The sequence below is a fragment of the Solanum lycopersicum genome, chromosome 3, assembly GCF_036512215.1.
Source record: "Solanum lycopersicum chromosome 3, SLM_r2.1".
NCBI lineage: Eukaryota > Viridiplantae > Streptophyta > Magnoliopsida > Solanales > Solanaceae > Solanum > Solanum lycopersicum.
Genome location: NC_090802.1, coordinates 8,259,476 through 8,331,564, shown reverse-complemented (window position 1 = coordinate 8,331,564; position 72,089 = coordinate 8,259,476). Strand labels below are relative to the sequence as shown.

Genomic DNA, 72,089 nt, shown 5'->3' with positions numbered 1-72,089 from the left:
TAATTGGTCCTTCATACCAATTGAAGTTGTGTCGATTAAGAATCCTAAAATTATTCTTTTAAATAACCAAAAGTACCAAAATGAGGAAGATACTTCCTGTAATTAAATGTACATATATAAATACAGTGAAATCAATTATTGATGTTTGATCAATGTAAAGATTAAAATTTGCCTAAAGGAAAGGTAGAATATAAAGGTTTCCTAATTGTTAATAGCCTGCCAATAGACATTCAAAGCATCATATAGTTCAAAGGGGAAGATGTTCTGAGAAATACATGGCAAATAGATATGAATTACTCAATGCATCAATTCTGTAGAAACAACTCTATACGTATTGACTAACTAAATTTCACGAATCATTGGGTAACATATATTCACAACATTGCAGTGTATATAAGTTAAATCATCTTCATGTTATTATAGTCTATTTCGTGTAATTATTTTCCTATAGTTGTTGGTTGTTTTTTCCCTAGTCCAAAATCTATGTACTATACAAAAGAAATCAAGAAGCTAAAAAATTTAAAATTTCTGCCTAAAGTTTTGCAGTCTCTTGGCTTCAACTCTATCCCAGAAGACACAAATATGACAAATAGCAACAAAAGATAGCAGTGGCGTGAATATTGCAGCAACTAATCAGAGAATCGATAAAGAGTGTGCAATATAATACTACTTCTACTATCACATGGTAAAGAAAAGATGTGAAATATAGAAGACAACAACACCTCGAATTCCACACAGATCACTTTTAAACTCAACTTAGACAAGTGGACTTGACAGAAGGCCACATATCATAAGAAATCTAAAATTCAAAAGAAAAATTCGAACTAACTATTTGAAACAAAGAGCAAGAGTTAGATATAACTTAAAAGGAACAATTTAGATATAGCACATAATCATAATGATACTGACTAGAAAAATTAGTATTCATATTTGAAGTGGAGAAACATATGAATACAAATCTGTTTGTGCCTCTCCTAATAAGTAAAATCCTTTAATTAGAAAACTACGATAATATTTACAGATCTATCCTAGAAAAAAAATCACTTCTAAGGAGAAGCTAGAAATCGAGTATCACTTTTCTAAACATACACATAAAGAAAAGGATTAGATTGAAAATTCAACAGAAAAAAATCCAAAATAACCAAAAACAATTAACACATACCAAAGCATGATTAAGATAGCAAAATTTTCTCCGTTTGAGCAAGAGAAACAATCTCCATCTTTTTTAGAATCGATTTCCTCAAAATTTCCTATACAAAAGAAAAAAGAAAATGAGGAAACTTTACACCTAAAATCTTCCTACTATATATTAACCTAAAAAAGTATTAATTGCACAAAAAAGGTAAAAAAAAAAGTATAAGAAGATATCTTCTTACCCTTTCAAGTAGTGAGATCTAATTTTGCTCCAAGAAGAAATAGATGTGGCCTAAAATATTTCTTCTTTTCAAATACTTTGTCGCCCTCTTGAGTGAAATTTAATGGCAAATAAAGAAGAGAAAAGAGAATTGAAAAGAGGAGGAGAAACCAAAGTAAGAAAGTCTTGGTGATTTGCAAGTAGAAAGAAATAGTGTACACGTGTTGATAGTGGAAGAACATAAAATGAATGTCCAATAAAGAAGCCCAAATTTGTAGTACACTTTATATAGATTATTGTACAAACAATTCTTGTTGTGATAGTCCCACTGTTATTGGCTTTATATATATATATATATATATATATATATATATATATATATATATTTGTGTGTGTGTGTACAACTAACATTTGATTTAGATAAATGTAATTTTTCGACATAGGATCACCTTTGATCCATCTTAGCTCCACCCCTAAGGTAGGTTAGTAAATGTTTGTGTAGATTAGCGGTGGCAAGATTAATTCGAATCCACCCAATTCATTTGGTGTTGCAATGACCCAGTTATTGAGTTGATTGATGAGTTGAACCCAAGATATCAAATGGACTAAAATAAGAAAAAAAATATACAACTAGGCAAACACAAGCCCTATATTTACTCATTAAATCTCGCTTTACACAATTTTATATTTCATGCATAATTAGAAATTGTATTTGATTGTTTTTCTTCTGTCACATTTCTCTCACTTATACTATTCTTTTTCTTTCCCTGTCTTAACTCGATCATATTAGCCAATTTGTTTCAACTTTTTCTTGTTCGAATTAGAAAATTTTAAAATTTTCGCTTTTGTGATTATCTATATCAGATAAAGATCTTATTTGACAGTAAGTTCATCTACATATTTATTCTTTCGATTCTGATTTCCTAAGTACAACTTTATAGCCTTTTCTAAAGATTTGTGTTAATCTTTCATAAGTTCTCTATCAATAGTACCAAAAGTAATAGTGTTAGGGTAAGCATATTAAAGACTATTGATACATTATATATTTGAAAAAGAGCATGATACATTATGTATTCAAAAGATATTATGATATATAATATATCTTAAATATATCATAATGATATATGATTTATTCACGAAGTTAAGATAATCATGTTGATCATTTGAGGATCACGTTGCAAATTCTCAAGGACCATGAATTGTATACTAAGTTTAGCAAGTGAGTTTTGGCTGAGGTTCGTTGCTTTTTTTGACCATACTGTCTCCGGTGAAGGTATTCAAGTTGATCCTAAGAAAATCAATGTAGTTAAGAATTAAAATATACATTTGTCCGCTTTAGATATACGGAGTTTCTTGGGTTAGGCTGGTTACCATGGAAGGTCTGTGTAAGGATTTTTCTCTATTGCTTCACCTATGATGATATTGACTCAAAAAAAGGTATAATTCTTACGGTCGAAAGCTTGCGAGAAGAGTTTTCAAGAATTAAAGGATAAAATCACTTCAACCCCTATTTTGACATTACCAGAAAGACCATATCGTTTCTTGATACATTGTGATGTTTCATGTATTGGTCTTGGTTGTGTTTTGATCCAACATGAAAAATGTATTGCTTATATATTAAGGCAATTGAAGATTGCATGAAAATAATTATCTGACTCATGATTTGGATTCAGTTGTGGCGGTGTTTGCCCTAAAAATTTGGAGTCATTACTTCTATAGAATTTCTATAGATGTATTCACAAACCACAAGAGTTTTAAATGTGTTCACTCAAAAAAAACTTTTCTAACGGATATGACTTGAGTTATTGAAGGATTACGACATAAGTGCCCTATATAGAGTTGTAAAAATGAGTTTGACCCATGAAGTCAACCCAACCCTTGAATTGAGTGGGGTTGGGCCTAATTTTTTCTTGTTTCATTTAGGAACGAGTCTTTTTTATCCCAACCTCATTGGATCCGCTAGCTTCATTGGCCCAACCCACGAGCCTTAGAGGCCAGCCCGTGGGCTATAAATGTTAAAAATATTTATTACATATATTTTAGTAGTGTTTTATTTGTAAAGACTTTTTCAATAATTATTTAAAAATATAATATCAAATGTAAATACTTTGCATATCTTTTATATTTTAGGGTTGGGAGCCCACTAAAATCAAGTGTACATTTGTTTTTATGCCTAATTTTTCATTTGCCCTTTGTTGTCTTGTTTATAAAAGTAATTATATAATATCTTTTTGCTTGGATGAATCTTACGGTATTGTATCTTGGTTATTATGTATTTTTGTAAGTATTCATTGAAGTGTGTAATTCATAAATAATTTTTTATATGTATTGATTTCGTGTGTATTAAACATCAATGTTCGATACTCTTAGATAATCTTTCTAAGACACCAATGTTGTCATTTTTTTGTTGAAGGGACAACCGTCCCAACCTATGGCCCTCTTAAGGTTGGGCTGGCGCGAGGTCTTTACCGGTGAGTGTAATTTATGTTGAGTTCATTTCGTGTTTATAAATTATATGAGAAATGATTCCCTGTAGTGATTTGATATAAAGCAATGGAAAATGATTTTGGTTGGCGATATTTTGCCGATGAGAAATAATTCTGGCAAAAGATTGATAATTGTGAGTTTATACCTTTGATGATTCTACGTGATTCACGTGCTAATTGTGATTGATGTACTTGTTGCATATGACTAAACTACTTAACTTTGAGATTGACTTACTTAATTCGTTTATTGATAATTTGTGACTATTGAACTGCGGATATTGGACCTTATGAGCAGTGTAATGTAGAACGACTAGGTTGGGCTAATTTATGTGCTAGTTGTAGTTTGAGTAAGTTTGGTTGGAGCATAAGGAGTAAGTTTGATTGGAGCATAAGGATTATTCTATTTCTATCTAGATACCTTGTTTAGTATGTTATTTGTTGGGTATAGTGTTGTTGGTACTGATCTCTTGCTTCTACATTCGGTAGGTACCAAGCCCGGTATAGTGTGATAACACTTCCTCTCTTTTAGAAGCCTCGTTAAAGGACTTGACAGATGATTGTTTGTCATTTCGACCGACCCTCTTTTTCTTTTCTTTAAGCTTTGATCTATTTGAAAAACAAAGATTGAGACTTGAATTTATTTCTTAATTTTGTAGTCTATGTATTTAATGGCTTGTTCACTTGTGTTGACATCCCGTGAGAGAGTGCAACATCGCGGTGACTTAATTTTAAAAAAGTTAAAAGAATTTTAAAAGGGTTAAAAGAGGTGTAAAAGGAAATCGTCACCGAATAATTTAAGAAAACTAGGAAACCAATTAACAAATTAACTTAAAAAGAAAGTTTACAAAACCAATTAATTCTACGTAAGGGGGTTCAAGTTATTTTGAAGGGAAGGAGCCATCCTTCGAAATTCACAATTGTGGATCCCGGTTGAATTCATTTTTATAAATTGAGGAGGAAATAACAATAATATACATGTATAATAAACATGTAATATACACAAGTAATTAAATAAGAAAAATATAAAAATGAGCCTAAGTTTGTCTAATGTCAATATGTATAAAATAATGAATAAAGAGTATACTTCGAACTCAATTCGAATAGCTTTAACGGAATGCAACTCTGGATACTTGTAAAGATACTTAGTAAAAGTATTAATAATAAATAAATAAATATGAATAAAAATAAATGAATCAAATAATAATTTGAAAATAAAAATTAGTCTTATTAATATGGAAGACCTTACAAATCAACGATAATTTTTTATCAATTTAACATATAAAGAAGGGAAAGAGTTAAATATGCCCCTAAACTATTTGAAAAGGTCTAGATATACCCTCCGCTTAAAATTTGGTTCACTCATGCCCTTGCTGTCCAACTTTTGGTCCAAATATGTCCTTATGCCCGTTAGTTGTCATGTTGGACATATCCAACTCATTTTTCATTTCTTTAAATACCACATGGAATTGTCATGTCATTTTGACCTTACCACATAACATTTATATGAAAATAAAAGATATTCGGACTCATAAACAACTAATTCGACCTACAAATCAACTCCTTTTTAATTCACTATCCGACCCATTTTTAACAATTTTGTTTAATTTTTATTATTGCGGTAAATTCCGAAAATGAGTAATTAATTAATAAAAAATAGAAAAAATATGACAAAAAATATATAAAATTAACGCCAAAAATTCACAAATAAATATAGTAACCTTAAACCAAACATTTCAATTTATTTAAATTTTTTTATTTTTTGATAAATCTCGAAAATGAGTAATTCATTAATAAAAATTATGAAAAGTATGAAAAAAATATAAATTAACGCCAAAAGTTCACAAATAAATATAATAACATTTCAATCTACATTTTTTTTTTAAATTTTATATTTTTCGATAAATCGCGAAAACAAAATAAAAAATATACGTCAAAATTCACAAATAAATATAGTAAACTTAAAATTCAATAATTTCAACAATTTTTTTTTACATTTTTTTTCATAGTTTCCTATTTTTTATTTCTGAATTTTTTGCGTAATTTTTATATTTTTTCATATTTTTGTTAATAAACTCATTTTTGGGATTTGTTGAAAAAATTAAAATTAAAAAAATGTTGAAATTGTTGAATTCAAGGTTACGGTATTTATTTTTTTAATTTTTGGCGTTAATTTTATATTTTTTTATACTTTTTATTAATCAATTACTCATTTCGAGATTTATCAAAAAAATAAAAAAATTTAAAAAAGTGTTTAAATTGAATTTAAGGTTACTATAATTATTTATGATTTTTTGGCGTTAATTTTATACTTTTTTTCATATTTTCCTATTTTTTTAGTTAATCAATTACTCATTTTTAAATTTATCAAAAAAAATAAAAATTAAACAAAATTGTTGAAAATTGGTCGGATAATTCATTTAAAAAGGGTTGATTTATGGGACGGATTAGGTGTTTATGAGTACGAATATCTTACCGTTTTCATATAAATGTTATGTGGTAAGGCCAAAATGACATGACAATTCAATATGGCATTTAAAGAAATGAAAAATGAGTTGGATATGTCCAACATGGCAACTAACGTCCATGAGGGCATATTGGACCAAAAATTGGATGACGAGGGCATCAGTGAACCAAACTTTAAACGGAGGGTATATCTAGACCTTTTTGAATAGATTAGGGGCATATTTGATCCTTTTTCCTATAAAGAATATAAAGTTAAACTAAATTTCCGTCTTTTAACATTGAAAAGGCCTCCAAAACCAATAGAGAATTTTTTTCATTGTCTAATTAAATATACAAAATATAAAATCATACTAAACCAACAGAAGATAATGGATAATAACTAAATGACAAAACATGAGGCATATTGGTGGAAACATTTTAGAAAAATGAATGAAATTTCTTAGATGTGAAAAGAAACTTTGCAACACTGATTACTAAATTAAAACAACTCGAAACCCAAAATCAACAAAATATTAAAAATCTAAATAAAATTTATTTATATGTACAACTTCAAACTAAGGCTAGCAAACGGACCGGTTTTTGGCCGGTCCGGTTCGGTTCCAATCCGGTTCCCGTACCGGTCCGTCCGGTACCGATTGAACCTGTAAGGAACCGGTCTTTTAGTATACAGGACCGGGTACCGGACCGGTTCCTGGTTTTTTATCCGGTTAAATCGGTTCGGTAAGAACCAGTTCCGGTCCGGTCCAATTCGGTAAGGACCGGTTTAGCCGGGTTTTTTATTTTTTATTTTATATTTTTAATGTTACCATTTTATATGACCGTTGGGCCCTTCTAGCCGTTGGGCTGGGGCCAAAAACGGTCCAATATGACCCCCACCCCACCCCCTTCTAACCCATTTACACTATAAATATACCATTTTTTTCCATTTTAAATCATAAATTCAATACTTATACAATCTTATACAATCTCTCAAAGTCTCAAACTCTCAATTATAAATCTCTCATAAATTATTAATTATTGTATTGTGATATTGAGTTGAAGTTTGAATTTCGGAAGCTACAATCGGCATCTATCAAATCCGGCTTTCGTTATACATCTACATTTACGTAGACGTTTGGTACATTCGTTCCAACTATTAACTTTAATTGTTATTTGTTTATTAATTTAGTTGTTTTATGTCTTTATTATATTATTTTGCTTGTTTTTCTCTTAATATTTAATTGTTTTAAATTTTAACATGAATTCGGAAAGAAATAGTGGTAAAAGATCAATGTCGGAATTAAAAAATAAAAAGGGAGGAGTAAGTAATTCTTGTTCTAAAAATTTGCCACCTAGATATTTAGTTAATTCTAATGATTATATTTGTGTTAATGAAACTTTTTTTACGTCACCAAGACCTATTGAATTTAATTCTGAAAATGAATGAGTCTTTAAATAGACATTATACTAATTTTGAAGAAGAATTAGAAGAAGAAGTAGAAATAAATGAGGAAGACATTATAGCTAAAATGGTTGCAGTTTGTGGTTTACCTTTTTCATTTCCTTCTCATCCTGGTTTGGTTCATTATATTGAGAATTATATAACCCAGATTATGAAGGTAATCCAAGAAATACAATTAAAAGTGATCTTTTTAAATATCAAAAAGAATATTCTCATTTTCTTTGTTGTTTATTTGCTTATTATGATGGTAGGTTATCTATTACTTCTGATATGGGACGTAGTCCTAATGGTAACGATTATTTTACACTTACTGTCCATTGGATTGACCATGAATGGAACATGCAAAAACGAATATTAGCGTATAAATATGTTGAAGAAAATAAAACCGGTTCTTATATAGCATCAAAAGTAGGCTCTATTTTACAATATTATGGAATATGTGATAAAATAATGAGTGTCACTTTAGATAATGCTTCTAATAATTTAAGTGCCGTTGATTATTTAAAAATTAGACTTTGTCCAATTGATAATGGTTGTTTTCATATTAAGTGTGCCGCACATGTTTATAATTTAATAGTAAAAGATGGTATTTCTCAATTTGGAGTTTCTTGTGAAAAAATTAGACTTGCTTGTAATTGGATTTTTAAAGCTAAAGTAAAAGCTAGAATTACTGAATTTAAAAATCGTTATAATGAATGTGGACTTGCATATAGAAAAATTCCAAAAGAAATATGCACTAGATGGAATTTTTTATTTGAAATGCTTCAAGTTGCTTATGTTTATCAAGAACCGCTACAATTAGTTTTTAATGCTCATAATGCGGATCCGAATTTAAGAATTGGCTTTGAAGATTGGCAAAATGTTGAAGAACTGATTGATTTTTTAAAAGTTTTTTATAAAGCAACAAATGAATGTTCTGGTCAATACTATCCTACTATTTCTTCTGTTTTAGTAAATATTTGTGCTATTTCAATTGAATTTGCTAAATATAAAGGAAAAGAACATTTTAAAGATTCAGTTGCTTTTATGATTGAAAAATTCAAAAAATATTTTTTCCCTATTCCTCAAATCTATTTGGCTGCTACTACTTTCAACCCAAATTATAAATTAAGAGGTGTTGAAAGAATGGTTGAAAAGATTTATAAAAATTTAGAAATTAAAGATGATGAAACTCCTAGTGTTGAACAATGTAAAAGTAGCATTTATACAAAAGTTAAAGATTTATATAATGCATATAAAGTTATGGAAAAAAATATTCTAACAGTTGAACCTTCATCTTCTAAGCCTAAAAGTGATGATACGGATGATATGATGGATGAATATTTTGAGCTTGAAAGTGATGAAACTAATAATGATTTTGATTTATATTTCAAGCAGGCACGGGAAAAGATTAGGCGTGACAAAGGAGAACTTCAACCTCGAATATTAAATTGGTGGAAGAATCGTGAAAAATAATTTCCGACACTTTCTAGGATTGTTCGAGATGTGCTAGCGATTCAAGCATCATCGGTCGCTTCGGAGCAAGCCTTTAGTGCAGCGAGATTTATGATTGGAGATCATCGATATTCATTAGCAAAGGACAGTTTGGAAATATCGGTGTTGTTTCGAGATTGGGTCAATGCCGAAAGAAGAAACACCGGACTACCACTATTAAGTAGCCATATAGAAGACCAAATAGATGAAATATTTGGTGAGAATAGTGATGATGGCATGGAAGCAATGGACGAAGAACGACAAATGCCAATTTCAAAAAATCTTTCTTTTCAAATGATACAAAATTTACAAAAAGAATTTTAAAAAAAATTGAATTGTTAGTATAATAATTACTAATTTACTATTCAATTCCTCCTAAATTATGTACTCTTATTCTCTTTTTAATATTTGTATTGTATAATTTATTTATTTGAATAAATATACGGCTATTCGCCTTGATTTTTTCTTTTATAATAGTCTCTTCTATTTAATTCATGTCATTTTATAAATTTAATTTTTAATTATTTTAATAAAAGTTTATATTAAAACTTTAAATTCAATATAAACTTTAAAGTTTAAATGCAATTTCAAATTTTAAATTCAATATAAAATTTAAAAAACTTTAAATTCAATATAAAACTTTAAATTCAATATAAAGTTTAAAAAACTTTAAATTCAATATAAAACTTTAAAGTCAATTTGAAACTTTAAATTCAATATAAACTTTAAAGTATAAATTTAATTTCAAACTTATATAAACTTTAAAGTTTTCAATTGAAGTTTTAATATAAATATATAATATTATATAATAATTAAAATAATTAAAAAAAACGAAAAAATCGGTAAGACCCGGATCCAAACCGATCCAACCCGATTACTAACGGACCAGGCGGAATAGGGAGACTTTTCCGGTAAAACCGATCCGATAAAATCCGATATCAATAAGAAAAACCCGTAAGAAAAAATCGGTACCAATCCGGTTACCGATAAAATCGGTCTTGTTGACCCGGTCCTGTCCGTTTGCCAGTCTTACTTCAAACCTAAATAACATTCAAATCAACTGATATTTCGAATAATAAATGGCCAAAAAATAAGGTTACTTGAGTGATGTGTTTTCCGGCCAAATATCAGATCAGGGTCTGGCGGTGGTTAAGGTATGGAGTTCGCTGGAAATGGAAAAGGGGGAATGATGGTTCGCCGTCGTTCCACGTGTGGTAGCTTCTCGCCAGTTCATCGGAGCTCGAAGTAGCAGCGAGACACATCTTTAGCTTGTCGAAGTATCTGTAAAACAAACAAAAATCAAGAGGGGAAAGGGAAAGGGAATGGTTTGGAGCTGGTTTCAAGTAGTGGGTATGTTGTTGTTGGCATTTCGCCGGAAAAGGTGAGTAATGGAGGTGTTTTGGTGACTGTTGCGTAGTCAGAACACTATTCTGTTTCAGGTGATGATGGTTTCTGATAATTTGTTGGTGGTTTTGGTCGGGTTGTCTGGTCGGGTTTGGGTTGGAGAAGAAATGGATTGGAGTTGCTGGTTCGCGAGCTACAGTTGGGGTTTCCGCTGGTTGTTTCATGGTTTATTTTGGGGTCGAAACAGTGGAAGGAATGGCCGGTTTTCTGGTGGTGTTGGCTGGAAAATAGAGGGATTTTGGGATAGGTCTTGTCGTGGAGTCCATACCCATCGTAGATAAACATAGCAAAAATGGTTGAATTTTGTTTGTTGATTATTGTTAAAGTCAACAAATGTTGTAATAAAATTCAAAGCTCACCATTTCTTTTTTCAACTAAAATCTTTGAAGGATTTCTAAATAGGTGAAAATGTTGAAATCTTGTGTTTCTTGTGATGTCATTGGTGACATCATTAGGAGTAGATTTTCCTATAAATAGAGAGCTCTTGCTCATTTCAAAATACACTAAAAAAAATTACAAAGGAGAGAAAAGAAGAGTGAGGCATCACAGAAGAAAATAATCTGTAAGGAAAAATAGAGAGTGTGAGCGGTATTGTAGTGAGGTGGAAAAATCCAAAGAGTGTTATTTCTTTTGAATGTGTAGTGGTCTTTGGAGTTTTACTCAGACATACAAGTGTAAAATCCTTACTATAGTGATATTCGTTGCTCCTCTCGGGTCGTGGTTTTTTCCTTATTTAGGAGGGTTTCCACGTAAAATCTTGGTGTCATTATTTCTCTTTTATTCTCGTTGATTAACCGTATTGTTGTGTTCCGCATTTGTTGCCTTTATTACCGCAAATATTATTTCTGTTACAGATTTATTCCCAATAATTGGTATCAGAGCACAGGTTTTGCTCATTTACAGAAATATTTTTTGCAGCTTATTGTACTATACTCAATAAAAAAATGTCTGGAGTAAAGTACGAGGTAGCAAAATTCAACGGTGATAGCGGTTTCTCAACGTGGCAGAGAAGGATGAAAGACTTGCTCATCCAACAGTGTTTGCACAAGGCACTAGGCGACAAATTCAAAAAGCCCGAATCTATGAAACTTAAGGATTGGGAAGAAATGGATGAAAAGGCTGCTAGTGCAATCTGATTGCACTTAATAGATGATGTAGTTAATAACATCATCGATGAAGAGAGTGCATGTGGCATTTGGACAAAGTTAGAAAATTTATACATGTCCAAAACGCTGACAAATAAATTGTACCTAAAGAAGCAGTTATATGCGCTACATATGGGTGAAGGTACAATTTTTTTGTCTCATTTAAATGTACTTAATGGACTAATCACGCAGCTAGCAAACCTCGGAGTAAAGATCGAGGATAAAGATAAAGTCATAGTGCTCCTAAACTCGTTGCCATCTTCCTACGATACTTTAGCAACAATCATTTTACATGGTAAGGACTCTATTGAGTTGAAGGATGTCACATCATCCCTTTTGCTTAATGAGAAGATGAGAAAAAAGCCTGAAAATCACGGACAGACTCTCATCACGGAAAGTAGAGGCAGAAGTTACCAAAGGATCTCAAGTAACTATGGTAGATCCGGAGCTCGTGGAAAGTCCAAGGTCCGATCAAAATTGAAGGCCAGAAATTGCTACAATTGCAATCAACCTGGGCACTTCAAAAGAGATTGTCCAAATCTAAAAAGGGGCAAGGGGGACAGCGGCGGCCAGAAGAATGATGACAACACAACTGTCATGGTGCAAAATAATGACGATGTTGTTCTCCTCATAAATTAGGAAGAAGAATGCATGCACTTAGCAGGTATAGAGTCGGAATGGGTGGTCGACACAGCAGCAGCTTATCATGCCACACCGGTAAGAGATCTTTTTTGCAGATATGTAGCCGGTGATTATGGCAATGTGAAAATGGGTAACACAAGTTACTCAAAAATTGTGGGGATCGGAGACATTTGCTTAAAAACAAATGTTGGATGCATATTAGTGTTGAAAGATGTGCGACATGTACCTGATTTGCGGATGAACTTGATCTCGGGAATTGCTTTGGACCAAGATGGATATGAGAACTACTTTGCAAATAAAAAATTGAGACTCACCAAAGGGGCATTGGTGATTGCAAAAGGAGTTGCTCGTGGCACGTTATACAGGACAAATGCAGAAATATGCCAAGGTGAATTAAATGCGGCTCACGAAGAAAATTCTGCAGATTTATGGCATAAAAGAATGGGTCATATGAGCGAGAAAGGATTGCAAATTCTTTCCAAAAAGTCACTCATCTCTTTTGCCAAAGGTACAACGATAAAATTGTGTAACTACTGCTTATTTGGTAAATAACATAGAGTCTCATTTAAGACATCATCTGAAAGAAAGTCGAATATACTTGATTTGGTATATTCTGATGTTTGTGGTCCAATGGAGATAGAATCGATAGGAGGTAATAAATACTTTGTTACCTTTATTGATGACGCTTCTCGAAAATTGTGGGTTTATATCTTGAGAATCAAAGATCAGGTGTTTCAAGTATTTCAAAAGTTTCATGCTCTGATAGAAAGAGAGACAGGTCGAAAGCTAAAACGTCTCCGAACCGACAATGAAGGTGAGTACACTTCAAGAGAATTTGAAGAGTACTGTTCAAACCATGGAATCAGACATGAAAAGACAGTTCCTGGAACCCCACAACACAATGGTGTAGCTGAGAGAATGAATCGCACCATTGTTGAGAAGGTGAGAAGCATGCTCAGAATGGCTAAATTACCCAAGACATTCTGGGGTGAAGCAGTTCGGACAGCGTGTTATCTTATCAATCGTAGTCCATCAGTTCCGTTGGAGTTTGACATTCCGGAGAGAGTTTGGACCAACAAAGAGTTGTCTTACTCGCACCTAAAAGTGTTCGGTTGCAAAGCTTTTGCACATGTACCGAAGGAGCAAAGAACCAAGCTAGATGATAAATAGTTCCTTGCATATTCATCGGATATGGAGATGAAGAGTTCGGGTACAGACTATGGGATCTTGTAAAGAAGAAGGTCATCAGAAGTAGAGATGTAATCTTTCGAGAAAGTGAAGTTGGAACTGCTGATGATCTATCCGAGAAGGCCAAGAAAAAGAATGGTATAGTTCCTAATCTTGTTACCATTCCTTCTTCTTCTAATCATCCCATAAGTGCAGAAAGTATGATTAATGAAGTTGTTGAGCATGAAGAGCAACCTGATGAGATTGTTGAGCAGGGGGAGCAACTTGGTGATAATACCGAGCAAACGGAGTACCCAGAAGAAAAACAATTTCAACCTCTGAGGAGATTAGAAAGACAAAGGGTAGAATCAATCAAATACCCTTCCTCAGAGTATGTCCTTATCAATGATGAAGGTGAGCCAGAAAGTCTTAAGGAGGTGTTGTCTCATCTAGAAAAGAGCCAATGGATGAAAGCCATGCATGAAGAGATGGGATCTCTATAGAAAAATGGCACATACCAGCTAGTTGAACTTCCAAAAGGAAAAAGACCACTTAAGTGCAAGTGGGTCTTTAAACTCAAGAAAGATGGAAATGGCAAGTTGGTGAGGTACAAAGATCGATTGGTTGTAAAAGGCTTCGAACAAAAGAAAAGTATTGATTTTGATGAAATTTTTTCACTTGTTGTCAAAATGACTTCTATTCGAACTATTTTGAGCATAGCAACTAGTCTAGATCTTGAAGTGGAGCAATTGGACGGAAAAACTGCATTTCTTCACGGAGATTTGGAAGAAAAGATTTATATGGAGCAACCAGAGGGATTTGAAGTATCTGGAAAGAAACACATGGTGTGAAATTGAATAAGAGTCTTTATGGGTTGAAACAGGCCCCAAGACAATGGTACAAAAAGTTTGACTCTTTCATGAAAAGTCAAACGTACACAAAGACTTATTCTGATCCATGTGTATACTTCAAAAGATTTTCTAACAACAATTTTATTATTTTGTTGTTATACGTGGATGACATGTTAATTGTAGGACAAGACAAAGTTTCTGTTTTACTTTAAAAAATACTATTAACTATTTTGTTTTAAAAATGGTTTTGAAGATGACTCGGTTTTGAAAAATCAATTAATCTTATTATTGAAGAAAAATTGACTTTCCAAATTACGGAGTCGCCACTTGATTTTTGATAAAATCAAGAAAAAATTTAAAATTTTCAAAAGATTCAAAACAGATAAAATCAATTGAAAAAAAAAGGTTCGAAGTTCAATGTACATCCCGAGAAGGTATTAGGCCCTCGGGATGCCCGCTAACTTGCGGTTGACCGGCGATTTGACTAAATGACTTTTTTAAGTAAAAAGAAAATTTATTTTAATATTTTTTATTTCATTTTTATTATTATTATTATTATTATTATTATTTCTAAAGGAGATAATTAAAGGGATTTAATTTAAGGAAAACTAATTTGTGATAAAAGTAAATAAAATAAAATAAGTAAATAAAATAGTAAAATTTAAAATAATGAAAATGGCTACCATTTAGGAGATTATTAAAATCCTACCACACATTAATTAATTCAAGCAAATAATAAATGAAGAGGAGAAAATTTTTTGAACTTGGGCCTTATTGCCCAAATTCATTCCATTGGGCTTTTGAAAAATGTATACATTCTGTATACAGCACATATTTGACCCATTTGGACCTCTTGAGCCCTGAACCTGTTTGAATACATATTTTCCATTACTTTTCGCTGTATTTCCTTGCGTATTTGTACCTATATCATTTTTCAAACTTACTTAACAAGTGTATATCGTCACCCGATAATGTATACTAATGTATACGGGCTGCACCCTACGTCCGCATTAATTTTCTAATCCCGAATTTTAATTAGAATAAGCGTCCCTGTACGTTAACCTGCAATTCACATTTTTTACACATATTTATAGTATAGCATCTATGTATATCAGTGTATACAGGATGTATATCAGCCTGATTTTCAACTTTCGAAAGTTGAAACTCCTTTTCCGAAGCGTACCCTCACTGCCACAAACCCAGATTTTGAGTTCGGATTTCCTGTGCATTTTCGACATGTATACCAGTGTATATCAGATGTATACAACTTCTCAAATCTGCAGACTTGCTTTCCAGCACTGAAGCTGCTGGTTTTCCGACCTGTAAATTAATTTCCAGCAGCTCTCTTCTTTTGTTCAACCTGTACGCCAGTTTTGAGGGGGTCTACGACTCGAAGAATATGTTTTGAGCCTTTATGGCTCAACGAGGAATGCAAGAATGGAATCCTAAGTGGACTCGAATCGATGTCACACAAGAAAACAAAACAAAAAAAATAAAATTAGCAAGGTGGAATGACAACATCTAAAAAGAAGAAAGAAAAAAAAAGGATTTCACCTTCTTCGGGGCAGCGAGCTGGAGACGAAACGAGCAAGGGGATGACCTTCCACTACACAACTTCAAATTCAAATGATAATCAAAAACCCCACAATCCTTCTGTTTTTAATTCAACTTCAATAGATATATAGGTGTGCTTAAACTATTGTAAAATCTTCCTATGAATAAACTCTTTCAATAATTCTAATCTTTTCTATCACAAGATGTAAAAAAAAATTCTCTCCAAAAACCATCCCTTTCTTTTTCTCTTCTTTTTCTTCTCTTTTTCTTTCTCCCTCTTTTCTTCTTTCTCTTTCTTTTCTTCTTTCTCTCAACCAACCCCCTAACAATAGAGAAGATGAGAATTATTTATAAGCCAAATTATGGCAAAAAGAGGGAGAGATTTGTTTAGAATTTAAATTTTGAATTTTGAATTTTAAAAGGGGTAAGGTTGGAGGGAAAGGGAAAAAGGGAATTGCGTTGGAATTAATTAAAACGGAATGGGCCATGTAATTGAGCCTGGGTGTCTGAAAATAAAGTGGGCCTGGAAGGGAATGAGGTGGGCTGGAAATTTATTAGGCTTGGGGTTTGGGAAAAGTCTTGGGTTGCTGAAGTGGGCTGGGAGAAGAAGAAATAAAAATGGGCCTAGAAATTAAAGAGAGTGTGTAAGTGGCCCAAAACAAAGATCTTTTGGTGGATTTAAAGAATGGGTTAAATTTGATAAATAGCCAAATTGAGTTAAAATAATAAATTCGGCTAAACCTTAAATAAAACGAATTTGTATTAATTAATCAACGAGCTTCTTTAATTTAGTAATATAATTATTTAAATTGTAAAATAGTGGTTCAAAATATAACCATAATTTAAACTATATTAGCTAAATAGAATACTTACTAAAATTAAAATATTTTTGAGATGGTTTTTTGAATAATCATAAAATATACTAATTATATACATAATTATGTAAAATATATATATTATTCAAAAGTTATAAGAAATGACAAAACTATTCAAAATAACACAAACTTTATTTTTTTTCTTAAAAATTTATAAAACTAATTATTTTAAATTGCTTGGAAAATTTAAGAAGCTCATGAATTAATTTCTATCGGAAATGGTCAAAATTGAGTGTCAACAGTCTCATCCAGAAAAGAGCCAATGGATGAAAGCCATGCACGAAGAGATGGGATCTCTACAGAAAAATGGCACATACCAGCTAGTTGAACTTCCAAAAGGAAAAAGACCACTTAAGTGCAAGTGGGTCTTTAAACTCAAGAAAGATGGAAATGGCAAGTTGGTGAGGTACAAAGATCGATTGGTTGTAAAAGGCTTCGAACAAAAGAAAGGTATTGATTTTGATGAAATTTTTTCACTTGTTGTCAAAATGACTTCTATTCGAACTATTTTGAGCATAGCAACTAGTCTAGATCTTGAAGTGGAGCAATTGGACGGAAAAACTGCATTTCTTCACGGAGATTTGGAAGAAAAGATTTATATGGAGCAACCAGAGGGATTTGAAGTATCTGGAAAGAAACACATGGTGTGAAATTGAATAAGAGTCTTTATGGGTTGAAACAGGCCCCAAGACAATGGTACAAAAAGTTTGACTCTTTCATGAAAAGTCAAACGTACACAAAGACTTATTCTGATCCATGTGTATACTTCAAAAGATTTTCTGACAACAATTTTATTATTTTGTTGTTATATGTGGATGACATGTTAATTGTAGGACAAGACAAAGATCTGATTGCAAAATTGAAGAAAGATTTGTTCAAGTCGTTTGACATGAAAGACTTGGCCCAGCACAACAAATTCTAGGGATGAAGATTGTTCGAGAACGAACAAAAAGAAAGTTGTGGCTATCTCAAGAGAAGTACATTGAACGTGTACTAGAACGCTTCAACATGAAGAGTGCTAAACCTGTTAGCATGCCTCTTGCGAGTCATCTGAAGTTGAGCAAATAGATGTGTCCTACAACAAAAGAGGAGAAAGAGGGAATGGCTAAAGTTCCTTATTCTTCAGCAGTGGGGAGTTTGATGTATGCGATGGTGTGTACAAGACCTAATATTGCTCATGCAGTTGGTGTTGTTAGCAGATTCCTTGAAAATCCTGGAAAAGAACACTGAGAGGCAGTTAAGTGGATACTCAGGTATCTAAGAGGTACCACAAGAGATTGCTTGTGTTTTAAAGGATCTGATCCAATCTTGAAGGGCTATATTGATGCTGATATGACAGGTGACCTCGATAATAAAAAATCCACTACTGGATATTTGTTTACATTTTCAGGGGGAGCTATATCATGACAATCAAAGTTGCAAAAGTGTGTCGCACTCTCTACAACTGAGGCAGAATATATTGCAGCTACTGAAGCTGGCAAAGAGATGGTATGGCTGAACCGATTTCTTCAAGAACTTGGATTGCATCAGATTGAGTATGTCGTCTATTGTGACAGTCAGAGTGCAATAGATCTGAGCAAGAACACCATGTACCATGCAAGGACGAAGCATATTGATGTGAGATATCACTAGATTCGTGAAAAGATAGAGGATGGATCTATGCAGGTCATGAAGATCCCTACTAGTGAAAACCCTTCAGATATGCTGACCAAGGTGGTATCAAGGGACAAGTTTGAGCTATGCAAAGAACTTGTCGGCATGTACTCAAGCTAGAAACCTAAAGCTACCTCCTTCAGGGTGAATGGGTCTGGAGGGGGAGATTTGTGGAGTCCATATCCATTGTAGATAAACATAGCAAAAATGGTTGAATTTTGTTTGTTGATTATTGTTAAAGTCAACAAATGTTGCAACAATATTCAAAGCTCACCATTTCTTTTTTCAACTAAAATCTTAGCAAGATTTCTACATAGGTGAAAATGTTGAAATCTTGTGTTTCTTGTGATGTCATTGGTGACATCATTAGGAGTAGATTTTCCTATAAATGGAGAGCTCTTGCTCATTTCAAAATACACCAAAAAAAGAATTACAAAGGAGAGAAAAGAAGAGTGAGGCATCACAGAAGAAAATAATCTGTAAGGAAAAATAGAGAGTGTGAGCGATATTGTAGTGAGGTGGAAAAATCAAAAGAGTGTTATTTCTTTTAAATGTGCAGTGGTCTTTGGAGTTTTACTCAGACATACAAGTGTAAAATCCTTACTATAGTGATATTCGTTGCTCCTCTCGGGTCGTGGTTTTTCCCTTATTTAGGAGGGTTTCCACGTAAAATTTTGGTGTCATTATTTCTCTTTTATTCTCATTGATTAACCGTATTGTTGTGTTCCGCATTTGTTGTCTTTATTACCGCAAATATTATTTATGTTACGGATTTATTCCCAACACTTGTAGCTTGAGGCAGTGTTTGGATTGTATTAGCTGGTCGTCGTCTGGTTGCGAGGGCAAAGGGAGATGAAGAGATGAAGGTGGAGGTAGTTCTGGTTGGCCGGAGCTTCACCGGAAAATATGGATTGTTCTAGCTTATTTTCTGATGGTGGTGGACTAAATGAAAAATATAAAAAGCTGAAAATAAATAATTTTTACCACTTTGATCTAATAGAGAAACTATTTTTTAAATAGGGATTAAAAATTACTCATAGTATAATATTAGTATCTTAAAATAGTGAGTTAAAATCACCAATTAATAAAATATTTGTTACGAATTTTTGAATTGTGCAAAAATAACAAAAAATAAATAAATATTAACAAATGTAATAAAGAATATGAACATAAAATATAAAATATGTAATGAACATAATCAATGGCATGTAAAAAATGTAATTACAAAAATAATGATTTTATAAAAAAGAAAATAAATACTTTAGTTGTGACAAAATAATATAAACATAGTTAATCGGAAAAAATTCTATTACTATGAGAAAAAAAGACAATCAATAAAATTGCATTAAAATGACAAAACATATATTTTAAACTATTTAAAAATAAAGGGCAACTTTCACATATAGCAAATAAAAAATTCATATTTGTATGCTACAGCAAAGTTTGCATAATTGTGCTCCATAGCAAACATAGAAACTGTATAATTCTATATACATATACAGTTGAAGCAAATTGTATAAAACGAAGTGTATAAGACAAGAAAGAGAAAGACATTTGGGCAGAGAACTGTATAAAAACGAAGTGTATAAAACGAATTTTATTATTATAAGCGTATAGAACGATTATATACAATTTGAATTTGTATAAAATGAGAAAGAGAGAAAGAAAAAATAGACTTGACAAGGAATATACAATTGAATCGAATTGTATGAGAGAAATTAGATACAATTTGAAAATTGTACGAAACGAGAAAGAGAGAAAGACAAAAGAAACTGGGCATGAGAGCATTTTTATTGTATAATTATAAGTGTATAGGACGAAAATATATGTATTTGCATGTGTATATACAATTTTCTCACGCTTTATACAAACAAAAACGCAATTTATACATTTCGTTTCTGTCTGTATAAGTGAGAAAGGTGAGGGTGGCGAGCGAGATTCGGGAGAGTGGCGAGCGAGATATAGAAGAGGAGAGAGAGGGGAACAAAAATATATATATTTATACAATTTTCTCTGCTTTATACAATTAGAAACAATTTTTATACACTTGTGTTTGTATAAAAAGTGAGGAAGCGAGCGAGAGATTGGAGGAGAGTGGCAAGCGAGATATTTGGGAGAGAGGCGCCTGACAATTTTTTGCAAACGTTTGCTATGGAGCACAATTAAATCAAACTCTGGCTTCTCCATTTATTTTAGACTATTAGTTTGCTATTATATAAAATTTTCCCAAAAATAAAATAGCAAACCAAAATTTAGTGTCAACAATGTGACAATCATATTTTGAGATATTGTTTAAAATGAATAAGTTTTTCGCCTTTATCTTGTTCTTGATTCATATGTTTGCATTTCTTCTATTTTTATTGGGTTAAATCTAACTTGTATTGGTGGGATAAACAAGTGTCATCACGTTCATTTTTAGGTCGTGACACTCCACCTACTCTCTATCTCTCTCCTCTTCCTGCCTCCCCTCTATTAACACAAATACAAATTATATAATCAATTATATATTTAACAACTCGCAAATTTAAATAACTAGGAAGAAGTTAAAAATTGAAAATAGAAAGAATGAAAATCTAGAAATTTTGTTAAGTTAGAATAAGTTAAGTTTTAGCTAACTTCAAATGGCCATAACTTTTAACTCGGGATGATTTAAGGGGTACTCCCATATATGGAAGTAAATCTCTTGGAATATCTTTCCAACGTCGCTGATTTTGCGTGATTTCGAGTGAGTAAGGCCCTTTGCAAGTTGGGATGTTGGAATAATGAAAGCCCAATCCGTATTTAGAAAGGGTGTTTGGTCTTTTCCTTGCCCAATTGTTTTTTTTTTTTTTGGTAATTAAGTTAGGGTCCAAACAGAATTATATCAGTTTACGCTTTTACCAAATATGCTAGGGTTTAGAGAAAAGAGAAAATAAGAGGAGAAATGAAAAAAGAAGCAAGATTTGTCAAGATAATCGAGTTTAACTTGTGAATTTTGTTTGTGAGTGATCCCTACAAGGTATGTGAGATCACATAGCATTGGGTTAGTTCTCCCACGCTCCAACCATGATTTAATTCAGCGAATTTAAGTCTTCAAATGTTTAGAAATTGAGTTTTTGATGAACATTATTGAAGGTTTTCTTTGAATTCTTGTGGGTTGTGTTGTTGAAGTCTTTGGCAATTTGATTCATGTTTTCAGGTGTAATTTTGATTTGAATCTATCATATATTGAGGGTATAAATGATTCTAAGTGTTAGAGGAAATAACCATTGAAGTTTAGAGTTGAAAAAAAGGAGAAGAAATGTTGGGGAACACCTGGGGATGGTTGCGCGCCTCTTAGAGCCCCAAAAGAGGACCTCTGCATTTTGACATCTAGGGCACCAGCCAGAGTACCCCAAGTCAGTCACTGAATTTTGTGCTCTGCCGAATATCGTCTCTCAGAGCGCCAGCGACGCCAGTTCAGCCAATTTTCCTTCCACCTTTCGTACTAGTTCCTTAGTGATGTACCTATGTTTTCTAGTTGATTCCAACACTCTAAGGTACATCTAAATATCATAAAATAATTCATAAACATGAGATCATAAACCTTGAATCCTAATCCACTTCAAGAAAAAATAAGATCAAAGTCCAGAGAAGCAAGAGTCAAGTCTAGAAGTTAAGAAGCAAGTCTAAGAGAAGTTTATAAAGTTTTTCAAAAGTCTTTCACAAACGTTTTAACTTTGTTTTAAGACTTAAAGTTGAAGTTGAGTAAAGAGTTAAATTTGAAGTTCATATCTTTAAAAAAGTATATCGGGACTATATATTTCCATATACCAAATTTTTTTCATATTTAAACAAGAAAGGATACCTTGATTTCCAAAGATCTTTTGAGCTAGTTTTCAAAAAAGAGTAATCACTTTCTAAATAAAGCAAGAGAGGAAACTGTGATTTTCAAGATAGCCTTTGAGCTAAGTTTTTGAGCAATTATCTTTATTCACAAAAAGAAGTATATTTTTAAACATAAGAGCTAGTATCCTATTTTGGGAGAAGTATTGAGCACCGATATGGGGGAGAGTTCAGACAATTCACATTCCCCATAAACCATTTAGTCATCATGGGTAGAAAAAAAGTCATACTTTTTAGATGAATCCTTTAGTGTTTTTTAACATAGACTAGTGGATCCACTTATTAGTTCAGGTTTTACCCCCAGCAAGGTATAGGACTACCATGGCAGCGTGAGACAAAATTATTTATCATCACAATAGCTCTTACGTGATTATTGTCGATTTGAGAAACTCCCACAGAAGTAATTGTATTCTTATATACACATTTTATTTTATTTTTACATATATTTCAGAGTTATAGTGTATCTTTGCATACACACAGAGTTGACATCATGTTTTAAATAACTTTTCTTTATATTGCTCTTGTTATAAATTGTTTTATATTAAAAAGAGTTTAGTTATGTTGAGTTGAGTTGAGACAGGTAAGTGTTTCTTTTAAATTCTTTTCAAGCTTAAGTTGTATTTAACATTCTAAATCGCATAGTCGTACGTTCAATGTATTGGTGTCAATTGACCTGCATTGTCTTATGGTGTAAATGCAGGTAACCACGATCAACATCCAGCGCATCGCTAACCCAGTGAGCACTCCAAAGTCAATTGATGAGCCTCTTTGCATTTCGGAGGATCCTTTTATTGTTTTCAGTTATTTTATTAGTTCATTTGGATATCGTGGGCTTTGTAGTAACATCCATCTCATTTGTATAAGAGGCTTCATAGACAGTCAAATTTTAATTCTTTAGTCCTTTCATTGTCATTATCTTATGTTAAGACTTGAATTTGCCTTAATAGGCAAGTAGAATATTCCTTTATAACATTCCAATTTATTTCATAGATTTATCTTTATATATATATATATATATAGAGAGAGAGAGAGAGAGAACTATCAAGCAGATATACAAATTCAATCATTAATAAATATACATATATACAATTATATAAGAAAATATACAAATATAATTTGCCTCTCTCTATTCTCTTTCCTCGCTCCTCCCTTTCTTAATCTCGCTCGTCTTTCTCTTTCCTCTTCCAATGTCACTCGCTTCTCCTCCTCTAACATGTAGTTACGGATTAACAAATTATAACTATTTTTGCATCATTACGTTTTAAGTCTTTGCTATTTTTTTGAAAGTTCATAAAAAAACTTTTCTTTTGAGAGAAAGGATGATTGGATGCAAAAAAAAATTTGAAAAAAAAACTCAAGAAAGGGGGATAGAACAACCAGAAGGAGGAGTGAGAGCGTAGATGGGCTACATTTACGATACAATTCACGCTTCAAGTATAATATAAATTCTAAGTAACAAAATTTAGCATCATATTTTTCTGAAAAAATACTATCCACGTGTAAATCTTTTAAGCTTTAGAAATGTCAAAATTTCCAATGCAAAATCCACGATAGCTTACTTTTTTTTAAAAAAAAATCAAGTAAATTCAATGTAATTAACACTTTTTTAATAGTCAATGTTATAGCCTGCAAATTATATTAAAGAAATAATTTTGTATTAAATAATTTCTATGCAATAATTTATTGTTAAGTAGGTAAGTAATTTCAAAATTGAGATGCTCCATTTAAAAAAATGACCTGCTCAAACATAATTCAATATGCATTTTTTTTTAACAATGTGTTGGCGTGGATCAACATTGCCATGTACCATGGAGCATGCATTTTAATTTTTGGTCATTTTTTTAATTATTTATAATATACTTAGGGTAGGTGGAAGATAATCTGGATTGAAAATATAATAAGAGATATATTTAAATTATTTTTGATAATAAAGATGTATATATAAATCATTTGATATTAACAATTACACTTTATTAAATTTGACTAATTGAATCATGTATTGTATTTTATTTTTGGGTATAAAATCATTGCTCCAAACTCGAATATCTAATTTATGTTTTTTTGAATTTTTATTGCTTATAACTATTTAACTTCAAAAATACCATCTTTGGTAGTCAAATACTTCCATTGCTATCTTTTTCATATTTTTGGGCTTCTTCACCATTTTTCTTCTAATAAATAATAAAATAAAATGAGCTTTCTAGTTATTTTATAGCTAAAATTACTAATAAGATAATTAATAACCATGAAAAAAATATTAAATATAACTGAAAATTAATTTATGTAGTGTAGACTTATTCAAGTCACACATTATTCGCATCACACCAATACCATAAGACATGCCTCTAATTCAGGGAATCATGGGTTGTGCTCTTATTATCACATCAAAGTTGCATGATAGGGCACTAATTAACATATCATTATTTATATGATGCTTTTTACTTCTCAATAACCAATTCGACTAATATTTAAAGCTAAATTAAATTACATTAACTCAATTTTCTAAATTAAAATTTAGACATTTATACAAGATTTTAAAAATTACAATGTTCTTCATGTCAATAAAATAATAAATAACACACTTTAAACTATCAATCAAAATTCACATGTTCTGTATTTAGATTTTTCAAGAAATTCTTTGATTTCTTTAATTTTATTTTTTTTTTTTAAAAAAAGATAATTGATCACATGCTTGTTATGTTCCGTGGATAGCTGAAATATTGAAAAATATCCAGAAAGGCATTTAGAATTTTTATCAGGACAATAGTTTTTATTTGTATTCACAACTTTTGAAATGAGAGGTAATTGGAGGACGATGTCAAAATAGAAAAACCAAATTGAAAACATATAAGATTTTCTTTTACCATTAAATTGGACGAGTTTATAGCCAAAAACTTCTTTAAATTATATCCCAAACTTAAATCCATCCTTAAATTATCTTTTTTTACAAAAAAAAATTGAGATAAGGGTCAAATACACACCTATTTTATCCCTTTTTTTAGTTTCATACCTAAATTATCACTTTTTTAGTTTGAAAAACACACCTCAGTGGTGAGTGTAATGCACTCTCTCTTTTGTTTGAAAACACATTGACACAAAAATTAAATAATAAACTATTAATAATAATTAAAAATTAAAGATTAAAGTATTACTATCTGTTAAAAAACATTAAAAGAAGTCTTGTGGCGGCAAGTAAAAAATATTTTCGATATGTATTTATTTAACACAAAATGAGAAAAAAAATTGGAAGGGGGGATTAGGTGAGGTGGGTAGAATTATTTTTTAAAAATTAAAATAATATCTAAATTAGTATTTGAGGGGGGGGAGGGGGGGGGGAGGAGATGAAGTAAAAAAAAAACATACTTTTATAAAAGAAATTTAAACAACAAAAAAAAACTAACATGGCCGGTGGGGTGAGGGCGGTGAGAAAAAGTGATGGAGTAAGGTAAGAAAAATATTTTACATTTTATTTTATAAATTTAATTATTTTTTTGGATAATAACTTTTTAATTTTTAGTTTTTAATTTCAACCAATACTAATAATTTTTTTTTTATTGTTTTGTCCATGCGGAGTGTGATGTGATAATTTTGTAAAATAAAAGAAAGAGTGTATTACAGACACCATGATGAGAGTGATATAAAAGAGAGAGGTGCGTTTCTCAAACTAAAAAGTGATAGTTTAAGTATGAAACTTACACTCTCAATAATTTAGGTATGAAACTCAAAAAAAAAAGTAAAGTTTAGGTGTGTTTTTGACATATATCTCAAAAAGTTACCTCACGCAACTTTTATCCTTTTATTCAAACTTGTAAAAAAGTTAACAAATTCCCAAAAAAACGAGTGTTAGAGCAATAAATTGAACTATAGTTAGATCAACAAAATTTTAGGGTAGTTTGATAGTTGAGGATGTTCAAGATTATGATTTTGATATCTGGCACTCGAGTTTCATTCTCCATCATTAAACGTAAAAGTCTCTGTTGATGTATATGCATTTTATTATTAAGATAAAAATATTAAGTGCATAAGTTAGTGAGTGTATATTGGGATGGAAGATGACTATTGGTTCTTATAACTCATATGACCATTAGTTTCTTGTAACTCATGTATCATCTATCATATTTATCTACCCATGTTATTACCTCTCATTCTACCTGCTGATTATATGGAATACTTCTTCACGTATGAATAGTGGTGTTTCTTCCTTTGTGAAGTATCTAAAAAAGATGAGAGGTGTGAAGTAATATTATAGTGTGTAATATTGAAATAGAGAATCGAGGCATAGAAAAATATTCCAAGCCTTTAACTATATTCATTATGTACAAAAGAGTTTTTATATGTTGAATGAAGGTGTTCTTATGTAGAGCTTAAGACTCTTCAACTAACCCGGAGTTGCTTCTTGAGTTGTAAACATTGTTGGATTTTTGTATACTGGAGGGGACAAGTCAATAGATATATAGTTGGATCGGTGTAGATTATGTCACAGTGGGCTTGAATCTCCTTAAATAGAACGAGATATTTGCGCTTCAGCCTAAATATTCATTTTTGTTCATTTTATTTTCATCTGTAATTTATTGTATCTGTGATATATTACACCAACTGTCTCTGATCAACACATTTCTTGCAGACTCACATCTCAAACGACAATAATTTAATATCAAATCAAATATAAAATAGAATTGCTAATTAAGTTTTTTTTGTGTGTAATATTAGGTGTTGTTATTAAAAGAAATTCATAACAATATAATTTTGAGATATATCTTAGAATGAATACAATTAATTAATCGGGGTGATTTAGAGAGATTTGCCGAGAGTAATGTGAATTGCACATATTTTACTTTCTCTGTCACAATTTATATGACTTACTTTCCTTTTTAGTCTATTTTAAAAAAAAGATACCTTTTTATATTAAGGAATAATTTAACTTTAAAATATCCATTTTACCATTAATAAAATGATTTACAGTCACACAAATATCTATTACTTATTTTTAACCACAAAATTCAAAAGTCATTTTTTTAGAACTCATATAAACTGAGACAGAATAAGTATATAAATTTCATAAATTTTTTTGATAAATTTTAGTAAAAGAATAAAGTTACTAAATTTAAATCCATGGAAGATATTTTGATTAAGAAAGATAATTTAAAGTCGTAGTTTAAAGTTGTGTTTGGCTATGCGATATCATATCAAGATATAAAATTGTGAGATTTCATTTGAATATGTAATTTCATGCCGATTCCCATATTTTTCAAAAATTATGATTTGAGAATATCATATTATGATATGAGATTTTTTTAAAGCAAAAATTTACCCACAAATTTATATTTTGTTAAAACACCCCCCATATTTATATCTATTAACCATTTATATTTCATTTGTAAATAACATTTATAATTATATTATTACTCTTTAAAATTTTATTTTTGCAAGCATAAACTTTATTATTACTTTAATTTGGAGAAATATAAATAATAAGGCATAATAGATATATTGGATCCTAAATTTGGCTTCTTTTTTTAAATTTGACCTCCAACTTTCATAATGCACAAACAGACACTTTAACTATCCAACTTTTAAATGAATAAACACATGAGTCCCACATAACATAATACACGTAGGACTCCACGCAAGACAAAAAAATGATATGTAGGACATGTGTGTCTATTTGTTCAACTTTATACAAGTTTAAGTATCTACTTGTGCAAACTTAAAGTTGAAGGATATAAATGTAATTCGAAGCCAAGTTAAAGGGCACATTTATATATTATGTCAAATAATAAAATAGGATTGATTTGGTGGATATAAATAAGAACGGAGGGGGTAATACTTTTTTGTTTTTTCATAGTAAAAAAAACTTCTACATATGAAAATGTTTAAAGTAATTTAATATGAAAAAGGATAAATTGGTGATATATGTTTGATAATCATTACTTCCGATATGTTTGATTTTAACACAAAATTAAGGGATAATGCCCAAGTACCACCTCAACCTATGCCCGAAATCTCAGAGACACACTTATACTATACTAAGGTCTTATTACCCCCTGAACTTATTTTATTAATAATTTATTACCCATTTTCGACCTACGTGGCACTATCTTGTGGGCCCAACGATGGTTGACTTTTTTTTTCAAACTAGTGCCACGTAGGCTAAAAAGGGGTAGAAAATTACTTATAAAATAAGTTCAGGGGGGTAATAGGACCTTAGTATAGTATAAGAGTGTCTCTGGGATTTCGGGCATAGGTTGAGGGGGTACTTGTGCATTATCCCCAAAATTAATGCAATGAAAAATGTGTAATTGCACACAAGTGATACAAGACAAATCATTATGATATTGACACACATGAAAATTGTCATAGTTTGTACAGTGTTACATAATTATTTGTGAGAATATTAAATGAGTGATAAAACATTTCTGATCTATGAGCATGAATATATAGTTGCGGATAATATTGATCAACAAATTACTCAACAAAACAACGTTGGTTTGTCCTCTCGATCATATGATTGAGAAATACAAGTTCAACGTGAGGAGATTGTCCATACTATTTGAGAAGATTATATTAAAGACGAGTAATTTTCCTAGATAGTCACCCATGTTTGGGAAATTACCTAGAAATATCACTTATATTTGTTTTATGACTATAATATCACCCAATTTTGTCTATTTTTCTCAAAATATACTTGACACATAATATACATTATCTCTCTCATACTAGGATGTCATGTCACATTATTTTTTTTTTATTATTTAAAATTATTTTAAAAAGTTAAGACAACCCATATATTATACCCAGTCAAAAAAATTACATAAGGAATTGTAATATGAGCTCCTCCGATTCTTCAAGAAAATATGTGGCTTCCTCCGATTCTTCAAGAAATAAATTAATGAATTTGCATAAGGAACTATCTCTGAGTCGTTGTATACTTTCGTTGTCGACCAAAGAATTCGCCACGAGGTAGAATTATAGTTTTATTTGATTCTTTTATTTTTGAAGTGTAAATTATGAAATAATTTGAATACTTAACAAGATAATGAAGCAATTTTCTTAATATTTAAGGGTTTTTTGCTTGCTTGTTTTTGAATCAGATATTTCTATTGTTTGAATCTGCCTAAGCTTTGAACAAATGTTTATAGTTTATGTAAAAATCTTTTTCTTACTGTGAACAAGAAACTTTGATATTTTACTGTGCATACGCAACAAATGTTTATAGTTTGTGTAAAATCAATGTTCCTAATATCTAGTTTATATCTAAATATCCAACTAAGTTTATTGTCTTCATCAGCTTTAAGAAACTAGTTTAATTTTTTCCTTGACAACAAGACTAAATATTTTTATGAATATAACAATAAATACTTGTAAATAAAACATAGCATAAAGATTTTCGCTATAAAATTGATGTGACTAGATTTTCATAGAGAATGGATTAGTGCTCTCTTATAGATAAATTAAACAAACGATCATTTAAAGAATTAGAAAAATATTATTAATAAATTAAAAAATGTGACTTGATACCCTAGTAGGAGAAAGTTAATGTATTTTTTCGTGTCAAGTATATTTTAAGGAAAATAAACAAAGTTGAGTGATATTGTAGTCCTAATACAAATATAAGTGATATTCCTAGGTAATTTTTCAAATACGGGTGATCATGTAGAGAAATTACTCTATTAAAGACAAATACACTATGATTTATGTTCACTTTTTTTTATATACTTAAAGTTAGATGAAACAATTACGTAAGTGGATAACAAATAACTTTGTAATATGCAATTTTATAAATTTTTGTTTATTGATAAAATTGAATAAACCATTAGGACTATGTTAATAATTCATATGTCAATAAGAAAATATATATGAGCAACTTTCACATATAACAAACATAAAATTGATATTTGTATGCTATAACAAAGTTTGCATAATTTCGTTCCATAACAAATTTATATATGTATAATTCGCTACACATATACAATTAAAGCGAATTGTATAAAATGAATTATATAAACGAGAAAGAGAAAAATTATATACAATTTAAATTATATAAAACGAGAAAGCGAGAAAGGCAGGATTGAATTGTATAAAACGAGAAAGAGAGAAATTATATACAATTTGAATTTGTATAAAACGAGAAAGAGATAAAGGCAAAAAGAGACTTGTGCAGGGAATATACAATTGGATCGAATTGTATAAAACGAGAAAGAGAGAAATTATATACAAATTGAATTTGTATAAAACGAGAAGACAAAAGAGACTTGAACATGAAAATATTTGTATCGTATAAGTGTATAGGACGAAGATATATGTATTTGAATGCGTTTATACAATTTTCTGTTACTTTATACAATTAGAAGTGCAATTTATACAATTCTATTGTATAAAGCGATAGAGGCGAGCGACAAGAATAAGCGAGCGAGAGAGGGAGAGTAGCGAGCGAGAATATAAGGGAGAAAGGGACCAACAAACAATTTGCTATGGAACACAAATAAATTAAAGTATAGCTACTATATTTATTTTATGTTATTAATTTGTCATTCTATATAATTATCCCAATATATAATCCAAAAAATTCATTTACATATTAAAAAAAAGAAAAAAAACTTTAATTTTTTTCATAATTTTTCATATAATAATAGCATATGGATAGTTTAAAAAGAGGAACCTTTAACAGTGTCAACGCCAACTCAAACTTGTCAGACGCCGCCGATTTCCTCTCATTTGTCTCTCCTACTCAGCTTTAGAGTGAGAGGAATATCCTTCATCGTCGCCGGAAAATTCACTATCCGTCAATCGTGATCGGAGATTTTGATGTCGGAGATAGTAGTAGAAGAGGAATCTATAATAATGGAGAATTTGTGTATGGATATTGATCCTCCGTTCAAGGAGAACCTCGCTACTGCTGAAGATTGGCGGAAGGCTCTTAGCAAAGTAGTTCCTGCTGTCGTCGTACTCCGAACTACTGCTTGCCGAGCATTCGACACTGAATCTGCTGGTTGCAGCTCCGCAACGGGTTTTGTTGTTGATAAGCGTCGCGGAATTATACTCACGAATCGACATGTTGTTAAACCTGGTGATTAAAATCATTCATTTGTCTTAAATTCCCTTTTTAATCTCTTCGTAGCGACAAAATTTGAGTTGATATTGAAAAAAGGTTTATGGAAATTTGAACTTGAAAGCTTGGTGAGGGGAAGTTGAAGATTTTATAAAATTCAACTCAAATTACTCTTTAAATATTCCAGTTAAAGTTCATGTAATATTTCACTTGAAACCCAAATTTACTGTGGTCATGAGTACAGATTAACAGAAATCACTATTCCATTGATCATATAGGTTGAGTTTAGATAACCAAGAGAGAAACTTGGAATTCATAATTATGTATTTTGATGGGTGTGTGATTGTTCATTTGATTGTAGGACCTGTGATGGCGGAGGCTATGTTTGTGAACCGTGAAGAAATACCAGTTTACCCCATATACAGGGACCCTGTGAGTTCACACTTGAGAAATCATATGTCATGTTACTGTTGCATCCTGTTTATATGCATATATATTTTGGTTACTTCAACTGCATAGTTATTTTTCCACCAGTTGTATCTGCACATTAGCTTTGACTCACTGGATACTTCTAGGAAGAGTTACTTAATGAAAGGGGGTAAATTGAAAAATTCCCGGATATCTAGCCATGGGTATGCTTTTGAGAAATCTTAGACACATCTTCAGTGCCTCATACCGATAGTGAACCTTAATTGAACTAAGACTATTAGGATATAATTTGGCATTTTATAGGTACAAATTTATGAACTTTTTGCTTCCGAGGGTGGTAGATGTTCCTTGTAGTTGTGTGAATCTGCCAAATGGATTGCCTAATCGTATAACTAGACTCAGTATTAATGTTAAACATATGTTATGGTCCCGTGATATGGATCTAGGTAAAGGACGCTGCAATATGAAATAACATGTTTTTTTTCAACTACCTATGGTGCTCATTCATTAAGGGAGAACCTGCGATTTCTGGAGTTGAAGTATGCAAAAACTTAGATAATTTTCTGCTTATCTTTCCACCTTTAAAATGCAACATTGATGATTAACCGCCCACCTAATAACAAGGATAACTTCCTACTACTAGTGAAATGAGAAAGTGGAGGAATAACCTCCTTACTGCTAATAACTACAAAGAAATAGGAATACATAATTAATAGATAAGTTGTCCTTACTGCTTATAACTGCTACTGAGAAAAGAACAAGACATAATTAATAGTGACTGAAGCAATCTACTTCTGATTAAATTAGTCTACCAACAGTTTACACATGAAAAATTAATCAGAAAGTAGATTGCTTCAGCATGTTTGCTAGAAGTGAGATCTTTCTTTGTACTTAAGCATGTTGCTCTGTGCAGATTTATACAAGGAGGCCGATAGCTTCTTACAAATGCATGAACTTCATATATTTCATTTAATTGTTATTCATCAATAACTATGGCTGTCCATTTCTTTTTGATAAGTACTATTTGATGTTTATCTTCTAGGTTCATGATTTTGGCTTCTTTCGGTATGACCCTGGTGCAATACAATTTTTGAGCTATGAAGAGATTCCTCTTGCTCCTGATGCAGCCTCTGTAGGTGTAGAAATTAGGGTTGTTGGTAATGACAGTGGAGAGAAGGTATTGCCTTAGATTTGACATCTTCCTTTGATTATCCTATATTTGGTCATCTTCTGTTAATTTGTTCTAATTGATTCATGTAACTCAAAGGGAAACAATGAAATCTTTGTAGCATCTTCAAGAGTCGATAGATAAGTCTCATCGTGCTGAGTGCTATATTATAGTTCCCATTCCTATGTTTTAGTTTTATATATCTTACTTTTCTTTTTAGTATGTTAAAAGTGAATGCCACTTCAATTTAGTAACTCTTTTGTTAGAATATGAATAGGTTTATACAATCGTATTAGAATAGGAATAGGTTTATACAATCCTATTTAGAATAGAAATAGGAATAGTAAATAGTATCTTACTTGGAAAAGGATTGTATTTTGGTGTCTATAAATAGGGTCTCAATATAATAATGTAACAACAACAATTAAATAATATTCTTTTTCCACATGGTATCATAGCCTCTATGATCTTGGTAAACAATCAAAGAGCTTCCTCACCGTTTATCTTTGTGGTGACTATTTTCTCATACCTAATTTGTGTAGCGCCGTGCCATCATTCTGGTGACTACTTTCTTATATATAATTTGTGTAGCACCGTGCCATTATTCCAGTGACTACTTTTTTTCTAATATCGACAAAATAATATTACATAATGTTAATAACTACTTATTAATCAAATTTACAAATAAAATCATCTTAATAGTATTTATTAAGTTTTTTTTCAAGTAAAAGTATAAATATCTAAATAGAAATATTAACTTAATTGTTTTGAGTTTGGACTCTTTTTAACTTTAAATTTTAATATTATATTATATTTTTAACTAATTTTTATTGACCCACGAGCCGACCTTACCGATATTTCTCAAGCTCCACAAATCAATAGGTTTATTCAGGCCGGGCTAAAAAACTCATTTCTTAAACGGGCTCCAAAATCTTAGTCCTAGGCAGGCCGGCCCAACGGGCCTAACCCATATTGACGACTCTAGTTTCAACACCATATCCATTAGAATTTGCGTAACCATGCCATCTTTAAGGTGACTATTTTCTCATTTTTGATTTGCGTATCACTGTGCATCTTTTCAGTAACTACTTTATCATATTCGATTTGTGAAGCACAGTGCATCTTTGATCTTTCTAGCGATACTTTCTCATATCTGATTTGTTTAGCACTGTGCGATCTTTTCGGTGACTACTTTCTCATATTCCATTTGTGTAGCACTATGCATGTTGAGGAAGAAGTCTATATGGAGCAACCATTTGGTTTTGTTGCTTAAGGGGGGTTTAGTAGCCTTGTACGTCTATTGAGTCTGAAATAGTCTTCTCAAGCTTGATTTAGGAAGTTCAGCACAATAATTCAGGATTTTAGTATGACTCATTGTGGAGCTTATCATTTTGTGTTTTATCGACATTCGACATCGAATCCAGTATTTTATGAGAGGACTGAGCACATTGAGATCAATTATCACTTTGTTAGGGAAAAGATACTCTCGAGAGTTTTATCGTAAAATTTGTGATGTCAAGTGATCAACTTGTTGATATCTTCACAAAGTCCCCATCGGTGACCGCATATTAATTACATCTGTAACAAGCTAGGTACATATGACTTGTATGCACCAGCTTGAGAGGAGTATTAGAATATAAATAAGAACAAGAATAGTATATACAATCCTACTTAGAATAGGAATAATAATAGAATAGTGTATAGAATTCTACTTGGAAAAGATTTTTAATGTAGTGTCTTAGTTGAAAAAGAAGTTAATGTCAATAAATAGGGTTTCAATGTAATAATGTAGAGAAATAATTCAATAATATTCTTCTCCTTTATTTCTCACACTCCCAAAAGGATACCTTTCTCCCATCCCTCCACACCCCGAATGACATGTATAATAACAACTAGAACATACCAACACCCAAGTGGTTGAGAATCATGAGGTCTTAAGTTCATTTCCCAGCGGAAACAAAAAACACTAGGTGATTCTTCCCATCTGTCCTAGTCTTGATGGACAAAATTACATGGTACCCGTCACTGGTGGAAGGTGGCAGGTATCCTGTAAAATTAGTTGATATGCGCAAAAGTTGGGCTAGACGCCAGGTCATCAAAAATAAAACTACAACATACCAATGAGGTTTGGAAGTGTGGTGTGTATGCAACCTGACCCCTACTATTAATGTAGTTGGAGAGTAATAATTATAATACTAATAAAGAAAGCTAGATAACTCTTGATTGCTTACTAACCTTGTACTCTAATCCTTGACCTCTATATCATCCTATTTAGGGTTATGTTCTTGATAAGGTGCAATTGTGTCATGTCCTGTCTAATCACCATTCTCTTCTTCCACATTGGGACATTTGTTCATCTCTTCTTCATATGCCTGAACCATCTCAGTCTCTTTTCCCGCATCTTTCTCTTCACCGGGACCACTCCTACCTTATCCCGGATATTTTTATTTCTAATCCTTTCTTTTCTGGTATGCCCATATATCCACTGCAACATCCTCATTTCACAATTTTCATCTTTTGACTTAAGGTTCTTGACTAGCCAATACTCTGTCCTATACAACATAGTTGGTTTATCCATCACTTTGTGAAACTTGCCTTTAAGTTTCGGTGCACCTTCTTCACACAATACTTTGGATGCGAACCTCCATCTCATTGATCCTGCACCAATATGATGTGTGACATCATCATCAATCTCCCTATTTCCTTGGATAATACATAATAGACCCAAAATACTTGACACTTTCTTTATTTTCCCATGCTTAAATAATAACCCAATAGGGGGCCTCGCTGGAGAAAAGTTCAGAGAGGGGAATGTTGGTGCACGTTTCCCAAGTGTGAGAGAAGTGGTCATTATCTCTTCTGGCAGTTTCCAGCGAGGTGGTGCGGTGAGGCAGTGAAGCAATGTTTAGGGGGAGAACATAAACCTTTTTAGGAGTGAATCTTGTGAGGTGATTACTCAATATTTTCGTACCCCTTTTTATATTAGTGAATTTCTCATATGTCACAACATATCTGTTCTATTGATATACCACATACTGAGTTAATGCATTTAATTTTAGACGATAAAATGCTTTTTTCTTATCGTCAAATCACTGAACACAAGATGAATTGTGTCTCCCTAATTTCCATAACTGTTGGGCTCGACTAACCATGATTAAATATCCCCATCCTGCATGTGATACTTCTTAATTTACAAAGTAGGGTGGTTTTAGATCCTATGGTTTCTATTCTTCTAGAGTGGCTTGAGACCTCCCATAATCATTTGAAGAGTATTCTTACGGGTTAAGGACTCTGTTGCCTCCCAAAGATCATCAAAGGGTATAGGTAAGTTTTTCCGAAGATTAAAGAGGATGTTGTTCACGGCCTTTCCACCCTTTTATGAGTATAAGGTGATTCTGTCTGCTTTCGTAATGTTCAATTTAACTTTAGTTTCTTCTTGAAGTCAATCAATGGAATGCTATTTAGTTGGTGTTGATTTCCATATGAATATAACTGAGTTATCCTTAACTATTGTTATTGTTTGACCTTCCCTGTGAATATTATTGAGCTATCCTTTTCTATTGTTATGTTATTGACCTATTGTTGTGTTACTGTTACTTCTAATCCTAATTGCTGATATATTCATGCGTCTCAAACCATGTCGTAGCCTACTGTCCTATCTCAAATTAGTTGTGTTACATGACCATTTGTTTTTATGTTCTATTAACCCTTCCCTTGCATCTTCGTCAGATTTTCTAGTGGTATAACGCTTCAGAATTTCTAGATTCTTATTCTTTTCTCTTTTTTTTCTCCTGAATTATTCAGGTGTCTATTTTGGCGGGTACCCTTGCTCGATTAGATAGAGATGCTCCGCAGTATAAAAAGTATGTAACTTGTCACTTACAATGTTCTTTCTTAAGTAAGTCCTGATGCTAGAATGCGATGGATTTTTTTTTTCTGGTAAATAGATTGTGATGAATTACTGTTTCATTGATCTTAGTTGTTGATTGTACTTGACTAAATGATTGTCTTTTTAACCTTTACCATTTTTTAAAAAAAAGAAGATAGTAGAGACTGCAAAAATATTATCGGTGTTCAACATTATTTTGAAATGCCGTTTGTTTTGTAGAGAGAAATATTAGATGTTTTGGAAATAGGGACAACAACCTGCAGGAAGTCAAGCTTAAATTTAGTTTGTTTTTTTTTCTTTTTTTACAAAGGTAACAATCCTGTTAAATTTAGTTTTCCATCCATGAAAGACTTTGAGTTCTCAGTCTATCACAAGGATCTAATTCGGCTCCATATTAATTTAGTAAATTCCTTAAGGTGGAAGCAGCAGCATAAGGTAACGGGATATTTTCGGTCAAGTGTGCGGTGTGCCTACTACTCACTCTCTTGGTACTACCCAGCCAGATCCTTGGCCATTGAAGTCCATTTGGAAGAGTAAAGCTGCTATAAGTAGCTTGTTTTGTAGGATTGTATCTCATGGTGGGTGTCTTACTAAGTCAAATTTCAAGAAATGGACTTCAGCATATGCAACAGATGCTTTGTGTGCGAGAGCGAAACGGAGTAGGTGAATCATTTTTGCACCACCTGATGACGAGATAGGTCTGAGTGATGTTCTTGAACATAGTTAGATAGATACGGTGATGCCAAGATCAGTGAAGGTGCTGCTGTAGTGTTGGCATGGATGAAAACTGGACAAATATATCAGGAAATTATGGTCTACTGTTCCACTGTGTATTTTAGGGGATTTTGTTGTAGAGGAACCAAATATATCTCAAACAGAAAGCAGAGCCTTTCATAAGCTTAAGTATATATATTTGCATTTTTTTGACCTAAATTGCTAACTTTATGATACATAGTCTTTTAGATTTTCTCAGCTCCATGAGTTTATTAAGGGACCGAGTTTGTGTTGCTCATATATGCATCTTCTTGGTGCTATTTCTCATGAATAATCTTTCTTTCTTGTCAAATAAATAGATCTATTAAAGATTGTTGTTTGTGCTAGTTCATGTCAAGGACTTCAATGTTTTCCAGTGTAATGAGTAGGCTGAGGCGTTTGGAGGGATGTGTCACATTTAAGTTAATCAACTAAACCACTACCTTGTCCTTTGCATATACTAGATTTACCTGGCTTCTCTGTGATTATGAAGAACCTGTTTTTCTTCTTAATGAAGTTCTGCAGTTCTTTTCTATTTGGTGAAAAGTTTTGCAAGTCTTGGTTCCAATATGTGAGCATTTGATAGCAATTCCAATTTTCGTGCAGAGACGGCTACAATGACTTCAACACATTCTACATGCAAGTAAGCATATTGATGTTACTCTCTCGTTATTAGGCAGTAGCTCTGGATATTTGCCTGTCTGACTGCTGGATATGGATTTAATAAAATGGTTACTGTTGTCTGCCTTTATTATCTTCAGTTAACAATTTGTTGGAGGATGTTAAGGTTTATGCTTGTAATGATATTAACGATTGATATAATGATAATACAATTGTTGGTAATGCTATTAAAGAGCTTTCTTAACGAGTGAATCAACAAGACCTTAAACAGCATTCAAAATGACTGGAGGGACTACGTGTTTAGTGGCAAAAAAGGAAGATGCTCACATTTTTTAAATTTTCCAAAGAGGAATATTACCTGAGAAAATATTAACTCTTTGAGCTTCTTGTAGGCGTCTGTTGGTAAAAAATGAGAAGATGAATATATACAAATAAGATCTATTACAGTTTCTGCTGCCCCCTCAACTAATATACAGCTTCCAAGTGAGCGTCTCTGCTCTTAATTTAATAGATAGGATTTGAGGAGATCTTCTATCAATTTCGTTTTGCCATAAATGCTAATGTAGTAAATGAGTCAAAGAAATTATTGTTTTTTTCCAACCTGGTACTCTTTTATGTTCTCCAATTTTTTTTTTGATACTTCCGGTTCTTGTTCTTATAGTAGTAGCTTTGGGTTTTTCTACTCCACTTCTAATGACTACCTTTATTGTTCAATTTCTGTGTTCTTCTCCCCCAGGCTGCTTCGGGGACTAAAGGTGGTTCAAGTGGCTCACCTGTAATTGATTGGCAAGGAAGAGCTGTTGCCTTGAATGCTGGGAGCAAGTTATCAAGTGCATCTGCTTTTTTCTTGCCTTTAGAACGAGTTAGTACATGTTCTCTGTTGTCCTATATGTTAAAGACTTTTGTTATGTTATTCTATTTTGCAAATGTATTTGTTTTTTTCGAAAGGCAGCAGTATATCAGCACAAGGTTTACCATAATCACTTAACTTGAAGTGTATTTAGGAGGGAAGTAATCCTCCTCTCTAGAATCCAAGGATTGACCAGAATTTATGCCTTTTTCTCTCTCCACGCCCCAGATTAAAAAACTTCAGGGGTACCTACGTGGACCACGCAGGTCTAGGCTCTTTCTTTGACACGTTTTGGATTTGGCCACACAATTGCGTGACCGGCGCAGGTCCTGGCTATGTAGCTGCTCTGGTACCTCTCAGTAAAGGTCATAACTCCTTGAAGGAATGTCCAAATGACAAAAATGGTTTGAAGCATGGCGAAAAACTCGAAGACCTTTAATTTGATATGCAACTCACATTAGAATTCTTTATATCTTTGGAGTTGTGCTCATATGAAGTTAGAACATGTGCAAGCTCATCTGGAACTTTAGTTCGTTGCGTAGATATCAACTTGTCTTTGTTTTAGGTTCTCCTTAGACCTTAAGTCACTTCCAATGCACCTCCGTGTCCATACGATAGGTTTTAGTCTGTAGCCTCCTTTTCTTTACAAGACATTATTTCTAATTGTCATTGGCACACTTAAGTCTTAAATCTTGTGATTTTTTCATGGGGCTTTACAATATTATAGCTTTGAATGGCTGAAGAAAAAAGAACTTTAGTCTTCTCTAAAATTGATTGCTTTCACGTTGTTTGTTATGCTGCTTGGAGTTTTCTTGTTCTACTTATTTTATCATTATTGAGGCCAACTGGGAAGTGATCTGTGTCTTTGTTTCATTTCTGATTTTGACTGACTCCTTTCAGATTGGTCATGAGTCAGTGTCTCTGTCACTTGACTTGTTGTTTCTTATTCTGTACAATATGAAGTATCAAATTCTTTTACTCCTTGATTACCTCGGTTGACAAAAGTTTTCTTGTATGTTTTTGTCCCTCCCCTGCATTATTTATGCATTATACTTAAAAATAGTTTGGTAGATGAGAGATGTTTGAAGTTTCTTCATGGTACTTCCTGTTCCACTTCTCCTTTTCCTTATTATTTCAGGTCGATCCCGTATTCCAACTGCTACCCGATAATAGTGTTTTGGTTGTCTATGCGTAAATGCTTCTGATGAGAATCTAGGATTATCTTTTATCAGAAAAAAGGGACTATAGATTGGTTAGGAGCTCACACTGGATTTATATGTTTTATTCCCAACTCTTAAGCTGTACTATGAGTCATGGTGGTGCCAATTTAGTAGTGTTACATTTTTCTCTTTCTACCTTCTTTCCAACTCTTTTTACCCAATTTGTGTTAAGGCTCATCTTCTCTACTATTTTGTAAATCAAGAAACGTTTTCATCCGTCTTCTTTTGGTTACTAGGTTGTCAGGTCACTCAAGTTCTTACAGGAAGGAGGATATCATTCTACTAATACATGGGCAGCGGTCACGATTCCTCGTGGTACACTTCAGGTTGGTTGCTGGTACTCGTTTTCTTCCCACGAATACCTCAAAAGGACTTCTATATCTTTTTCTTCTTTTAGCTTTAGTCGGTCTAGTAGCTTATTCAGAAGTATGCAAAAGCTGAAGTGATTATTAAAGAATATAGGGGTTCTTTTGTTTGATTAAAGTAAATTATTTCATTTATGCTATGGGGAGATATAGAGGAAAAGCTTACCTATCAAAGAAATGATGAGAGGAAGAGATTTGGTTCTCTATGAATGATACTGAATCATCTACACTAAGAGTGACCTTTTGATCAGTGTTATCAAAGGCGCGCTTTAAGCGCGCTTAAGCCCTAAAGCGAGGCTCAAAACATGTTGAGCGCTTCGCCTCACTTTATATGCGCTTCAGTGTCATCATCAAAGTTCTAAGAGAAACTTTTCCTTGTCAATGAGTCTCTTATGAAGAAGTGACACTAAATGATTGATATTTCAATTTATCATAAAAAAAAATCAAATTTATTTGGTCATATATTCCATTCATGTTTATAATTATTAGTCTTGGACTAAACATTAAAATTTATTTTTTTCTCCCTTTGCGCCTTTTTTCATTAAAGCCCACACTTTATTTGCGCTTTGCGCTTAAAGCCCCCACGGACCTTAGAGCTTTTTTGCGCTTTTCGCTTTTAATAACACTGCTTTTGGTTAAATAAAAAATTCACCAAAAGCAAAAGAGAGCATCACTCATACAAATCGATTTGCCATCCTTTCAAATGCTCTTCTATTCCTCTCTAATGTACCCAATAAGGGAAAAAAGAAGTTATGGTCCCATTCCCTGCATGTTGTACTCTTAAACTATCTGTGCATCACATCCTTACCCTATAATCAATATTAACAACTCTACTCCAAACACATTTAGCTCCATTCACCAAAATCCATTTGCTACCTGATAATAAATCAGTAAGTAGTTCTTTTATCCGTTTTTCTGGATTTTGATATAACGATTAAGGTAGGTGTATGTTATGAGTTCAAAACCTAGTTTTTGAACCAAGTCCACTATCTAAGTGGAGAAGGATAGAATAGCAGGCCTAGTATCCCTAGTTTTTTTTTGATGACTGTGGTGTCTAGGCCAACTTTCGTGCACCTCGACTAATTCAATGGGATACCTGCCACATCTCACCAGCAACAGGTACCAGTATCCCCTAGTTTTAAAGATGAAACAATGATTTTTTCATAAAAAGGTGATTCATGCACCCGAGGGTTGTCTTCTTTGTAAGCCTCAAGGTATGCAACCTTAATGAAATCATCATTTCATAATTCACAAAGTTCTCAAAATGTCAAACTATGTTCACAAGATATCGAATATCGTTCGTTAGCATTTTCATGAGTAAAAAAGCCCATACAAACTTAATCCCTTGGGTTATCTGCTCCGTATGCCCCAAGAGTATTTTCTATTATGTATTTTGCTGTAATTATATAATGCATTATTTTATATTTTAGAAATTTGTGACTTGAAAATGTTCTTATATGGATGTATTATTCGTGTCAAGATAGTGAAATTATTTTCCTAAACATCTTTTATATTGAAATTTATACTATTTATAATTTAATTTTCATAATTTTTCACATGTTAATCTATTTTTAAATTTTAATTGTGTTGTTAAGAATATTAAACCTGAACCTGTGCCTATGGACTAACACCTCCCGTGGTAGGTAATATGACCTCCGTGCACCTTGCCTTTCAATATATTGGATCTATTTTATGTTCGAGCATATTGTAATGCCTCAGATTGTTTTACATGTTTCTCCTCGACCATGATGTAACTTGCGTCTTTGGGATGATTGAATATGGACGGAATCTTATGTTATTCTATGATAGAAGCTTATCTGAAATGTTGTAGGTTCTCTACGTTTGGTTTACGAGCTTTGCTCCCTTTATTTATAAACATTTTTTACCTGATAAAAAAAAGATTATCTGAATGACTTTACTAATACAGCGGTGCGCTGCTGTTTCTTCTTCAATGGGCTATCAAATTTTGGTTGTTAATGTTTTTTAACTGTTAATCTGTTATTGTGCATATGGGCACATCATTTTTCTCCTCGCAAACTTTAGTTTTACTTGGATGTTTTTAATATAGGTGACCTTTCTCCATAAAGGCTTTGATGAGACACGCAGGCTTGGAGTTCAACGTGAGACAGAACAGGTAAGGATTTAAGAATTTTGTTTCCAGACAGTAGATTACTAAAATAATGATCATTAATCTGTTTAAACTTGACTGGAATAGTTGGTGCGCAATTCAACTCCACCCTCTGAAACTGGAATGCTTGTTATCGATTCCGTGGTAGGTGCACCATCCCTTGTCGTACTTCCATAAATGTAGATGCCTCTGCTTATCATGATTTATTCTTTCGTTGGGTTTATGGTAGGTTCCTGGTGGCCCGGCTCATAATCAATTAGAGCCCGGTGATGTGCTTGTTCGCATGAATGGGGAGGTTAGTCTTTCTTTGATCTTGTTGGACTTTTAAAATTTGATGGTTTTGCTATGCTCATTCTAACAAGCTTTCTAGATCATTTATAACTAAACTATTTTCAGCAACTTACTTAGAGATTTATCTTCTTGTATGGAACTGTATTCCCTCTCATTTGTCCAAATGGCTGCATCCCACCAAATTCTACAGGCCCGCATGAATTCTCCTAGGCCAACCATTGTACTAGGTTGAATCAGAGACTTATTTGGCCGAGTCATACACTAGCTCTATCTGTCCGCTCTGCTGCGAGGCATGTTGTGAGAGACACTTCTATTATCCTCTTTGATTGCTCAGATCTTTCGTGAATAAAAGAATACTACTTTGTCGGAACTTAATTTTGTCAGATGATTAGGAAAATTATACATATCACTGTTCATAGCTTCAAACTAAAACCTGGAAGCCTCATGCAGATTGTTACCCAGTTCCTGAAGATGGAGACTTTACTCGATGATAGTGTTGAGCAGAAAATTGAGCTTCAAATTGAAAGGGGTGGCACTCCCTTGACAGTGGACTTGTTGGTAAATATTTTACTTGCACATATTGGAATATTTAGACTCTTTCCTTCTTTTCAAAGTTTTCTTTCACTTGGAAATAGAGAAAAAATTGTCAGTTCTCTTCATGATGTTACCCCTTCCATTTTGGACCCTACCTTGATTTTTAAACCCACTAAAGAACCAACATTAACCAAAAAAAAGTTCCAACATTATTAGGCAATGTTGATTTTAAGGTTGATATCAGTTGGTTATTTCCCAACTTAAAACACAACTTCTACAAAAGCACCACATTCAATGGTGGCTCTCTAGACACTACAACTCTTGTTACCTAGCAAAATTTGGTTGACATTACCCTGCTAATTAGAAATTTATTTTAGGTTGTATTAGTTGCAAATAATTGTATACTTTTTTTTAATACCATTTCTCCTTTTGTTTCTCATTCTTCTGACTGTGGTCCTTTCTATATTTTATAGCAAAGGGATATGGTGATCGTTAATATACACAAACTAGAGTGTTTTAGGGGAATTTAAAATTCTTTCGTCATTGTTGTGGTTTCAATTGTTCCTCCATTACAAGTATGCCAGAGGTAAAAAAAAAGTATGCCAGAGGTATTTAGATGACTTGTTCACAGTAACTGGAGCATTCAACTTCTAAATATTCGGGTATCTGTAGGTAATAGGATAAGATTGTTTACGTACTATCTTAGTATTTGCTTAGTGCATCAAAACAAGTGCTAAGAATTTTTCAAGATCATCTTTTGTTTCCAAATGTTCAGAGCGACTATTATTATAGCTTGGTTTAGTCTTCATCTTGATGTGAAAATTCAGAAAGAAAAGAAAAGGGGCGACACAAGTACTAAGAATTTTTCAAGATCATCATTTGTTTCCAAACATTAGAGTGACTATTGCTATAACTTTGCTTTTGTCTTCATCTTGATGTGAAGAATCAGAAAGAAAATAAAAGGGACGACAGATGGTGCTAGTAAATGGTCTGTAGATTCACAATCATGTTCTTCCCTTTCCTTTCTAGCAAATCAATTTTAGCTATTATCTAATCAAGGATGTTTTGGCTTCATATGGTTCTTTTGGGTGTTTTGAAGCATTTCTTCTATTATCAAATGAAATAGGAACAAATCACTGGATATTGTAGACTACCCTTATTTTTCAGAATTTAACTAGATTTAATTAATCAATGTGACTAATTTGTGGAGTAAAATTTCTCGTGAGAGCAAAAATAACTGCATAATTTCATTCAGCAGTCGGGGGAGAAGCACCATAATGTGAATACATTTTCATCAGTTTAAAAACACTGATGAACCCCAGGAAATAGAATTTGGAAAGGCAAATGGATACAGAGATACAAAATATGACTAGATTTGATGAAGTGTAATTTAAGCATGCGATCAAAACGACTTTTGGTCAGTCTCATAAGGGAGGCACTTTCCCAACATACGACTATGCATAATTAATATAGCTTTAGACGTGAAACCAAACTATGCAGTCCTAATTTAATGCTATAACTAACATAGAGTTTCGTTTATGGTATGGACTTGTTGCATATCCATTGTAATGTTTAATCTGCGGGATTAAAATGCATTGCTAATACCCCAAACAACTTATGTAGGAAAATTTATTATACTTGTTATATTAAGCGAGAGAATGTGGAATAGAAATGTGTGTGGTAGCAATAGAGATAGCAATACTTGGAAGATTGTCTAAAGAAAAAGATGCATTTAAAGTAAGCAATCCCTACATAACCATCACTGCAGTTTGAGATGAATGTGTGCACATACTAACAGAGATAAGATTAGGAACAAAGATATTCAAGACAAGGTGAGAGTACCTCCGTGGTGGACAAGATGATGGTGGCGAGGCTGAGAGGTTCTGGCATGTGAAGAGGAGATGTACTCATGTATCGATGCCCAGTGAGAAGGTGTGGAAGGTTTGTTGTGGTAGGTCTGAGAAGACGTAGGAATAGGCTGAAGAAATATTGAGGAGTGTGATTAGACAAGACATGACAAACCTGCAGCTTACTGAGGGCATGACTCTAGATAGGAAGATATGGAGATCGAGGATTAGGTACAAGGTTAGCAGAGAGTCGAGGGTTGTCTAGTTTACGGAATCAGTATTATTATTATTAGTTCTACTCTCCTACTACATTATTCTTCGATCTTATTATTACCTGTGTTTCCTTTGCTTCAGTTATCGTATTATTTGTTGTTGCTACTCTTCTTTTCCTCATTATTTTCTGCGTGGCTTCTTTACCACTGTATTACTTTTCTTACTGATTTTGAAATGCTTACTGTCTCTTGAAAATAGTCTCTCTACCTTCATAAGGTATAGGGATAAGGTTGCGTACACTCCTCCCTCCCAAGACCCCGCTTCTGGAATTACATTGGGTATGTCGTTGTTATTGTACATGTGTCATTCATTGTGGAATGTGGAGGATGGGAGAAAGGTATCCTTTTGGGAGCATAGGTGGTATAGGATAACACATTGATGTCCACTTTTTGAAACATTTATAGAATTTCTTGACAAAAGGAGTTATCAATCCAATATATCCGGAGATTACTAGGCGGAGAAGCTTTTTTGAGACTTGAGGGTTTGGAAGAACTTTCAAAGCCTAGAGGTGACAAAGTTTCAAAGACTGACCGACCAATTTTCTCCATAAACAAAGCTCTGCACAGATAGGGACAATGATGGAGGTGGGAATTTTCTGTTAAGTCTTATTATGGAAAGCTTTTGAACATGGAGGATGTTGTTCTCCATATATTTCGATTTGGATTCTTAAAGCACCAAGAAATGTGTGTTTTCTCACTTTATAGCAATATGAGGGTGTTATTTTAACGACAGAGAATTTGAGGAAGAGAAAAGTTACATATGTTAGTTGGTCTGTCATGTGCAACAGAGCAGGTGAAGATGTTGACCAAGCACTGTCCGGTAACTTCAAGGCTTGGTTAGAAATCATGTGATGATTTGGTTTTTACTGGGTGATGCCAGACACTGAATAGGGTAATTTTAAGTTGGACTGGCAGGAGAAAAAGGAGAAGATGGCATGGATTGTTGCTCTATTATTGCTAATGTGGGTGGTTTGGAGAGAAGTAAATAGAAGAGCTTTCGACGGGTTACTGAAGAATTTTATAATTGAGAAGTAGTCGCTTATCCTTTTTTTTTTATGCATCCACAAAATTGCTGTATGTGTAGAAGATTGGGTGTTGTTCGTAGAAAATCATTTGTATTGTAGGTTTGCTTGAATGCTCTTTTCCTAAAAAAACATGAATTATTATTCAAACATGAAATATGATTTAAACATGAAATACAATTTAAATAGGATCATTTTTGTATAAGTAAACAATTTAGGGTAAAATTTGGAAAAGAAAAATATAGTGAAAGAGAAATAAGTGGAAATAAGGTTTTGGGTGTTTTTTAAAGTTCTAAATACAGCTTTAAGTCATATTTGTAATTTTCATGGCCAGACACTAATTTCAAAGTAAAATGAAAAAAAAAACTCCGGAAAAAGTGAAACATCATTAGGTCGTTAGTCTTGATCATTTTGATACATTTGCACCGGTGACTAAAGTTTCTTCTATTTGAGTTTTGATTGCCTTGAGGGATGTATCCATCAGAATCAAGGAGATATCATGTCCACATAGGTGAATTACTAACATATGATTGTGGTTTGAGGTAGGTGTCTTTATTAGTTAATTTCTTTAACTCTTTAACCTTACAAGTTTCAAAAAAAAAAATTTCCTTAACTCTCAATTAATGTTATACTTGGGCAAATTTTTCCATCACTTTAAGGATGACAATCTATATCATTTGGATTTTTTCAACATATATCTCTTTAACCTTTTCAATATCTTAAAGTTGGATGAGTTTTTTATTCATAGATGCAGTTTCATTGTTCCATTGATTGGTGAAGGGTACTTATTTTTACTGATAGATGATTTTAATGGCACTCAGCTTCATTTCTAACTCAACCTATTAATTAAAAGGAGAAAAATAGTTTTTCTACCTTTAATTCTTTAAACAAGATTGTAATGAATGGTTTAGGAAAAGGGCTCTGAAACTACACTGACTTTCTTATAATGTTTTTTCTTCTTTTGCTTGAGTTTATCATCTGCAATTGTGACTTCTTTTCTTGCTGTAACTTCAGGTTCAGGATTTGCACTCAATAACTCCTGACCACTTCTTGGAAGTTGGCGGTGCAGTGATACACGCCCTTTCTTATCAACAGGTTTGTGATTTTTTGCACTATTGCCTTAGTCTTATGCATACAATAAGAAACATTCTTTAGCAGTAGATTCTTGTTAGATGAGTTTAACTGCATTCTACTCGTTATTCATTCCAATGTCGGATGAATTCTATCAAATGTGAGTCGAATTGTTTTTGACTTGCCCACAGGCTTCTTCCCTGGAAGAAATCAGCAATCTGTTATGGTAATTGAAAGATTCCTCTAATCCTAATCAAATCTTACCTTCAACTACTTTGGTTTTGCTTGTTGAAATAAATTCATACTTGTTAATTTTGAATGACTATGAGAACTTTTGTTGAGCACATGAAAGTTATGTTGCACGGACTCTCCAAAAATGTTGTCACACCCCTGTTGGGTCTTTCAAAGAAAAACACTTTTGGATGATCTGACATGCACCCATTGATATATTTGAAGAGTTTGAGCAACATAGCCTGAAAGTGGAATTTAGCTGTTGCATCCTGCCAACTGTAAAAGTTTTACTTTTGGTGCTAAGTTAAACTCAATCAACCAGGCTAGGGAGTGCTGTAAGCCCAATAGAAGCAAAGCAATGTTTTAGGTATGTGGGTTTCATGTTTGGGGCTTAATCAAATGAGTGTAAAACGAGGAGCAACACATTGAGAAAACAAAAGAAGTCCAGAATTTCTTGTAGTAATACTTCTTCATAGTTGTAGAATGGACCTTGGGGAACTCCATGCCTTCTGAGTCCGCAATCTTATTTTCAAAAAGTTGTTGAGTCATTCTTCTTCTCATACCTTTACTGTGAAGCTTGGGAGTTCTCTGGACCTTCTTCCTAGTTCACAATCTAATTTTAGTGCCCATTGGCATTTAAATCTTTCTCCCTGCTACTATTGTAAAGTAGTTTTAAAGGTGGAGGGCAAGATTTTATCAAATTCATTCTTTGTTTATTTTTTTTAATGGGAGCAGCTTCTGCAAAACCTTCTGAGACAACTCACTCAACTAGGTGCCTGGTTACCTGTGCGAAGAAGTGGAACAAACTTGCAATTTTTGTTGCACGTGATATATGAATAATAGGATGACGTTCAAACATCATGTGGTGATGGGTGAAGTAAGAAAGGAGCTTATAATCCTTAGGTTCCTCCTGTTTTTGACTTTCTTACTCTTGCAGCACTTTAGGAGTTCTCTGTGAGTTGATACGTAAATTACATTTCTGTTGGAACTTTAGTTCAGTTATTTTGATTCATCTTGAACTATCTTTGCTCACTGAATGGTTTCAGAAGGCTGTCAATGTCCAGTGAACTTGAATAATTTAGTCAAGGGTTGCTTTAGTATTTCCCTTTGGAAGTGCTGAGGCTTGTCAGGACTGGATTTTTGGCTTCAATGTTGAAGAAATAAATAAAATTATCCCTTATAGTAGCTCTTATCATGTTAACATTCTTTTGAAGCATGGGGTAGTTCTTTAAATTTGACATGAAGATCCACCGTCTCTTTGGCAAATTTAGTGGTTTGTTGATGTTCATATTGATGTAGTTTTATTATCTCCTGTTTGCAAATTGAAGCCCCCATTTTTGCTCACTTGTTTTGTCTTCCTTCTTTGCAGGCTAGAAATTTTCGTTTTAATTGTGGTCTTGTCTATGTCTCTGAACAAGGGTTTGTGCATTTCCTTTTTCCATATATAAGATGATTAATCTGATGTAATTTTGGCTCAAGTCCTCGTAATGCATGATTTATAAGTATAAATCTGTTGGTACAATCCTTAGATACTTGTATTGACTATGACTACTATTTGCAATTGTAGATACATGCTATCTAGAGCAGGAGTTCCTCGCCACTCCATCATTAAAAAATTTGCAGGGGAAGGTATTTCAAGGCTTGAAGAATTAATTTCCGTTTTATCTAAGTTGTCTAGGGGTGCAAGAGTACCATTGGAGTATATACACTACAAGCAACGACATCAGAGAAAGGTATTAGCAACGTACTATCAAACAATATGTCAAAAAAATTGTGTCCGTCATACATAGTTCCTGCGTTCGAACTTGTTTTCTTTTTCAATTTGATCTTGGTGATTTTCATGAACTATGGTCAACAAACTATGCGTTGTTGTGGTTCTGTAGTTGGGTATTGCTACTGATGTGTCGTATAGTAGGGTGTATTCTTCTTGATCAGAAAGGGTAAAGGGAAGAAAAAGAAACTTAATGGTAGGTGTAACATTTGTTATCATCAACAGTGTCAGGACTCAGGAGCATTGGCAGGTAATCTCTGTAGCCGCATTGGTGTCATAAACTTACAATTATCTTCCTAAATGGTTTCAGATTTTTTGAATTAAGGGCAGGAGTACATCCACCTGTTTACAAATTATGGGTTTGTCAACAATGATATTAATGATCAAATTCTTTTATTACATATAAATATAATGTTGGCCACTTTTCCATCTAGTAGTTGTTCTTCCATTTTTCAATTGAATTTGATCATCGAATCTGGAAAAGACATAAATTACTTGAGCTATGAAGATGTAGTTGCTAAAATTGTAATGATTGGGAATGGGTGAATTATGACATTCTGCAGGACACTGAGGCTACCATGGCCTGTACAAAACAGAGCTGAGTTGGGAGATTAACTCTAGGAAAAACTCTAATGATTGTGGAGTAGGTGGTATATCACTATTGCTACAGATGCAGGTTGGGAGATTAACTCTAGGAGAAACTCCAATTATTGTGGAGTAGGTGGTATATCACTATTGCTACAGATGCTGGAAGTAGTACATTCATGGATATTCCAGGTTTATTAGCTTGGGAGCTACAGAAAAGTGAGGTGTTCACTGTCAACTCATGCTTTAAGTGCTGATCTTCTCTGCTGGTAAATTGTTTGGAGAAGCACAGTTCAAATTGAAGTAGCATGTTTTTCCTGAACTTTACTCATGGAAGCTTCTCTCTCTGAAGATAATCTTCAAAAGAAGGGACATTATTATGATATAGGTGTCAACTGTCTGGGGCTGGAGCTGACAATGTCAACCACATATTCGTACAATGCACATATGTGGCAATTCTTTCTCAGTTTTATACGGTGCAAGTAGTTTATGCAAATATCAGTAAAGGAGCTATTATTGTTCTACTTAAACGGAGAACTATGTGGGTCAAAACGAAAGAGTTGGGACGCAATATCAGCTTGTATTGGTGGGTGAAGTGGAAGGGAAGAATTCAGAGTTTTTTGAAAGCAAAAGTGAATAATTCTTAGACTGCAATACATATATATATATATATATATATTTTTTTTTTTTGGTATGTTGGTGTAAATGAGAAATGTCAGAATAATGTGGAAAGCATAGTGGAGATCTTCTGTCTCCTTGAATGAAGGGACAGAAGTTATTGAACCTTGATGCACTTTGCACAAGCTTTTAGTGCTTTCTGATTCAATAAAGCTTGTCAGAAAGTCCTTTTGGTTTTCCCATGTCTTCTTGCATGGAAGTATGACCTTCTAATAAACCTTTTCTTTTCTGCAGTCTGTCTTGGTTACAATTGACTGCCATGAGTGGTATGCACCACCACAGATATATAAGCGTAATGACAGATCTGGCTTATGGACAGTAAAACTGGCTTTGCAGCAGGAATCCCCACTCTTGGTATCTGGCATTTATCCAGTCGAAAATCATGCTGAGTCTTGTACTAGCGAGGTCAGTCCTAAGGACTATAGACCTGAACAAGTCAGCCAAGAATCCACAGATGGACTTACTAGTATGGAAATTAGTGGTGAACTTGTTGCTGAGGGACCAAATGCTCAGGATGATTCTGATAATGGAACAAAGAAAGGGCGGGTGGAAGAGAACTCATCAGAAGACGGCAGTGTAGTGGCCGATTGTTCTTTAAATGAGTGTAGAGAAGAAAGATTGAATGAGTCTGAATCTGTGGAAAATGCAGTTCTGAGAGATTATCATGTTGCCGCACCTGTAGAAGCTACATCAGTCGCTGAGCGTGTGATCGAACCTACTCTTGTGATGTTTGAGGTAACATTAAGGTCTCAAATGACTTGTATAGTTCTATTGAAAAACATTTGTATTTTTATATGATGAATGTTGATTATTCAAGTGTCTCCGTCACTATCTCCTTTTTTGGTCCGTGGGAGATGGGTTCCATCTCCTCAGCTGTATTCAATAAATGACCTTTAATTTTTAAACGATTTCTTTCTCCTTTGCTTCTTGGTTCCTGGGAGTTCTTTTTTTTTTTTGTGTAATCAGACTAAGAAGTGTGTTACACCCCAATTTCCCCCAAAAACAGAAAAGAAAAAGAAATGAGTTGAACCCCAGTGACGGAGAGGGAAAACATTTTTTTTTTGGCTGTATCTCTTTTGGGTCCCAGAGGTGGGTTTCATTACCCATCTCTTTTTCCTTTGCCGCTTTGATTCCTGGGAGGTGTTTTTTTGATGTTAATCAGATTAATCAGACCAAGAAATATGCTAAACCCTATGATATTTTGCTACAACTTCGTTTTTGTGGACTTCTGCTTTGAATATTAAACTTTGCATTAGCTGCATGTGCATTGCAATGAAAAGGTATTTAAAGTTTTCTCTTGACACATCCGACATTACTGTAATTTTATTATGAACCATATGGTGTTATGATTGTGATCCTTTCAATTTTCTATAGTAATGCTTTGGGCGGTATAACATTGAGGCAAAATTATGCTATTGCAACTACTAGTTAGACTTCATTCTGCATTCAATTTAATATTGTAGATCATAGAAATGCTCAAATAAAATCATAAACTCCTGATTTCTTTTGCTCACTGTTGGTCTAAACTTAATATCTGTTAGCTATAACCAGTGTTGATCTCATGTTTTATCTGTAATACAAATGATCGATATCAAAATGACAACTGCAACTAGGAGGTATCTGTCTGGATATTTTTCATAACCTGGTAATTCCTGTTTTCATCTGTTCAGTTAAGTACATCGCATGGTGTTAAAATTGCAGGTTCATGTCCCTTCATCATGTATGCTTGACGGTGTTCTCTCGCAACAGTTTTTTGGAACTGGGGTAATTGTATATCATTCCCAAACAATGGGCTTGGTTGCTGTTGACAAAAACACAGTTGCAGTACCAGTTTCTGATGTGATGTTATCATTTGCTGCTTTTCCAATTGAAATTCCTGCTCAGGTGAGGTTTTAGGGGAGACAAATTTACATTCAGCCACTTATCCTCCGTTATTGTTAAGAAGCTCAGTAACCTTTTCAGGTAGTTTTCCTCCATCCTTTCCATAATTTTGCTCTGGTTGCTTACGATCCCTCTGCTCTGGGAGCTGCTGCAGCCTCCGTGGTTCGTGCTGCTGAACTTCTTCCTGGTAAGTGTTAACTTTTTGGATGATTCTTATCCTTAATCTGCTCCCCTTTCATTTTGTTGCTAATGTGTGGACAAAGTGATTTGTCTTTATTTCAGTGTGTTGTGTATGCATCATATACTACCAGGTGGAAAGATGTGGTTCACAAAAAATAGAGGTTTTGAATATCAAGTTTAACTGTCTGCTTTTATTTTCTTCCTGGTGTAAAATAGATTATATAAAGGACTCTGATCCAGCTGTAGGTGTTGTAAATATTCCAGCACTTAATAATTACTGTTCTAATCAACTAAATGCATCGACTCTTTAAGAAAGAAAAGAAAGAAAAATCCTCTTTCTAGATGGGAGTTTTCATCCAGCTACTGATCAGGACATGATCCCCTTTGACACCATTTCTATTTATAATTGTTTTCCCTTTCTTTACTTTGATCCATGGTCTGTTACCCAAGTTGAAAGTAAATTCTGTAGTCTCCAACTACACTGATGTGATCTTGCATAAAATGGGGCTGGCCTTATGGGTCGAGCTCGTCGCATGGGCTTGTGTAGTTCGGTTTACCTTCCTGTGTTGTTCGTGAGCTATTGCACAGGAAAAGGGTTTATCCTGTGCGCACCCAAAGGATTGCGACTGTGGGTTTCCTTGTTAACAACAAAAATGACTGAACTAAATTATTTAGAGACTCCTGTTCGAAAGTAGGAATATCTTTGGACAAGTGCTGTCCATGGAAATGTTCCAACATAAGGTTTTGGCTTCTTGAAATCCTCTTTAACCTGCTTACCTTGTTATTATAGTTCCCTGTAAATGATGTCCAATGCAGAACACCTTATTTTTGTCGGTTAATATTGTTTTGCCAACAGAACCTGCTCTTCGTCGTGGAGATTCAGTGTTTCTAGTGGGATTGAGTAGAAGCCTGCAGGCAACCTCAAGGAAATCAATCGTGACTAATCCTTCTGCTGCTGTGAATATTGGATCCTCTGATGTTCCACGGTACAGAGCAACAAACATGGAGGTCATTGAGCTGGACACTGGTATGTCGAAACCTAAAGGATCCTGCTCATATTTTGTGGTACTGATTTCTATAATCCTTGTATTTTAGCACTCATCTTGTGACTTTTTCATGGTGCCATTGTTTGTGACGTTTCAGATTTTGGAAGCACCTTTTCTGGTGTGCTGACTGATGAGTGTGGAAGGGTTCAAGCTTTATGGGGAAGCTTTTCAACACAGGTATGTAATTTTAACTGCTGCTCTGAGTTACTGACTGTCGAAACTTGTTTAAAGTACCTCCTACACTCTTTCCAGCTCAAGTATGGCTCAAGTTCATCAGAAGAGCACCAATTTGTCCGAGGTATCCCAATATATAAAATAAGCCAACTCGTTGACAGGATTACTTCTGGCACTGAGGGACTGCCTCGTCTTATAAATGGTTTGCGAAGACCTATGCCTTGCATAAGGATATTAGAAGTTGAACTTTACCCTACTTTGCTATCTAAAGCTCGAAGTTTTGGATTAAGTGATGCATGGATCCAGGTAATCTGCTACTTCTGAAGTTTCCTGTCGTTTATGTGCTTGCATTTTCCTCCGATCCATTTTTGAGTTGAATGTGTTTTTCCTAATAAAAGAATCTACTTCAACTCAGACACAGAAAAATTCAATCTATTTCACCCTTTAAAGGTCTTTTTACATCTGGGTCCACAAGAGATGGTTGTTAGGTATTTGACCAAATAGTATTGTCCAGTTCCTATAGAACCTATCACTAAAAAACCTTTTAAGGGGGATAAGGCTAAGCAGTGTGGAAAGGGTTTTAAATGTGTTAGATGTGTCCTCACTGAACATGACAACCGGAGAAGGTGGTGTGCACGCAGCCTTACCCTACTTGTTAAGGTAGAGAAGCAGTTGTTATTGATCAAGAAGGAAATCCAAAAGGAACTCGAATTTCTGTGTGCTTGTTAACGTGCCCTCATTCCTTAAAGGTTAATCACAACTCCCAAGTAGAACAACCCAAGCTGTAAATGATCAATAAATCTATGGTTATTCCGCATACCTGGTCTTCATCACACTTCACGAGTGTATCTGTCTGTGAATTGTGTGTCATTTACAGGTGTATGAGTAAAAAAATTTGCTTGATGTGATGTTTATGGATTTTGCGTATGATCATGACATCTCTGGTTGCCACTTGATCAATCTTCCAGGCAATATTTACTTTATAGAATCTTGATCACCCTAGAGATTGATTCCTACACAAGTAGAATTGCGCTGGAACTTAAAACTGCTAGATAAAAACATGGATTGTATAATTGTTTATTAGGAATGTGTCTTGGAATTCATGCATGTGTGTGTGTATCTATCTGCCTACTGTATCATGTTGCAAGTGTATGGCAAATTTTGTTGCCTTGGTGAATCCGATTTGTATCGATTCAGACATGATCATGGACATGTCTAATTTCTCAAATGATATTCCTCTTATTTTATGTTGCGTGAAATATAGAGGCTCTCATATTGATGTTTGTACATGTTATTAGCTTTAGTCCCTCCTTAATTGTTTCTAAAGAATATCTTTAGGATTTTTATGTTACCATAAAGAAAAGCAGATAGTCTGCCCAAGATTGTTATAAGAGGTGAGCATAGTATGTGAGTTGGGCATTTTCTTAATAGTTGACATATCTCATTTAGGCCCTCGTGAAGAAGGATCCTCTGAGACGCCAAGTTTTGCGAGTCAAAGGTTGCTTTGCTGGGTCAAAAACTGAAAACTTGTTGGAACAAGGGGACATGGTCTTAGCAATTAATAAGCAGCCAGTTACATGCTTTCGTGACATTGAAGATGCATGCCAATCTTTAGACCATTGCACTCAGGATGATGGAAAACTAGACTTGACAATTTTCCGTCAGGTTAGCAAGAAGCTATCTGACATCAGCTTTACTTTTTTCAATTTCTCTCATTTGTCAATAGAAATTTATTATTGTCATCATCTGTTTACATCAAGCAAGTACAAGAGTTCAAACACTCACTTAGATTCTTCATTTATTGTTCATGGTTTCTCAGGGAAAAGAAATTGAACTACTTGTGGGAACGGATGTGAGGGATGGAAATGGAGCCAAACGAGCAATAAATTGGTGTGGCGGTATCCTCCAAGAACCTTATCCAGCCGTACGTGCACTTGGGTTTCTGCCTGAAGAAGGCCATGGAGTGTATGTGGCAAGGTGAGGAGATGCTAGAATGTTGTAACAAATGAAAGATGATAGGAGGGCTTCTGATCCATTTGCTCCTCAAGTTTCATTATTCTTGCCAAGTAATAGTGTGATAATACACAAACAACAAACGACGGGGTCTGGGGAGGGTAATTTTACACGGATTTCTAAAATCTGCAATATTTAGATTGTGCAATTTCTGGTCAGATATTAATAAGTAATTTTGTTTGCCTTGGCTGACCTGATTGTGCACTTATGAGTTCTCTTTGTCAACTATTTGGTCACAAAGGCTAATGTCTCTTTTTCAGGTGGTGTCATGGGAGTCCTGCACATCGTCATGGTCTCTTTGCTCTTCAATGGATAGTTGAAGTCAACGGGAAACCAACCCCTAACTTGGATGCTTTTGTCGATGTGACTAAGGTATGACTTTTCTTTATTGAGAAACTTGGCAAGATCTTATTTTATATGAAGATGTACCAAACATAGTTCTAGGAAGCTTGTTAATGGTTCTCAGTTAACAAATTATTTCTGTGTTGAGCTTTTCTGTGATCCTGGTTTTAACATCTACTTAATTGAGTTCCTTACAGACAATAGAGCATGGAGAGTTTGTTCGTGTACGAACAATCCACCTGAATGGGAAACCTCGAGTGCTCACATTGAAGCAAGATTTACATTACTGGCCAACATGGGAACTCAGGTTTGATCCTGAAACTGCAATGTGGCGACGCAAAGTAATTAAATCATTGGATTCTGATGTTCTGTGAACTGTTTCACCAGATTGTTCGAAGCATTTATCCTACTCATTAGTTGGTATTTGAACTTCTCATGTGTAGCTAGCTGTACGAGAATCTTAATAAACTGAAGGTATATTGATTTGATGCCTATATGATGTGAAATAATTAGATATTTGATCTTTTTTTAAAAAAAAAAAAAATTGTATGAACAGTTGATTTTGACAAAAAGAGGAAATTTCTTTAAAATGAAGTTTCATAGTATCCTATTTTTGCTGCAAAAACTGATCCTCAGCTCGAAATTAAGTCCTACCCAATAAAATTAATTATACTGTATATACAAGTAAAATGATACATAAAATAACTACATAACGTATTTTGTACACATTTGATACGTCAATATGGGTCTCTACATTGATTTGGACTTGGGCATGAGCTTTCAATTGTAGCCTTCCCTTGCAAGTACATGTTACGTCTAGTAACAGTCTATGGGGTCATGACTTTTTGCGTACAACAGTTACTCCTGAACTACCATTAGCTGCACGTTGTGGCTACCATCTTTTTATGCATAAATGCTTGAGTGGTCGACAGAGGCAGAGTCAAAAATTTTAATTTATGAGTTTTGAACATAATTATTTTTGTTTACGAGGTTCTCGATATATTAATTATTCCTATGAAACAAGTTTTTTTAAATATAATTATAAGATTCGAGTTAAAAACAACTTGAATTCTATTGAACTTGTAGTTAGAAGGCTAGCTCCGCCCCTGGCTGCAGGTCGTCTCAAGATCGTAGAGGTGGAATTAAAATTTTTATTATGAATTTTGAATCATAATTTGTTTTAGTATCATCAGATTTTAAGTGATTTTTTAGTAAAATTTTAAAGTTTAAGTCCAAGTTATTGAATTCATTTCGAACATATGTACAATGTACTATGTCGGTTCTACCCTTCATATTGGGCATTTTTGCTTACTAATCGAGTTTTAAATTCTACTGTTGTATAATTTAAAATAAGCATAAAATATAAACCAACACTTAAATTTGGTGTTATTTGGTTATCAAGCATTTTAATTTTGAGAGTATATATCTAGATGTTTCAATTAGATTTTAATTAACAACTAAATATTTAAATTCGTCTTCCTTTTATCTTGTGAATATCTGATGTTGACATGATATATAGATCTTTAAAATGTTTAGATAATCATTTTGTAAATTAAAATGTTGTTCAACGAGCATAATGAAAACAATTTGAGCTTTTATCAAAGTATGCTTTTAGAAGTAAGAATTTATAGTAGTATTAAATAAGTTAGGAATGAATTCATGACTATTAAAGTACTATAATTATCCTTGGAAACGACTAACTACCCATATGGTCACCACACACCATGAATGTCCACTATTAATAGGTAGTAATGTACAAGACTTCTCTATATCACCACAAAATGAGGTTCAAGTGTACTACTAATTCCTATTTATATTACATTATTTGAGTTAAAATCCTAAATTTTATGCTATCAAATCAATATTAATGTGCAATTATTCATAATAAATTAAATAATATTAGTAACATAGAAAATTATATCTAACTTATTTGCGCCAACTATATAAAGAAATGATCAACCAATATTTACATTAGACCATGTGCAAATTGTATCTATTGAGTAAATATATGTTCAAATTAAGATTTACTTTTTGAAAGTGCCAAAAGCAAGAATGACATGTCATTATGAACATAAAGTTTCTACCACGAGTAAATTTAGCTTGATTGTATAAAAATTATTTTCTTTGTCAATAAATATCAATTAAAATCTAATTAATATAGCATGATAAAACTAAAGTATCCGCTACAACCAATTAAAACACATTAATATGATAAAATATTTTTCAAACATTAAATATGTAATTTAAAACCTATGTATATTAATATAATAAAGGCTTAGCACCAAGATGAAGCAATCCATATATATATGTATATAAAACTAACTTGACTATTCCTTTTGTCACCTTTACTCCTTCTTTCTTTGCTTGAGAGATAACATTTTGGACATGGCTAGGTACATCACTAGCCTTCACCTACATAAACTTTATTTACTTCCTCCTTCTATAACCTTTTTTATAACTATACTATTTGTGTTTGCCATATTTTCTATGGTGGCCTTTTTATGTGGAGTTGGCTCTAATTACAAAAGAAAAAATGAGAAGAAAAAAAGTGTGCAATTAGGTGGTGAAAAACCACTCTTAAGTAGTACTAAAGCTCTTATTATGACTAAATTGATATGTTGGAGGAAAAATGAAGATGAAGATGATGAAAATGTATTGTGGAAGAGAACTATAATTAAAGGAGGAAAATGCAAGCCCTTGGAATTTTCAGGCAAGATTTGTTATGATGATAAAGGAAATCCAATGTTGGATTAATTCATGGATTTTTTAAAAAAAGTTTTTATTTTTTGAGTGTGTATTATGTTTATCTTGGAAAATCCTCCAAATTTACTTGCTTCCTATAAATTTTAGTTTTTTTACCCTATCGATTGTCGTTGTATATTAGGGTCATTCATACTTTCTATGATCAGCAAATTATCTTGTATTTATATTAAATTGGGTTTTAGTGAAGTTCCAAAGTGAATTTCAGTAGAAGATTGTGTTTCATTAAAAAAAAATAAAGTTCAAATTTATTTTTATACTTTTGATTATGATTTATAATTATCATATGATACTTTAATTTGGTTAGCTCCATGTTGGACCATAGTTTAGAAATCATAAGTATAGGGTAGAATTGAGATATTTTTATAGGGAAGGAGAAATTCTAACCATACATTTTCTCTTCTTTTTTTCTTTCATTGTGTGAGACGATAGGTAAGATTTGTGTTTACTTATTTAATTTTATACAAGTTTATGTATCTATTTATATATATCTAAAATTGATGGAGATAGATATCAACTGATCAAATTAAAAAAACATGTTTATATGTTATACCTATTAAATGAATTATACATAACGAGATAGTAAATACATACGCACAACATACATTGATATAGCACTTGTATTTCATGTATATATAGCCCCCAACATACAACATTCCATGGAGGAGGAGGAGAATTTTGTCGAATAAATTTATTTAAAATATTGCAATGAGTGCCTCGAAATATCTTTTTTATTGTAATGCTAGTTCAATCTCGAAATCCACAAGAAATATTCAAACTCAATCCCCTTATTGAATAACCCCAAATCACAAAAATCCATAAATTCACTAGAACCAACAAAGGATGAATTTCAATTTGGAATCCAACTACACCAAAATTGGGTAAATTTGAGATAAACATAAGAGATTAAGTTCTTCTTGAGAATACCCAAACAGTTATCCTTCAAAATAAGTACACCACTTTGTAATTAGATCTGTATGTATTGCATATATAAAATGTATGTATGTTATATGTGGCACTTTAACTAGGGAAACCAATAACTAAGTGTATATGTTATATGTATATGAGGTGTATATGTCATGTATCTTGTAAAATATAAGTAACAAACAGTGAGATACAATAACATATAAGTTATTTTTGGTGGTGGATAGAGTAGTTTGTGGTGGAATGTGTATGCAAAAATGTATTTAGGTTTTATGTGTGGCACTTTATTAGTTGGGTGAAGCAGTATCTAATAAATTTTTTTATTTAAGTTATATTATGACATTTTAGTTGAGGAAGCGATAGGTGAAGTGTATATTGTATGCATATAAAGTGTATCCAAGTGTATGTATGATGGTTCCAGTTGGGAAAAGATATTGTATCTTTGCGATTTCAGTTAGAATGAGATATTGTATGTTCATGGGAAAATCATTTTGCTACGCATTGATAAAAGAAAAATCGTGCAATATTTTGCAAAGAATTCTCTTTTTTTTTTTTATCATACTCTAATGGGCCACTTTTCCCATATTCAAGCTAAGTTCTTGGGCCACATAATAATCCATCTAGAATCTGAAGTAGGAGTGTACAAAATCGAATTAAAAATCGAACTAAATTATAAATTGAGTCAAATCAAAAAAAATTCGATTAGTGATTTGGCTTGATTTGATTTGGTATTGGAAAATAAAACCAGACTATATTTTGGGTTGGTTTTGTTTCAACTAAAAGACCAACCTAAGACCAAACTAACCCGACATTATATATATAATTTTTAAAATTTTATTTTATACGCAACAATATTTATCTCGATATAATTTTTAAATACTTATTTTACTTTTTCATAGTTTATATCTTTTGATATATTTATTCATGTTTGAAAGTTAGAGTTCTTAATGATTCAATAAAGATTATAGTACATGTTGGTAATTATAATAAAGCTTAAATCAAAATCAAATTAATACTAATGCAAAAAAGAAAATTAATTCAACACTGAGAATGACAATAATATTGAATATTTGTTCTTTAGTTTTACATAGGTTTAGACAATTAAAATACATAATTTAATTTTACTTTCTTTTAATATTTAGTCATGTAATTAATACTTATTAAACTTATATTAGCGTGATTTACAACTTTAAATTATGATAAGTTTCATTATGACTTATTAATTTGCAATATTTGTTTTGCGCGATCTCATTATTATTTTTTGTTGGATATTTTAGGTTTAGACAATTAAAATACATAATTTAATTTTACTTTCTTTTAATATCTAGTCATGTAATTAATACTTATTAAACTTATATTAGCGTGATTTAGTACTTTAAATTATGATCAGTTTCATTATGACTTATTAATTTGCAATATTTGTTTTGCGCGATATCATTATTATTTTTTGTTGGATATTTTAGTGTCATTAATTATATCATATTTTGTGTTATTTTCTTAAGAAACAGTTTAGATAGTTGCATTTTGGTAGAACTAAAGAAATTTTTGAAGTACAAGTAAATTATATGTTTGTGCGAATACTTTACCAGAAAAATTCGAAAAACCCCGAAGTTGAAAACCCCGAGTTTTATTGATTTGAACTGATTTATAAATTTAAAAATTCAACACATTTGATTTAATTTGATATTTAGAAAAATCCGAACCAACACAATCATGTACACCATAATCTGAATTCTGAAGAATGAACAAGTTCCTTCTACTTGATTGTGATTATTGAGCCTAAAGCCCATTTATTTTCAAAAATGAGATTTTTGGGAATTCATATAGTTATTAAAAGGGAAAATTAGATGGATAAGTTATTATATACTAGTTAATTAGTTAATATAGCTATATTTTAATTAAACGGAAAAGGGTCTAAAATACCCTTGAAGTATTGAAAATGGTACAAAATTACCCTTTATCCACCTATTGGCTCCATAATGCCCTTTCCATCCACCTATTGGCTCCAAAATACCCTTGTCATCCACCTTTGAGTTCAAAATTGACCATTTATTTAATGATTTTAAATTTAAACTATTAAAATATTTTTTAAAATACTTGATGCTCAACTATAGGTTATAATTTAATTTATTTGTATCATTTATAACCCAACCCACTACCCACCCATTACTAAGTAAACCCCACCCAATTAATAATCCAACTATAATATCAAAATTGTCATAAACACTATTAAAACACAATGAAATTATAGATTCTTGAAAATGACATCCAAAATTATTCGAGTCCGCATCGAAGCCCCAATTAAATTTATGTTGAGCCGCTTATTTAGAAGATCACTTTCAATAGGATTCTCTTTCAAGAGTGAATTAGAAATTTATGATTAAATGTAAAGAAGTAATATATCCTGAATTAATTCATGCACTTTTTTGAAATATACTTTTATAAATATTTATGATTTGTTTTAAAACCTTTAATTTATTATTTTGAATTTTTTTTACCTATCAAGTAACATCACATAATTGAGACGTAAGAATAATTAAGATGAACACAGTCAGACTTTAAGTTTTTCGGTAATTTTTATTTAGACACTTGAATCTGTGATAATTTAATTCTATAGATATTTTCGTCTCAAATTTTTTAGAAACACTCAATTGGCAATATCTTTTGTGTTGTTGCATTAATAATGTGACGGGTTTATTAATTTGATGGGTTTAATTAGTAATGGGTGGTAGTTGATTGATTTATAAATTATACTAATAAGTTAAATTATAACAAATAATTGAGCGCCACGTATTTAAAAAAAATATTTAAATAGTTTAAATATAAAATCGTTAAATAAGTGGTCAATTTTGAACCCAAAGGTGGATGCAAGGGTATTTTGGACCCAATAGGTGGGTGGGAAGGGTATTTTGGAGCCAATAGGTGGATGGAGGGTAATTTTGTGCCATTTCCAATACTTTGAGGGCATTTAAGACCCTTTTCCGTTAATTAAATTACCATTCTTCACTAACTTACAATTACAATTACGTGGCTCACATCCAGAGTTTGTATAATTTGACTCATAATTGTATACATTCGGGATTTATATAATTTGGTTCCTAATTGAATAAATCCAGAATTTTTCTAATTGCATAAAATCAAGAATTTGTATATGCTTACCCTAGTTTGTATATAATAATCCTGCTGATACATTTGATTTGTTTAAGTTCTGAAAAATTTCTAAATGTATAAATACAAAAAATTTGTATACTTACCCTGTTTGCATATTCGCTTACTAGTTTTTATCTCTTTGCTATTTATGAAATTTCATCTTATTAAATTATCTTTTTTTTAAAAAAAAAAAAGAGATTAGAGTATTGATTGGTTAATTAAAAATTGATGACCAAAAGAATAGTCAAGTGAAAAGAACATCATTTCCTTAAAACAAGTATTAGTCAAAGGGCGGATCTAGGGTATAAGGTGTGTCTGTATGTGTTCCAAGAGGGAGGGGATTTAATAATTTTTCTTACATATTCTTTATTTATATTAAGAAATTTATTAAACGTATATAAGAAATATTCATAAGTAATAGTCCGTTGATCTAGCAAATTTTTTTTTTAATGGAACTTGCTTAAACATGGTTATCCACCTTGTTGAGGGTTTTGTTTTCTTTTGAACACTTATAATAAAGATTTTTAAAAAAATTTAAAATGTTGAAAATTCATAAATTTTATATTCAGAATCTTCTTTTTAGGCTATCATATTACCAAATCTTCAAATTAAATTAAGTATGCCATATTTTAATCTTTAAATTAAAACAAATAAGAGTTCACCAAATCTATCGATTAGATAGTATTGATAGGATATATTGTTGAGCCAGAGTGTGTTTATTTATTTTTGTAAAAAAAAATTGAAATTCCCTTCATATGTCTTTTTTGACCCGTTTTCTATACGTTGTAATATGGAATTTTTTTATTCTTCAAATATTCCTTGAAGAAATATGAAAAATTAGATACTCTATTTTAAGATAATAAAAAAAGAGATGAAGTTTATTGCCTTTTGCTTTACGTGGCTATGTGTTGCAGCAGACTTTTGTGCCTTTTTTCATAAATATGTTTGACAAAGTCTCAATTTTGTTATAAATTTTATTTATATTATTAACTTAATTGGACCCCTTTTATTTCAAGTTTGAAGCAGTGAAAATTGATAAAAATGTATGACCATACAGGTTTTCAAAAAAAAAAAAACATTTATGTCCTAATATCCAAATTGTCTAGGGTTGTTAAAAATCAAATCATAAACTCATAACCTAATTATTAGAAATTTATAACTAATGGTCCAGTAGTACTACACAGTACAAATTACTTAATTTCTTTCGATATTTCGGTTCGATTTCGATTTTTTTGATTTTCGATTCTTGTAAAATATGTACCGAATACCGATTCGATTTTTGTTATTTCGATTCGATTTTTTATTTCGGTCTTTTTATGGGCCTGCTTAGTGGCCGGACGCTGGTCTGAAGTCGCTGGCCGGTCTGATTCTGAACTCACCGATTAGGCTGCTGCTGGCGGCTACTGCTGCCTGAAAGGAAGAGGAAGAGCTGCAAAAGGAAGAGAAAGAGATGCAAAATGAATATTGAATTAGGAATAGGGACATATGGTTTCAAGTTCTTTCTTTTTTTTTTTAAAAAAAAAAAAGATTATTTAACATTAACCGAAATACCAAAAAACTAAAATAATATGTACCGAAAATCGAATCGAAATACCAAAAAATATAAAAAAATAAATCGAATACCGAATCGAAAACTGCAATACCGAAACCGAAATATTAAAAAAATTCGATTCAACTCGGTATTTCGATTTTTTGTTGTTTAGACCGACCCCTAATTAACTCATTAAGAATGATTATACCCTTTAATTTGTATATATAGTAAAAAGTTTAGAAAGTTAGAAACCCTAAAATGTTACAACGCTAAAGAATAGGGTGCATCAAGCCTCATATTTTTGCTTAATTAATTTTTTAAAGAATGCATCGAAATTGGGCAATTCAATTAAGCGTTAGGGAAAAATTTCGTAGTAAAACAATAAAAGTTTCAAGTTAATTTCATTACACAATGAATCTTGAGAAAATTCAATTAGCTGAAAGTTTTTTAGTGACAGATTATCTAAGGTTTACGATTAATTTTCTAGCTAATTTCATATTTTCTAGCCGCAGTTATTAAATGTTGAATTTGAGAGTCATGTTTTGATATATATTTGCTTCTTATAGACAAATTCAACGATAAAATCTTTTGTATTTTGCCTTTTTTCAATTGACTTTATTTTTTAACTGATAAGTCGATCAATAATCACTGCAGATTTGCTCGACTCTAATAACTTTTGTTCAAATCATGCATATATATTCACAACTTATTAAATATGAATGCACATTAAATTTAGAATTTAATTATTATTTCTCGAAGTTAGTTATTCTAGTTACAATTCAAAACTGCAAAAATTGAAATTCTGATTCACACTTTGGCTAAATTCAAACCAAACCAACAGTTATTTTATTAATTGATATATCAAATTAATATATTTAAAAATTGATAGTCAATAAATCAAATCATTAAATACAAATATTCAATCGAACCACCTAATAAAAATTCTAGAGTAAAAACCCTTACTATTGCCTTAACAATTTTGCAAAATTATGAAGTTCAAATTATAATAGGTGACACATGTCAATTTTCTAGATGCTCTTGCAATATCTTTGGTCCTTATTTAAGGAGTGGAATAATTTTACTTTAATTTTGAGCACAAATCGCTACTTTCGGAAAGAAAAGAGAATTTTGCATCTCTAGGAACAAATAAAACTATCTATTTTTTTTTCCTTATAATAACATAAAAGTAAAAGAAAGTTTGAAAAGTACATAGTACTTCATTTGATAAGACTAGACTTTCTCAACTATTTGGGATAATTTCTTACGGATTTATTCGGTCTATCTAACTTATAAAATATTTTATTTTATTTTGCGCATACCTCTAAGAAAAATAAATGATATAAAAATAAATAATTGTTCATTTTTATTAAATTTAGTTAAGAATAAAGTAATACTATATAGATTAAGTAATAAAAAATATATTTTTATTTGGTATTTTAATATTAGCACTTGTGTTGATTAAATTTATATTTATATTTATACTTTATAGAAAAAATTACTAAACTACACTACATTAATTTATCTAATTCCATTAATTTCCTACTAATTTATTAAATTTCAAAAATTTCTTTTTTATCACCCAATGATACTAATTAACTTTACACGTTGGAAATTTAAAAAGTTAAATTAACCAATCCAAAGTTAGAAGTTACCGTCCCAAGTAAAAATTATATCTGGTGTTCGTGTTTCTCCAAATTCATTCAATGAAAAAAACAAGTTTGGGCAGTTCAGAAATTGATGATTTGAAGAAGTTCATTAAGTCTTATGTAAGTAATCAAGTAATTTAAACTCTTATATGTTTTACTGTTACTATTTATTATATGTTAATTTTGATTATAGGTTGACAAATTATTTGGAGATCTTGATAGTAAAGTTGAAGCTCTTGAGGCATTAATAAAGAGTAATCATTTAGAATTGTTGAAAGCTGTTGGTGCGAGAGAAAACAAATTTGAGAAGGTGATATTTTAATTTTTTTTTAAATTCTTTCTGATTTTTTAAGTGATGTTGATTTTCAAAAAACATTGAAGGATGCAGGAGGAGTCTCAGCGCAACACATGATGGATGATTTTGTGGCAAAAGACAATGTTGGTACACAATTCAATTCTGGTAACTCTGATGAACCAACTGTTTCACATAAGCATAAGGATTGTGCAACTGTAAATGATGATGCTGAAAAATGTTGATGCTGTTGGAAAACAAAAGATTTCTTCTGAACATGTAACAAAGGTATTTAAGTATATTATACTTAATTTATTAAATGATACCTTAATATTTTTGTGCATTAAAATTTTTAATAAAGTACTTTTTTGTATGCTTGATACTCTAATCTATCAATTTTTATATGCTAATTGTGTATCATTGATTAACTAATTGTTTAGTTTTAAACTATAAAGGATGATCTAAATCATGTATTTGCTATATATTTTAATTTATGAAATTGATTACTTTATTTTTTAAGTATCACTGACTGCACAACACACATTAATAGAATAACCCTGATCATCTGACTGTTTCACCAAAGCATATGAAATTTCCTACTGTTGATGATGTTGCTGAAACTACAGAGGGGGTTGGAAAACAAAAGGGGTCTATTGAAGATGTAATGAAGTTAATTAAATATCTGATACTTAATATATTAATTGATACTTTATTATTCTGTAAAATTTTTAATAAAGTCTCATTTCAGATGTTGATACCTTATTCCATCAAGTTATCTTTGAAAACTGAATGTCATCAGCAATTGCCTAATTATTTTACAGTAAAATTATATATGAGGTTTTTAATCATGAATTTTGTTATATAAATTATCATATTAAATTAATTTATGTATTTTAAGTATCGCTGACTGCATAATATATATTAAAAGGCTAACAAATACTTTATTTTTTCACTATTATTATTTATTTTGGATCATAATGCTGACATAATTAAAAAAACAAGTTGAAAAAAATTATTATATTTTAAGTTGCATAAGTTATTGAAATTATAGTGTGTTTGTTAATTATTTGATTTCACACAGGATTCTACATCATCGGTCTCCTTCACACCAGAAAATGAAGCAGTGACAGATGCATTTGCACATGGATCACCAAGCCGGGAAATTAATGTCAACCCATTGGATGCTGTCATTCCTCTACAGCTTACCTGGAGTAATGATCTGTTATCGGACAGTCAACTACCCACCGAGCTTGGTGTCAGTGATGTTGATACTAAAACTCCTGCTCAGCGTAATAGGATGTCTTCTAAGGTTTTGCAGTCTCCCTATGTACATTCTTTTAAATCAACTGATAAGGGCAAGGATAAAATAAACGATCATATCCGTCAATTTACTCCATTTGATGATTGCCGAATCACATCTCAAGTATCGCCGAGTTTAATGCAAGAGTTTTTAGATTGGATTCAAAAGGGACTCCTTAAATCACACGCCAATAAGTAAGTTTTTATTGATAAAGTTTCTTTATAAAATCATTTTTTTAAGTAATTTAATTTTGAATTAAATTTTTTTATTATAGGAAACCTGATGATGATAAATATAGATGCAAATCTGCTAAATTTGGGTTTGATTATATGGATTTTGTTATCGCATTTTAGTTGACAAGAACTGATTTTATACCATGTCACATCCTACGAAATGTTGGACTGATCAGGTACGTTATTCATTTAAATTATTGAAATAATACAATTTATAGATCGTTCATATTATTTAGGCTTCTAATTACAAATTTATCTATACCGTTATTCAATCTATATTTATTTTTCAAAGTGTGCAGATTTTATATGGTGTTTTTTTTATATATAACATCTAGATGTAAGCTTTTACTATTTACAGAAGAAGTCAAAATCAAGAGGATTGGATTAATACAGATACACTACGGTCAACTGCTTGTTTAAGTCATACATCAACATTGTATATAATAGGTATTATTGTGCTCCTGCTGATGAATCTCTGACTACACAATAACATATTGGCCGTGGTGTTTCTATAGCTGGTTATGAAAGGTCTATAAAAGACATCATTAATGAATTTTTAATACCTGCTTCGTTACCTTGACATTTAGTTGATGAGGTTTATATTCCTGTTAATTGTGGCAAAGATTTTCATTGGGTGTTGGTTGTGGTTGTTTTGAAGAATAGTTTAATACGTGTGTATGAATCATCTGGTGGGTCAAGGAAAAGAGTGCCTTCTGAAAAGATTAATCAGTTGTAATGCTTCCAAACTATCTACATGATAGCGACTTTTTTTTATTAAAACGGATGGAATTAATTGGTTATCATTGGAGGCGTACAGAGACAAGGAAACAGGTGAACTGTTGGATCCTCAACATTCATTTACAGTTGAATATGCGCAAAAGATTATGCAACAATAAAGTGATAGCCTGTAAGTAGTTGTTAATCAATTTTTTATTGTTTGATAAAATGTTAGTTTTTAGATTTCCTTTACATTCAAATCCTTTTAATGTATCTTCATTTTTTTCAGTGATTGTGGACTGTTCGTAGCTGCTTATGCAGAATATTTGAGCGACGAAATCAAAATTCCATCTGTTGGTCTTCAGAGTGAGTATCTTCGTAATAGATACGAAACATTGTTATGCAAGTATGGCATGGACAAATTCAATGCTGGATATGTTAATCATAGCGGTGATCTAACAAGGCCAAAAGACGGGTTTTCTAAATAGGCAGAAGATGCATTGGTTGATGTTGATTAGTTAGGTTTATATTATTTTTGAACTATTATTGGAACAAAAAATTTTGTATTTCAACTTCTATTTTTCGTTCAATGTTACTAAGCATTTTCTAGTTTTAATAATTTACCTTCTATTAATTTTTTTTTAACAATATAACTGTTAAGTTATTTATTCAATAATGACACAAAGTGACACATAATTATTTAGTTAAAAGTTATTAATTATTCGATAAATAACAATACATGATACTATATTATAATCAGATACGAAGTAACAATAGAATTATTACAAATATGATTATTATTTTAGTATCAAAAAATAAAATAAGTATATCTTTATTAAATAATGCAAATTATTGTGTTCACAATATTTAGTATCGTTCAAGAGTTTGAATAATATACTTATATATATACATTTAGTTTAGTTTATATTTTTGTCAACTATTTGAATTCAATTATATTAGTTAATTAACAGTACATATAATTAATTTTTGTAAAAGTTAGTTCTACAAAATAACATATGATACCATATAAAGTATGTTCATAATATAACTGATAATATTTTAACACGCTTGTTACTAGTTTATTTAATTATACGATACTAAATAATTTATATCAGTAATATATACAATGTAAATGATGATACCATAATAAATTATTTTCAGAGTATATCTGATACTATTTTTACACAATTATACTAGTTTATACAAAATAAGTTACTCTAAAATATCGTATTTTTCGTGCAAATCAAAATGTATGTACTATATTACAATCAGATACACAAAACATGTAATATTCCACGAGTTAGCAACATAAAAAATTCAATTTGTATACCTTTATTAATTAATACAACATTATGAACATAATATATTTAGTATCGATAAGAATTACATGTCACATAATAAACTATAAATATTTGATATCAATTATTGTTTTGAATGAGATAACAAATTTTTGTTATCAGATCCATTATACGTTTACCATTTTATGTAATTGATATTAAACAAGTTATAAATTTTTACAAATTTTCAAATGTCTTTGCACGTAATATAATACAGTCAAAATTTGACATATTAAGTATCAAATCAAATTTTGAAGCTTAAATCATTCACATGTTGTTAATACATCAAATAAAAAAAGTTCACATATTATTATCAAATTAAAAATATCCAGAAAAATTATTACAAATCAAAGATACTAAAAAAATATAAATCAAGAATCTTTTGGAAAGAAGATACATGTTCTTTTATTATGACCTTGATCACAACGTCCATAACAATTCGTTTTTGTTGTTATCTTTTCATCTGGATTTTTCTTTCTCTTTTTTCTTGGTCTCCCGGACATCTTTTTGTATCTAGGTGGCAAGACCACTTCTTTCAAAACAGAATCCGGAGCTTTCCATTCTCTTTTGTCTGGCATTGGTTCTATTGAAATTGCATAAGTATTTGTTAATGCCTCGTGTTTATCATAATCAGAGCAGTAGGTGTGTACATATGTTATATTCTTCTTCTTCAAGACGGCTATTGCATGTGAACAAGGTATCTTGTCAAGTTGAAATCTTCCACATGAATAAGTTTTCCTCTCAAGACAAACAATGTATCTAATCTCACCTTCATACACTGAAAAAATAAATTCAGAAGATACAACAACCTGCAATTTTAAAAAAAAGTAGAGACAGTCAACAAGTTTTTTTTTTTCATTTTTGTTTAACAATAAAATAATAAATACAAAGCAATTATGTATCTTTTCACTTTTTGATGCTTTCAAAATTAATATTTCTTCAAATCTTCTACCCAATGTTTCTTTTGTATAAGAAGCAATTTCTCTATTTTTGCAATTCCAAGAACCAAATAGAAATCTAACTTCCTCCAAAAAATCTATAATAGGTAGTTGTCGTGCATCAACAAGGCAACGATTGATACATTCAGCTATATTTGAAGTCATCATTCTCCCACGGTTCACTGTTGCATGAGACATAGACTACCTTTCATACCCATCATATTGAAGATACTTTTAACTCTTCCATCTATTTTATCCAATTTATCCATCAATTTTTCAAATTCATCTTTTCTATAAGCCAAGCTATTGAATAAAACAAATCACTTAGAATGGTCCTGCTTCTCCTAAAGTTTGAACACACATTTTTCCAGAGGTGCCATATGCATGCAAAATGAGGAACAGTTGGACAAACAATACTCACACCTTTCTTTATGCTTTTATTTCTGTCAGATACAACACACATTTTTTCTCTCTCACCA

The 72,089-nt window shown here is 32.1% G+C and overlaps 1 protein-coding gene and 1 pseudogene across 1 annotated transcript; one reads left to right on the top strand and one right to left on the bottom strand.

Annotated features, from left to right (window-relative positions):
* Nucleotides 1-31,024: 31,024 nt before the first annotated feature.
* LOC101262786 (protease Do-like 7) lies at nt 31,025-57,372 on the top strand. Its single transcript, XM_004234587.4, has 24 exons — nt 31,025-31,439; nt 31,783-31,853; nt 32,893-33,027; nt 36,823-36,881; nt 38,267-38,303; nt 39,018-39,143; nt 40,588-40,677; nt 42,785-42,850; nt 42,932-42,988; nt 43,074-43,139; nt 43,586-43,693; nt 47,825-47,905; nt 49,482-49,531; nt 49,680-49,845; nt 51,381-51,881; nt 52,848-53,030; nt 53,109-53,214; nt 54,064-54,234; nt 54,351-54,430; nt 54,506-54,733; nt 55,877-56,092; nt 56,247-56,404; nt 56,701-56,812; nt 56,980-57,372. Exons 1-24 carry the CDS (start codon nt 31,178-31,180, stop codon nt 57,154-57,156), a joined length of 3,306 nt encoding a protein of 1,101 aa, XP_004234635.2. The 5' UTR covers nt 31,025-31,177; the 3' UTR covers nt 57,157-57,372.
* A 13,637-nt stretch (nt 57,373-71,009) lies between these two features.
* The window catches only part of LOC138347355 (uncharacterized), a 2,709-nt pseudogene continuing 1,629 nt past the window's right edge, over nt 71,010-72,089 (bottom strand).

Bases quoted from the DNA above. Each gene is read 5' to 3' on its own strand.
- LOC101262786 (XM_004234587.4), top strand. From the start codon at position 31,178: ATGTCGGAGATAGTAGTAGAAGAGGAATCTATAATAATGGAGAATTTG. The intron at 33,028-36,822 runs GTATTGCCTTAG...TGAATTATTCAG, and splicing joins GTAATGACAGTGGAGAGAAG to GTGTCTATTTTGGCGGGTAC. The intron at 36,882-38,266 runs GTATGTAACTTG...ATTTTCGTGCAG, and splicing joins GATGCTCCGCAGTATAAAAA to AGACGGCTACAATGACTTCA.